The sequence below is a fragment of the Silene latifolia genome, chromosome 10, assembly GCF_048544455.1.
Source record: "Silene latifolia isolate original U9 population chromosome 10, ASM4854445v1, whole genome shotgun sequence".
NCBI lineage: Eukaryota > Viridiplantae > Streptophyta > Magnoliopsida > Caryophyllales > Caryophyllaceae > Silene > Silene latifolia.
In genome coordinates, this window is record NC_133535.1 from 41,158,136 (window position 1) to 41,230,224 (window position 72,089).

Below are 72,089 nucleotides of genomic sequence, written 5' to 3' on the forward strand. Positions count from 1 at the left end.
ATCTTAAAAAGGCTCGTGCTAAACGGAAGGCTGTCTAGGTGGATGACGATGAGCGAGTCGTTGTTCACTCCATCAAATACATTTATATTCTCAACAAAAAACTAGATAGTGGTTAAGTCAAGGTCTGTAACACCCCCGTACACCAGGATGCCTTACCAAGGACCATTCTAGTGTAAAAGGTGCTACCATCTCGGTTTCCCGAGGTAGTAGATCAAATAGAGAATAAAAGAACATTTGTAATACATTAATGTGGCCTATACAACACAACTCCGCACAAACTCTTATACATAATGATGAAGACTACTATAACTCATGATACAGCACTTCTAGACAGGTAGCGTGATGACTCGTTCTCTCCAATCCTAGCGGCCACAGGGCAACGATACCTGCTAGACCAACTACTCACCATCCCAGAATGGATCACCGCATATACCACAAAACAACAACGAGGTCAGTACTGACTACCTAAATGAAAGACAAGAAAACAATGTAACCGGCTGATCATCCTCCAAAGTAACCTACTACACACCGAAGTGTGTAGCCCTGCCAGATTACCCATCGCAACAGGTAATCCACTCCGCCAGTGGGTGACCATAGCCCATCCCCATCTAGTCCAGCTCATCAACGAGCAACTAACAATCCCTGTCCCTTAATGTACCCATCCCCTCCCGTGACGGGTTCCACGGAGGGCGAACTAGGGTGTGAAGTCACTCCCGCAAGTGACTCCACCACAATCACACGCACAGCCTCACAGCTGTCACAACACCACAACCGTCACAACACAACCACACCAACACCATCACCACAACACCCAACCTCTGATGATCATCAGATAACAACAATTATACAACATATGAAATCTCAATCAATTAACAGTACTGAGTAGGAGAAACCCTACCTCGTCTCAAATCTTGAAAGACATCCATACATAGCCAAGCAAGACTCCAATATGAATCCTACAACGATAGCCATCCCCTATTATACAACTATCCTCTATAATCTACCAAAGGAGACACAAGGCAGAGACTTACCTAATAACGCGCATCGACGACGACATGGACGACAACCACGCACGCAACCCTCCTAAGCGAGTCCCGTCTCTCCCATGGTGGAGGTGTAGGCTAAATACATGAGAGTGTATAGAGGTGGGGGTGATAGAAGAGAGTGGTAGGCTAGGGTTAAATAAAGAGGAACTGTCGAGAAAATGAGAAAATGAAATGAATCTCGTGAACTTGCATTTTATATTAACGCGTCAACATCAGCCATACTCGGTCGAGCATAGACGATACTCGGCCGAGTAGCCTCCGCTAGGTCGAGTAAACAATCCTATAAGGCTCATGTTGCAAGCCTTCTCCCTCACCCATTCCTTCCTCAGGTCTATCTTGGTCAACAGGGTCGGTCAACGGAGTCCTTAAATACCCTGGGTATTACAGTCTTCTCCCCCTTAAAAAGAACTTCGTCCTCGAAGTTCAGTCCACACGACGCCCACCGCAAGGTTACGCACTATGACACCATCTACATACATAAAGGCATACGAACTCTTGCCATCCTTGATACTACCACCACACCATATTATTCAAACAACAATCATACCACCACAACTGTTCTCCCATGTATTATCGGCCAACAACTATCACACACAAAACATACGGGGAAATAATCCCATCATAAATTCATAGCAAAATATGTTCCTATCCCATACCACATGTTTTTCATATACACCATCTTGTTAAAAGCAACACAAGGACCAGCAACGATACACAACCACGAAAGTACACGTCTCACATACCCATACTAACAAAATATCACTTAAAATATAACATGGATACAACTTCAAGGAAACGTAAATGTAACTTCAATAATATGTAACATGAATGTAATTTCAAATACTAACCTAAATGTTATTTCAAGTATTATAGACATAATTTCATCATTTGCTTTCGCGACATTACTCTTCCCCTCTTAAAGGAACTTTGTCCCCGAAGTTTACCACTAACCACTTCCCGTACCCAAAATCAACACATACATCATAACTGTGACATTACTCACAAACTGTAAATGACCTTAATTCATGTTACAAAACTTAATCTATGACATTACACAATTGTGACCCATAGCAAAAGAATGTGACCGCAATTAAATATTTTATATACATCTAAAGATGTTGTTATCAAATGATAGCAGCTTTATTCTTTATCTGTTATTTTAGTCACATAATGACCACCAGTTTCAATCATCCAGTTGGACCTGTTATAACTGTAACTAAACATTGACACCACGAAAGATTGTATTAAATAACCAAACATATATACGTATAAGACTCGTGACAGCTACGACACTTTCTTGTTATTGCGTTAACATTCACATATCATATAAAGACTCATGCAGCACCTTGAACAAGTTAAATTCCTTCATGTCGACCATGGCAATATGACTAAACATTCATAAATTGATATGTTATCCAAGCAAATACATACCTGTAACGTGATCGTAGTCCATTTTTGGACAATCGATTACGCGAAGCGACACTATGAAGCACCCGGTCGAGTAAGCTCTACTCGGTCGAGTATATTTGTATATTCGGCCGAGTAAGCTCTACTCGGTCGAGTAGTGTCTATACTCGGTCGAGTTGTGACAGGCAGAGAGCTATGTAATTCAACACAATGCATCCACGAATTTACCTGCAACCAAACTTACAACCACAATGCCAAATATAACAAAATCAACAAGTCTCCACACAACAAGCTAAATAAATACGGCCTTATGGCCGAGTACAGTCATTCAACAGTAAGAAATAGATCCGGACAATAAACATCCCACACAAAAGAAACTAATCCAGGAAATACAACAAAAGGATCAAAAGCCAGGACCCTCCTCCATGTTATCGTCACCACCTGCACCTGAGCTACCTGCTCATGGAAAACCTGCTGCTGCTGAGTAGTCCCCTCCTAGCTGGCTGCCGTAGCTGGCTCCCCACGGTCCAGCGAGGCAGCCAAACTCTGCCTCCTCCAGTGGCCTCCAGAAACCAGGATCAACTCCGTAGCTGTGGAAGACTACCGTGTCCACTCCAGGTCCTTTCCACCAGACAGGCTGTGCTAGCTGTGCCCCTATGCCCTGATTAAGGGCCATCTCGTGCATGTTGCGGAGTATCAAAGTGGTGGAGATCCACTCAGTCAAATCACTCACCTGCATCCTGGGGTCATGCACGGTGGGATAAGGCGAGTACTGGTGAGAATAGAAGTCAGGGGCGGAGTAATAGGGCTCAGACACGACCGGGTCTGTCCTAGACTGCCTGACCCTATGGCGCTCTCGAGGTGGGGGAGGTGCCTGCTGTCCCTCAGGCACTGTGACCGGCTCAGGTAAGTCCAGGAGAATGGTATAGTCAATCAGGTAGGTCTGGGGCTCAGGTCTAGGTATGGCACAAGGCTCTCACTCGGCTAGGTGGTAAACGACGGGAAGCCGGGCAGGGTCTGGAAGCACCATCCACATAGATCCCCTCATCCTTCAGGCATAAGACCCGTCATCCATCTTCCTCAACCATCTGTTCTGACGCCAATACTGAGCGTCCATGGTAGGAACAGTCTCTACATACTCATCCCTCTCAGGAGGTGGGGCCTCAAAATCAGTCAGGCGTTGAGCTAGGCGGGTCACTATGGCCCCGCAAGCAATATGTCGGGTCTCGGACTGTGCCATGCCCTCAAGACTAGAGCACACTACCCCCGGAGCACTATAGTAGAACGGCTTCTGACGGTGCAGGTTAAGGTAAGACATAAGCAGCATGACCTCATGAGAATTAAGCTTGCTCACGTCATCTCTCACGTACAACAAACAGGTCATCATCCTCAGAAACATACGAAGGGAAACATGCTGCACATCATTGATCAGCATAGCACTGGCGCTAGGGGCAGGTCTGCCAGTCAAATAAGGAAGGTAAAGAGGGGCACCACAGTTCTTGGCCACGTCACTAAGGTATCCCGTCCCCTCCTCCTCCAAACCCAAATGGTCTGCAAACTCTTCCAAAGTCAGCTCATGATCCTCATTCATGAGGCGAAAAGAGACAGTCTTCCCCTTCTTGTCATAGTCATAGGAACTCAAAAACTCTAAGGTCAAGTGGGGGTAGGACTTCTTCCTCAAATGGTACAATCCCTCCATCCCCAGAATCTCAAAGATGTGAAATATGTCTCCCTTAACCCCCAAGGTCTCCAAAATGTCAGGATTTATACAACGGGTGGGTCGAAAAGGGCGACTCATAAGAGCCACAAAAGCTTTGCGTTGCTTGAAATCAGAGAAAATTACCGATGGATGCGCCTCCACCGGTGGAACTACGGGTTCACTGCTAGACTGACCCGTCTCAAGTTGAATGTTTGGACGGGTCCTCTTGTTGGTTAGTCCCCTGGTTGTCACCATGCTGCAAAAGACAAGTCTTTAACAAGGGTACTAGGCACACCAAAACTTTACAAAAGATGGACTGTTTTTTACTTGTATAAAAATCTTGAGACGAACTTTTAAGGCAAATTTTCTCAGCAAATCACCAAATATTTTACTCAAAACACCAATACTTTACTCAAGACGTCTTTACCAACATCAATAATTTTAAGACAGTATGACAATCAAACATATTTCGATTTTAGCAAACCCTAGAACTCAAAAATCCAATTTAAACCAAGAAATTGCTCTAGTAACGGTATAATCGAGGTTTATATATGTTTAGGTATTTTTTACCGAATTGGTTGATTAGGGTCAATGCGGTCTTACTCGTTGGTTGATCGTATGATTGTTCGTATGTTGATAAGTAAATAGAGAAATAAAATACGTAATGTAAATTGACACGTAAGATTTGGTGACGCGGAAAACCCAATGTGGGAACAACCGCGGGAGGGACGGTACCCTGCCAAATATCGCACTATTCTTGAATAGGCGGATGATTACAATTGAAACGTAAAGCTAATCCTGCTGGCGCGAGGTGTCAGACCTGCAAGATCTTGGATTGATGTATATTTAGGTATGAGAATATGAAAATGCCTTGGCGTAAATATGTGTGTCGATGCGTTGTTGAATGTGCTTCTTGATTTGCTTCCTTGGCTATTTATAGGGTAAGAACCCTAGATATGTCCTACCTTGATTATGGAAAGGGAATATAATTTCCATAAGAACTCTTTCCATACTTTGCCGCCTTTCCCAATTCTCCCTGATCTCTCTAACTTCTCCCTAACTTTTCCCTAACTTGTCTTTCCTTAATCCGGACGTCTCCTCTGATGGGCCCCTGGTCTTCTTTCAGCCCGTTCCCCCTTTCCCTAATTACGGGCTTCCTTCCTCCTTATCACTCCTACCATAGCCTTTTTATTTTATCAAGTGGGCCTTCCCTATTATGCTATTTTTAGCCCAAACAATATATAATTAAATCCAAAGAATAACATGAAGAAAACTTAATTTCAGTTACTTATGATGAAAATTCGGAATATTGACAAAATCATACCATAACTTTGAAAACAAAGGAAGAAATTGAGTTAAAACCTTACCTTGAATTGATTTATGGCAAGTAAGAATAAGTTGACTACCAAGAATTTACCCAAAAAGCTTGAGGATGGAGGAGTATGGAGTTTTAGAGAGAAGAAGATGAAGAGATGGGAGGCGGAAATAAGAAAGAATGAGACGAAAATAAGGTTTTGGTATAACCCGAGTAAGTCCCGTTAAAGCAGTACTCGGTCGAGTACTTGGTATACTCGGCCGAGTGTCGACTACTCGGTCGAGTTTTCAAAAACAGTAGCGATTTTAGTTTCCACAAAATGGGCACTCGGTCGAGTACCTTCATACTCGGCCGAGTATGGTCTACTCGGTCGAGTACGAATTTCTACTCGGTCGAGTTTCCAAGAGTTGAGATGGAATTTGAATTTTAATGTTCCTGCAAAATAAATAGCATAGTTCGGAGTTCCGTGCAATCGGCTCGTCACTGTTAAAGCTTACTTCTACAACATAAACACGCATAAACACGAATTTTTGCACATCCATTACCAATTCGATCATCATCTCTACCTACATATCTTACTTTGCTATAAGAACACTTTACATGTCACTCTAAGCATATGTAACAATTAATTATTGTACCTGCAAGGTTAAACTCATATACCATATCATTACACATTCCACTAATCTTATTGCACTTACCTTAAACCAAACGTTTACAAGATAGCAATCATCACATAACGCAACCATTATCAAACAAATTAATTGACTTACCCCTGGTCACACATTACAACAATTCATTCACCAAATCTAGACTTTTCCACACACATTGATACACATTATTCTAACCACAGATTCACACAACAACCATCACTGAACAACGACTCTTACTAGCTACCCTTTTTACCCGTGTCTGGCTTAAACTCGATGGGGCCATGATTTTCAAAATGAGGGCGCCTTCCCACCCAAAATCTAGCATCGGCTGGGGCTCCCAACGCACATACACCAGGTTCATTTTAGTTGACACCCTACATTCATTAGATTCATTGGTTCAGATTCAAAAATCGTCGGCTCTGATACCACTTTGTAACACCCCTGTACACCAGGATGCCTTACCAAGGACCATTCTAGTGTAAGAGAGTGCTACCATCTCGGTTTCCTGAGGTAGTAGATCAAATAGACAATAAAAGAACATTTGTAATACATTAATGTGGCCTATACAACACAACTCAGCACAAACTCTTATACAAAAAGATGAAGACTACTATAACTCATGATACAGCACTTATAGACTGGTAGCGTGATGACTCGATCCCTCCAATCCTAGCGGCCACAAGGCAACGATACCTGCTAGACCAACTGCTCACCATCCCCGAATGGATCACCGCAGATAACACAAAACAACAACGGGGTCAGTACTGACTAACCAAATGAAAGACAAGCAAACAATGTAACAGGCTGATCATCCTCCAAAGTAACCGACTACACACCGAAGTATGTAGCCCTGCCAGACTACCCATCGCAACAGGTAATCCACTCCCCCAGTGGGTGACCGCAGCCCATCCCCACCTAGTCCAGCTCATCAATGAGCGACTAACAATCCCTGTCCCTTAATGTGGACATCCCCTCCCGTGACGGTTTCCACGGAGGGCGAACTAGGGTGTGAAGCCACTCCCGCAAGTGACTCCACCACAATCACACGCACAGCCTCACAGCTGTCACAACACCACAACCGTCACAACACAACCACACCAACACCGTCACCACAACACCCAACCTCCGATGATCAGCAGATAACAACAATTATACAGCATATGAAATCTCAATCAATTAACAGTACTGAGTAGGAGAAACCCTACCTCGTCTCAAATCATGAAAGACATCCATACATAGCCAAGCAAGACTCCAATATGCATCCTACAACGATAGCCATCCCCTATTAGACAACTATCCCCAATAATCTACCAAAGGAGACACACGGCAGAGACTTACCTAATAACGCACATCGACGACGACATGGACGACAACCTCGCACGCAACCCTCCTAAGCGAGTCCCGTCTCTCCCGTGGTGGAGGTTTAGGCTAAATACATGAGAGTGTATAGAGGTGGGGGTGATAGAAGAGAGTGGTAGGCTAGGGTTAGAGAAAGAGGAACTGTCGATAAAATGAGAAAATGAAATGAATCTCGCGAACTTGTGTTTTATATTAACGCGTAAACAGTAGCCATACTCGGTCGAGTACTGGCGTACTCGGCCGAGTAGGCTCTACTCGGTCGAGTATAGACGATACTCGGCCGAGTAGCCTCCGCTAGGTCAAGTAAACAATCCTATAAGGCTCATGTTGCAAGCCTGGTCCCTCACCCATTCCTCCCTCAGGTCTATCTTGGTCAACAGGGTCGGTCAACGGAGTCCTTAAATACCCTGGGTATTACAAGGTCGATCCACGGGACAGTGTGCTTTTGGTTATAAGTCTATCAATCTCAAATTATTCTAGTGTCCCAATTGTTGAAGTTTAAAGTTGATGAGTCTAAACTAATGAAAGCAATAAAGTAAATCAAGCAATAAATCAAAAGATGTAAACAAATGATTAAAAGCACTAGGATGTCATGGCTTCATAGGGGATTCATGGTAAAAATCATACAAACATGTTTACATAGATGCATGAAGTTAATGTTGTATTGGAATCGAGTTAGTTTATGTCTTACAATCCCTAGGAAGATTTGGGTCCCTGAGCCGAGTCGGTCAACACTGTACAACACCTACAAGTCAACTTAGTTTCCTCTTAGTCACTTCTATGCATGGTCTAACAAGACTCGAGTTAGTTTATATCTTACAAGTCTTGTTGAATAGATAAGAGATGTGTAAATGCAAGGTTTCATAGTCTAGCATTTCATCAAACATAACATGTACATAGGTTAACACTACAATATGCAAGCAATATTATGATAACATATTAGATTAAGTATGAATCTACCCCCATTTTATAGTTCCCTTAATCCCCCATTAATCCTAGTTAAGAGACTACTCACTCATAGTTATGGTAAGCATGTTAATAACGGTGTCAATCCTACTAATAAGTTTAAACATGGTGGATGAGTGAAGAAATAAGCAATAAAGAGTAAAGAGTGAAGAGATTATACCAATATTAAGATGAACAAATGGAAAGCAAAGAATAATAGAAGAGAACTTGATTGATTGATGAAGAGTTGTCAATTCTCCAATAATAACCCAATAATCTTCAATTACCCAATAATAAGTCTTGAACAATAATAATTAAGGAAAGATTAATGTGTAATTCATGGAAAGATTAAGTGCTAATCTATTTTATTCTAATCCTAATGAAAGCTTTGCCTCTTCTAAGAGGGCTTTTCTAGTCTAAGGGAACTTTTTCTAAGCTAAGAGGACTTAATCTCTTGATTATTACAAATGGAGTATATATAGTGGTACATCATTAGGTTAAGCAAGGATAGATTAGCAAATAACATGCTTAAGTGTTGAATAGAGATTTGCAAGTCCCGAGGGACATGCGCGGATCATGTAGCAACTCCCAAGGAAATCCGAGCATCCTGCCTTGAAGCACGGTTGATCCTGTAAGGAGATCCACTCGGACTGGCCTGGAGACGCTCGGATCCTTCGTCTAGGACGCTCGTTCTGGATACAGGACGCTCGGATCTTATGCTGAGGTGCTCGTCCAGAGCTTGGGATGCACGGATCTTGTGGCAGGGTTCCATCTCCTTGCTTTTAAGCCTATGATCCTTCATTATATACTCTTTATTCCTACACCCTTGGTCATAATTCTTGCCTCCTCTTCCTACTAGTCCATCCAAGATTGTCAATAAGCTTCTGAATATGCGCGAGAGACGGGAATTCCGCCTCATTATCTTCTTTCCTACTAGACATATAAAATGCAATAGGAAAGCAAAATAGGAAGGATTTGATGGATAAAATGGCTATGAAATACTATATAAGTATACAAAATAGGTTCAATTAGGGGACTAAATGTGCGCAATTAAGAGTCACATCAGTGGACACTCATTCTATCTGAATTTGACCTTAAATTCGTACCCCTCAAGGTTATCAAGGGAAGGGCAGTCGCCGATTTCCTAGCAGAAAATCCCATCACCGAGGATCCAACAACCGACACATGGTCACTCCCTGGCGAAGACATCCTTTGTGCCGATACCGACGCATGGGACTTATACTTCGACGGTTCATCAAACCTGAGAGGCTTCGGGGTAGAAATCCTTCTAATATCACCAGAAGGGGAAGACGTTCTGATCTCAGTCAAGCTAGGCTTCGCCGTCGCCTATAATGCCCCCGAATATGAAGCATGCCTCATCGGTTTGCAAGAAGCCATAACACTTGGCATCAAGAAGTTGAGGGTCCATGGCGATTCCTCACTCATCATCAATCAAGTGTCCGGATCATGGAAAATCTGAAGCGACAGGTTAGCACCCTACCAAGCAAAAATTAACCAGGAGGCCGAATTCTTCGACCAAATCGACTAATTTCACTTGCCACGCGAAGAAAACCAATTTGTCGATACCCTAGAGAAACTTGTCGCGCTCGTCAACATACCTGGAGACATGACATCCACGCCCCTATGTGTCGAGAGAAAGGGCGAGCCAGCTTACATCTGCGCCATCAACAACGATGAGGAAAACAATGTTGAACCTTGTTACTAAGTCATCCTCAACTACAAGAGGACAAAGAGCCATCCATTTACATGTATCACATTTCGTGATAAAGTAAGAACAAATATACAAAAGGACACCCTAGGGGATCCTTCTCCTTTGCATTGATCACCACAAAGCCAAGAAAGTCATGGGAGAGATCCACGACGGATAATGCGGCCGTCACATGAGCGTAGTTAGGCTACTACGTCAAACATTGCCACAATTGCCCAATCTTCGCCAACATACAACAGATACCACCATCCCTTTTATACACCATGACATCACCCTGGCCTTTCTCGACGTGGGGCATCTACATCATCGGAAAAGTCAACCCGATAGGCACCAAAGGACATTGCTTTGTCCTTGTTGCAATCGACTACTTAACCGAATGGGTAGAAGCACAATCTTATGCCGTCTTGACCGCCAGAAAAGTCGCCAATTTCATCCAAGACAACAGCATCTGCAGAAATGGAGTACCCCATAAAATCATCAGCGACCAAGGCTCCCACTTCCGGGCCGAAACACAAGCCTTGCTGAACAAATACAAAATCAAACGACACCGATCATCCCCCTAACGTCCGAAAACTAATAGAGCGGTAGAGGCATCAAACAAAACACTTGTCACCATCATAACAAAGATGCAAGACAATTACCGCGACTGGCCGAGCAAACTCCCATTCGCAGTCTGGGATACCGAACCTCCATCTGAACACCAACAGGAGCAACACCCTTCTACCTGGCATACGGTATGAAGGCAGTACAACCAATAGAGTTGGAGGTTCCATCTCTACCCATCCTACTCGAAATTCAAGTACCTGAGGCGGAATGGACCTGTCGAAGGTTTGAACAACTCACCCTCCTAGACGAACGATGACTCAACGCCTTACACAACGTACATCTATTCCAACGACGTATTCAACGGGCATTCAACAAAAAAGGTCAAACCCAGAAAAATTGAAGAAGGCGACTTGGTAGGAAAGGAGTGCTAACCTTGCATTTACTATCTTTAGTTTCCCATTTTGCATATCTTGCATATTCTTTGAGGTCATTTACTATCTTTAGTTTCCCATTTTGCATATTCTTTGAGGTTCTGTCCCCTTGGTAGGAAAGGAGCGCTAACCTTGCATTTACATGGCGAAATGGAGCTAAATTGATCGCATCTAATGACCAATCATCAAAGAGTAGACAATACTAGAAGGCCTATGTAGATAATAAAGTGAAATGGGCAATGATGAAAAGATCCTTGCGTCCCCGAAATGATCCTTGCGGATTGTGGAGGAGGAAAAACAAGAGAAGATGTCTCCCCAGGGATCCGAGCGGATCAGACACGATCCGGGCGCCACCCATCACCAACATCCGAGCGTCTCTCGACCAAGACGAGCGTCCCCCAGCAGTGTGATCTGAGCGTCTACCAGACAATCCGCTCGGATCATAGGTCAGAGAGCTCATGCCACATCTCAAGACGCACGGATCGTGGTAAGACTAGCACGACGGATATGCTCATTTCCTTCGAGATGAGCATTTCCTCAACTTTTATTAAGGGACTTAATAGTCATTTAAGCCCTTAGTAACCCTAATTCTTGTATCTAATTTTTAGTATAAATACCCCTTTGTACTACCTAGAATAGCATCAATTCCTAATCAATTAGTAATCAAGTTGTAATCCATTATTAATCTTGTAATCAACTCTTTATCTAGTCTTAATACAAATCTCAATATTAATCTTTCCTTAATTTCTCTATAGTTCTTCATTTATTTTGGGTAATCATAAGATTATTTGGGTTTATTTGGAGGATTGACAACCTTCCATCAATCATCAAGTACTTCTATTATTCATTGCTTTATTATTTGGAATCATCTTCATAGGTATAAGTCTCTCTTAACCTTGTTTAATTATTGTTAATCATTTTTATTTATTCATCATGTTTTGCTTTGCTAGTATGATTGACAACCTTGTTAGCATGTTAAACTTGATAATGAGTGAGTAGTTTTCTTAACTAGGGTTAATGGGGAATTAGGGGAAACCAACATGGGGAATGATTCATGTTTAATCTAATATATTTTCATAATTAATTTGCTTGCTTGTTGTGATTTCAACTTATGCACATGTTATGTTTGATGAAATGCGAGCCTATGAATCCTTGCATTTTTTTTACCCATCACTTATCTTTTCAATAAGACTTGTAAGCTTATACACCAACTCGAGTCTCATTAGACCATGCATATAGTTGAATAGGAGGGACTAAGTCGACTTGTAGGTGTTGTACAATCTAACCAATTCGGCTCCGGGACCCAGACCTTGTTAGGGATTGTAAGCGTATACACCAACTCAATCCCATCACAACAATAAGTGCTTGTATCTAGTAGAGAACATGTTTGTATGATCAACTCCCATGAATCCCCTATGAACCACCCTAGTGCCTTTAATCAATTGTTTACATCTCATTTTAATCATATTGCTTGTTTCCATTAATTTACGTTTACCTTGTTGATTAGTTTAGTTGATTTCTTATCTCAACTCAAATTGTGACACCCTAAGACACAACCATTTGCAATTGAGAATCCTACATCAATACCCGTCCCTTGGGATCCGACCTTTACTTGCCTCTTTGCTAAAAGTAGTTTGTGAAGTTATAAATATTGTTTTGGATTGGGGAGCTTTTGACGACGAGTTATACACAACACCAAAAATGGCGCAGTTGCCGGGGACGGTGTTAACTTGATTTGATTTTCATTAATAGTTTTTAGTTGTGTCTTTCTTTACCTTGGGGAAGTCAATCTCCTCAAGGTTGTTCTAATTATTTTCGAGTTGTTTGATATTTTGCATGTGTAGGAGATCAAGAGGTAACTTGTTACCCATTAATCTTGAAATTGAAAGAACCTTAACCAACAATAAAAATGAATTAGCTCGCTAAGCCTCTGTGTGTGTGTTATCATAAACCAGAGTTCTTGAGTTGCTAGAGGTACTTTAAGAGGTATTGGAGAAATTGTGGACCTTCAACCAAATAACATTGAGTTTACCAACCCTTTTGCAAGAGAAGGAGAGGATAACCCAATACAAAACCCACCACAAAATCAACCCACAATGCCTAAATTCTCATCACATTCCGTACCAACCGAGGAGAACCTACCAAATGGTACTCCTACACCGCAACATTTAACCTGTAATTTCATTGCCAAATCCGCATTCATACAACTAGTTGAGAGAAGTCAATTTGGGGGGGTGCCTAGTGAAGACCCTCATTCTCATATGGAGACTTTTTGTGACTATTGTGATACAATGTCTCAAACCGGAGTTACTCAAGACCAAATCTGATGGGTCTTATTTCCCTTTTCTTTGATTGGTACCGCGAAACAATGGTTGAAAAGCCTAGACAAGGCTACGCTTGGTATTGATTCATGGAAGAAGTTAGCACTTGCTTTCTACAAGAAATTCTATCCTCCGGAAAAGACTAACATATTGAGAGCCCAAATCACCGGGTTCAAACAAAGGGATGAGGAATCGTTGTATGAAGCATGGGAGAGATTCAAGGACACTTGTCGATCTTGTCCACACTATGGACTTAGCGAGTGGTTTCTTGTACAACAATTTTGGAACGGTTTATATGAAGACTCCCGAAACATTCTCAATATGGGATCCAGTGATATGTTCACCGAAGTTGATGACAATCGAACATGGAACAAAATTGAGGAAATGGCGGTTCATAACTCGCAATATATTAGGCCTCGAAAGGCTACTAGAAGAGGAAGGCATGAGGTAGATTCCATTACTCAATTGGGTGCTCAACTAAGTTCTCACATTGACACCATTAATTTGAAGTTTGAGAAGGCAATGGCTAAACATGAAGAGGCCTCCAAATCACCCAAGCAACATGTTAATGTTATGGTAGCATCATCCTCAATTCCAAGTGGAGTATGTGAGAGTTGTGGAACTTTGGGACATGACCAAAGTGAATGTAGGGGAACAAGTGAACAAGTGAATGCTTTCCAAGCATACAAGAGTGGCACCCCTTATTCCAACTATTACAATGAGAATACCAAATTTCATCCAAACCTTTGGCAAAAGGTTCAAAACCCTCAACCAACATACACCCCACCTCCAATGAGAAACCAAGCTCAAATACCCTTTTACAACCAAAGCCAAAGTTATCAAAATCAACCTCCATACAATCAATCCAATGACCAAAGCTTTGATGTTCAAAAGCGGTCCTCCAAATGCAAAAGAAACAACAAGAATTTTTCACCCAAATGCAAAAAGATAGCCAAGCAAAAGACATCACCATCAACAACATACTAGCCCACACCAAAATGTTGGAAATTGATATGGTCGTTATGTACAAAAAAATAAATACCTAAATATAACTAATAGAAGCTAGTGATAAGTAGGGTCGATCTCCACAGGGAGGCAAGGTATCTATCTATAAGTCCGTGTATCTAGGTCACAAATGGGGGGTTTGTATTTTGTTTGCTAAACTACTAAAGATCAAAGGGCAAGAGAAATAAAGCAAGAGCAGTAAAACAGGAAACTGATAGATAAGTGATCAGATAAAAAAAGTATGTCAGGATTTCGGTTCACCATGGCAGCTTATCGACTCAGTCATAAATAGCCTAGACAATCTACTGTGAGAAGGGCAAGGGAAAGGTCCTTCCGGTCCGCTATCCACCCTAGATTTCCACTAACTTAACTTCCGTCCTCATTAGGGTAGTCTACTATTCATAGCAGGTCTGTTTATTCCAATCTTCCGATTCAGGAACAAAGTTAACCGAATTAATGTTGAAGCGTGCACTCAACTAAATATGCTACAGTTATATTGCTACGGTCATAGATTCTCACATGTAAATCACCTAGTCTATTTACTACATCGTGTAAATAGATACTCATGTTTTTAATGCAATCAACAATAATAACAATTGGCATGCTAATAAGAGACATAGTCAAGGGATGATAACAAAGCATAAACCAAAATAAGAGAACAATTAATGAGAGCAAACAAAAACTAAGATTAAAGAGAGAGGAAAGACTACAGAATTTGAATCCGGAGAGAAAAGAGGCAGAAAAGTTTCAGCAGCAATAATCGTAGAGTTCAAGTGTGTAAAACGTAATTAAGAGAAGCTAAGAGATGTTTTAGACCTAATTACGACTTCCTTATATAGGGAAGCAAAATTTTACAAAAATAAACTTAAACACGGAACAAGTAACCCGTGTATTATAGCAAACCACTCGATCGAGTCATTTCAGACCACTCGATCAAGGATTTCTTCAGCCAAACTGTTCTATCGAATAAAAAGTCCTCTCGAACGAAAATTCCCAATTCAACACATTTCGATCGAGCATATAAATCACTCGATCGACCTTCAACTTCTGCCAAAACGCTCGATCGGACTCCAGAACATCTCGATCGAGCGCTTTCCACTAAGATCAACCTTAACTTCGTCTTGACAGCTTCCTAAGACCTCCCTTCATGCTTCCCGAGGTACGACTCTCGCTCTAAATCTTCGTCTCCTTACAATGCATGATAAATGGGACGAATAAGATGCGATTCCACTACTTTTAGGTCCACTTCTGCAATTAAGACGAAACAAACCAAAGTAGCCAATTCGGGGGATTTTTCAATATAAAACGATACAAATGGCATAGAAATGCGTGCAATAAGAGGCTAAAAAGTCTATATAAATTGCACGTATCAGAAACTCAAATGTCTCAATTAGCATCTTCTAGCTCTCAAAGACAAAAGGGGCAATTACCTGCTCAAAGTAATCTCCCAAGACATGAGTCGGTGAGTGCCATCCATTTGAGGTGTGGTACAAGTTATGAAGGGCCAAAAGAAGCAAATTGCGGAAGATATTGTGGATTCTAGTGATAAGCAAAGAGTTGTGGAGAACTCTAAGGAAGAAGAACCCACCATTCAAGAAGTTTCAAAGAAAAAGAATGAAGAGAAGGCTAAAGAGAAAGAGCCTATTGTGATTAGACTTCCATTTCCAAATCGTCAAGCTAAGCCTAAGTCTGATGAACAACTTGGAAAGTTCATGGAAATTGTGAAGAACTTAGAAGTCTTAATCCCATTCACGGAATTGATTCATCATGTTCCAGCCTATGCAAAGTACATGAAAGACATTCTTACCAAGAAGAAATCCATCCGGAAGTAAGAAACTATCGCTTTCACCAAAGTGAGTAGTGCTATTCTTCAAGGAAGTTCACCTCCAAAGCTCAAAGATCCGGAAAGTTTCTCTATTCCATGCACCATTGGCGACACTACAATCAACAATGCTTTATGTGACCTTGGAGGAAGTGTAACTGTCATGCCATACTCGGTATACAAGAGGCTAGGAATGGGAGAGCTTAAGTGCACTAATATCACGCTTCAAATGGCGGATCGATCAACAAATATACCTTTAGGGGTATGGGATGATGTGCCCGTGAGAATTGGCAAATTCTTCATCCCGGTAGACTTTGTCATTGTAGACATGGAGGAGGATTCGAACATTCATATCATCTTAGGAAGACCTTTCTTGCACACCGCAGGAGCGGTAATTGATGTGAAACATGGAGAGATCACACGTGAAGTGGAGGATGAGACAATCACTTTTAATCTTGACAAGACAATGAGAGCTCCCCGACTACATGAGCCATGTTTCAAGGTTGATCATTATAGCCGAGAAAGTGACAAAAAGAAGTTGGCATCTCAATACAAAGATCAAGCTATGGGTAAAGAATCACCACCCATATGGAAGAAGAAAGTGGATAATCTTCAAAGTGCTCTATCCGGAGAGCAAGAAAGTTTCAACAAGAATGAGAGCTTGAATAGCTCACCATCAATCAGGACAAGTAATGAAGAAGGCCTCATTGGCCATGATAACAAGGATGAAGAGTTGTTCTCATCAACTCATGATAACATTATTGGGGAGCAAGTATATGAAGTTTGTGGTCTATGGGATGATGAATATGAAGGATTATTCAATCCTTATATTGGTAATGCTATGATCCTAGACTAAGGCATTGGTGACCATCTTGACTCAAGTCACCATAATAAAGATCATAATGTGCAAAGGTCTATTGAAGATCTTTATAATTACAATGAATAAGCCTTCGAATATTTATACAAGGTGTTGAGCAACATCAACAACACCTTGGCTATGCCCCCTTGACATCTCATCAAAGAATGGGAGTTTGGTGGAGTCCTCCGTAAACCACCATTTGAAAATATTATAACCCCTTAACTTGCATTTTACTTCTTGCATTGCATTTTTTGTCAATTTTGGATTTACATTTGCACATTTTGATCAAGATTATCATTATGAGAGAAAGTGAGGGAGGTACTTTAATGTTTCTTGATGTTTAGTGTTTGGACTAATGTGGGGATAGCAATTGCCTAGGTTATCCAAGCCTTCGTAGTGCACCCACAATGAAGACCAAAGGAATGAAGAAGAAATAACTTGGGATATGAAGATCCCCATGGGTGGAACTGAACCCGTGAGGTGGAGGAGTGATCCGAGCATCCCCATGAGAACCCGCTCGTCAAGGAAGTGATCCGAGCGTCCTGACAGTAAGACGCTGGTATTGACAGAGATGGAAATGAAAATATCGTACTGACTATGGATTCGAGCGTCCCATGAAGAAGACGCTCGTCTCAGTCAAGAAGACGCTCGTCTCATTGAAAATCCGCGCGTCCTGACTACTTTAAAAATTGGGATTTCACTCTGACTATGAATCCGAGCGTCTCCAGAGAAATCCGCTCGTCTCTAGAGAAAGACGCTTGTCTCCTCCAGAAGACGTTTGTCTCAACACGGGTTTCATATTTCATTGCTGACTGACCTACAATCCGAGCATCTCCACCAGAATCCGTTGGTCTCCTGCTGCTGAGATTCTATAACACGGGATTTTAAACCCTCTTCCCTAATTCATTTCATTCTATTCAAACACAAACACACATTCAAAACCCTCAAAACCCTCAATACCCTCATCCATAAAACTCAATTTCCTCAACCAAATTCACCCAAATCAAACCCAAACTTCCTCAAAACACAATCAAATTACTCCTTTATCAACAAGAAGCCATTCAAACATCAAATTCCTCAAAAATTGAATCGATTTTCTAGGGTTATAGGCAAATTTCGAAAATCCTAAATCGATTTGGGATTCATTAAAGCTTGAGGATACTAGAAGAATTCAAGCAAATCATTGGTTGTTGATACATTGTTAATAAGGAGAAGAACAATGGCAATGACTAAAGGTGGAAACAAGGCACCCCCAAAATCAAATCTTTCAAAGAGGCAACAAGCTTTGGTGGTACAACAAGCAAGAGTAGAAATTCAAGAAAATCCTATTCCTATGGTGGAAGCTACTACTCCTATTTTGGTTATTGAGCAATTACAAGAATATCCGGAGGTAACTGTCACATCCGATCCTCATAGGAAAGCTTTTATGTCTCTTGCTAAGAAAACAATTTTGCCCACCAAGTTTATTTGCCAAGATGCTTTAACCAAATTGGGTGTTCTTGAGAGGACCAAGAACTTCTTCGAGTCTATGGGGTTGCTTACACTATTTGATATGTAAGAATTTACTTACCCCTCCCTCACCATGGAATTTATAAGTTCATTGAAAATCACTAAGGTAGAGGCTGGAAGGAATGTTGAATTTCGCCTTGAAAATGTGGATAGAAATATGTCTTTGGAAGAGTTTGGCAAGGTGTTCGGTCTTGAGGACCACTCGCCTTATGAGAAGAAGCCTTCAAAATATGAGCCCACCCCTTTATGGAAAGCAATCATCGGAAGAAAATTCGAATCCTTCCATGAGTGTCGTGCCCTTTATGTTCACCATCCGGGTATAAGGGTATGGCATAAGGTTGTTGGAAATGCTCTAATTGCAAGGAAGGGCACAAACCATGTCACCGAACTCGATTTCATCTACCTTGAGTCAACCATGAATGTCGACAAGAAGTTCACCAAGAAATACAATGTACTTCAACTCTTACTCGAAAGGTGGCTCACAATTGACCATGGTAAGGAAGGAGCGGCCTTTATTGTGAATGGGGGATTGGTAACATGGTTGGCCAAGCACTTTAACCGGGATTTCAACAAGGATAAGACTTACATGCCGATTAACTGATGTGACCATAATTTGAGCATATTTAGTCCCCGAATTAGCCTTGTTCCCATGCTTTTTAGTGCATATTTGGGTCATTTATTGTCTTTAGTCCTTTGTTTTGCATATTCTTTGAGGTTTTGATCCCTTGGTAGGAAAGGAGTGCAAACCTTGAATTTTCATGGCAAAATGAAGCTAAATTGATTGAATTCAATGACCAAGCATCAAAGAGAAGACAAGACTAGAAGGCCTTACTATAGTAGATGGGCAATGATGAGAAAAGATCCTTGCATCCCCGAGGAAATCCTCAAGGATTTTATGAAGAGAAAGGAAGAAAAGAAGAAAGGAAGAAGCTGATCTACAATCCGAGCGGATTGCCCACAATCCGCCCGTCCAAGAGAAGCAATCCGAGCGTCTTCCTCAGCTGGACGCTCGTCCAGAACCACCACAATCCGCCCGTCCACCCCACATTCCGCTCGTCTAAAAGACCCACAATCCGCCCGTCCCATGCCCTGGACGCTCGGATTGTGTGACAGCTAATCCGTCTTCTACTTGTTCAATGAAGGATGCGCATATTTTTCAAAGACCGATGAAAAGGAGACCGGAGTCTCTCTTGAGACCGGCGATTCCTCAAGGACTTAATCTTCATTTAAGCCCTTTGTAAACCCTAATTTGTGTACCTAATACCCACTATAAATACCCCATTAGTCTAATTAGGTGAGGATGTTCTTCTTAGCAATCTCTAGTGTAGTTTATATCAATCAAATCTCTCATTAATTTTGTAATCAACTTTTAATCAAGTCTTAATACAAATCTCATTTCCTTAATCTCTCTTTTGTTCATCTTTCATTTTGGGTAATTGAAGATTATTTGGGTTATTATTGGAAGATTGATAACCTTCCAATCAATCATCAAGTACTTCTATTATTCTTTGCTTTATTATTGGAATCATTAGTAGGTATACTCCTCTTAATCCCTTTTTAATTATTGTTAATCATCTTCATTTACTCATCATGTTTTACTTTGTTGGTATGATTGACAACCTTGCTAGCATGTTCAACATGATAATGAGTGAGTAGTTTCCTTAGCTAGGGTTAATGGGTAATTAGGGGAAACCAACATGGGGGATGATTCATGCTTAATTAATATGTTTTCATAGTTTATTTGCTTGCTTGTTGTGATCTCAACTTATGCACATGTTATGTTTGATGAAATGCGAGCCTATGAATCCTTGTATTTTTTTACCCATCACCTATCTTTTCAATGAGACTTGTAAGACATAAACCAACTCGAGTCTCATTAGACCATGCATATAGTTGAGTAGGGAAGATTAAGTTGACTTGTAGGTGTTGTAAAATCTAATCGATTCGGCTCCGGGACCCAAACTTTCCTAGGATTGTAAGATATAAACCAACTCGATCCATCACAACAATAATTGCTTGCTTATAATTTGAGAATATGTTTGTATGATCAATTCCCATGAATCCCCTATGACCCCATGACACCCTAGTGCCTTTTATCAATTGTTTACATCCCTTTTTAATCATCTTGCTTGTTTACTTTCATTGCTATTTAGTTTAGTGATCTTCTACTTCAAACCCCAAATTGTGACACCCCTAGACACCGCTAGTTGCAATTGAAAATCTCATCTCAATTCCCGTCCCTTGGGATCCGACCTTTACTTGCCTCTTTACTAATTGTAGAGTTGTTTGTAGAGTTATAAATTGTGTTTTGGTCTAGGTGCTCCTAACGACAAGTACCGAAAACTAAACCTCTCAAGGGATTCCGACCAAAAATGGCGCCGTTGCCGGGGACGGTGTTAGCTTGATTTAGATTTTCTTAAATTGTTATTAGTTGTGTCTTTCTTTGCCTTGGGGAAGTAAAACTCCTCAAGGTTTATTCTAATTATTTTCAAGTTGTTTGATATTTTGCATGTCTAGAAGATCACAAGGTAACTTGTTACCCTTTGATCACGAAATTGAAAGGACTTTGACAAACAATAGAAGACTTGCTAGGAGAACTTTGAGAGGTATTGGTGAGGTTGTAGATATTCAACCAAACACTATTGAGTTCATCAACCCTTTTGCAAGAGAAGGTGAGGAGAACCCAACACAAAATCCAACACAAAATCAACCCACAATGCCTAAATTTTCATCACATTCCGTACCAACCGAGGAGAACCTACCCAATGGTACTCCCACACCACAACACTTAACCGGAAAATTTATTGCCAAATCCGCATTTATCCAATTAGTCGAAAGAAGCGAATTTGGGGGGATGCCTAGTGAAGACCCTCACCCTCACATGGAGACTTTTTGTGACTATTGTGATGCAATTTCTCAAACCGGTGTAACTCAAGACCAAATTCGATGGGTCTTATTTCCTTTTTCTCTAATTGGCACCGCAAAACAATGGTTGAAAGGCCTTGATAAGGCTACTCTCGGAATTGACTCTTGGAAGAAATTGGCTCTAGCTTTCTACAAAAAGTTCTACCCACCGGAAAAGACTAATATGCTAAGAGCTCAAATTACGGGCTTTAAGCAAAGAGATGAAGAATCTTTGTATGAAGCTTGGGAGCGATTCAAGGGAATTTGTCGCTCATGTCCTCATCATGGACTTAGCGAGTGGTTCTTGGTACAACAATTTTGGAATGGTCTTTATGAATACTCAAGAAACATTCTAAACATGGGATCAAATGGTATGTTCACCGAAGTTGACGATAATCAAACTTGGAACAAGATTGAGGAAATGGCGGTTCATAATTCACAATATAGTATACCTCGCAAGGCTACTAGAGGAGGAAAGCATGAAGTGGACTCTATTACTCAATTGGGTGCTCAACTTAGTGCTCACATTGATACCATCAACTTGAAGTTCGAAAAAGCTATAGCTAGACTTGAAGAAGCCTCAAAATCACCAAAGCACCATGTTAATGCCATGACGGAATCTTCATCAATCCCAAGTGGGATATGTGAGAATTGTGGAACTTTGGGACATGACCAATGTGAATGTAGGGGAACAAATGAACAAGTGAATGCCTTTCAAGCATACAAGAGTGGTACCCCTTATTCAAATTATTACAATGAAAACACCAAATTCCACCCAAATCTCTCATACAAAAGCCAAAATGTTCAAAACCCTCAACCAACATACACCCCACCTCCCATGAGAAACCAAAATCAAACTCCATACAATCAACAAAATGACCAAGGTTTTGATGTCCAAAAAGCGGTCCTCCAAATGCAAAAGAATCAACAAGAGTTTTTCACTCAAATGCAAAAGGATAGTCAAGCAAAGGAAATCACCATCAACAACATCCTAGCCCACACCAAAATGTTGGAAACCCAATTGACTCAACTAGCATCTTCAAGCTCACAAAGACAAAAGGGGCAATTACCACCTCAAAGTAATCTCCCAAGACATGAAACGGTTAGTGCCATTCACTTGAGAAGTGGTACGAGGTATGAAGCACCCAAGAAGCAAGTTGAGGATGAAGTTGTGGGAGCTAGTGATAAAGAAGAAGTTGTGCAAAACTCTGAGGATGGAGAACCATCAAAAGAAGAAGTTTCAAAGAAAAATGAAGACAAGGCCAAGGAGAAGGAACCCATTGTGATTAGACTTCCTTTTCCAAGTCGTGAAGCCAAGCCCAAATTTGATGACCAACTTGGAAAATTTATGGAGATTGTGAAGAATTTGGAAGTCTCGATTCCTTTCACGGAATTAATCAATCATGTGCCGGCCTATGCAAAGTACATGAAAGACATCCTTACGAAAAAGAAGTCGATCCGGAAGCTTGAGACTATTGCCTTCACTATGGTGAGTAGTGCAATCATTCAAGGGAGTTCACCTCCAAAACTTAAAGATTCGGGAAGCTTCTCAATACCGTGTACCATTGGCGACACCACGATCAACAAAGCCTTATGTGATCTAGGGGCTAGTGTGAGTGTTATGCCATATTCGGTGAGTAAAAGGTTAGGGATGGGAGAGCTTAAATGCACCAATATCACACTCCAAATGGCCGATAGATCGACGAAGACACCATTAGGGATATGGGAAGATGTTCCCGTAAGAGTTGGTAAATTTTTCATCGCGGTGGACTTTGTCATTGTTGACATGGAAGAAGACTCCAATATTCCAATCATTCTAGGTAGACCTTTCTTGCACACCGCGGGTGGGTGCGGTAAAGATGTGAAGAATGGAGAGCTCACTCTAGAAGTGGGAGATGAAAGCATAACTTTCAATCTTGACAAGACCATGAGAGCTCCCCGTTTGTATGAACCATGTTTTATGGTTGATCATTATAGCCGGAAGGATGATAGGAAGAAGTCGGAATTCCAATGGAAGAAGAAAGTCGATGATGCTCCATCAAAAGAGCAAGGAAATTGTAACAAAGAGAACTTCAAAAGCTCACCAAAGTCAAGCAATGAAGAAGAGGGCCTCATTGGCCAAAACAAGAAAGTGGGAGAGTTGTCTCTATCAACTCAAGAGATCTTTAGTGATCAAGTAGACGAAGTTTGTGGTCTTTGGGACGATGAGTTTAACGGGATTTTCAATCCCTATATTGGCAATGCTATCGATCAAGACCAACATGAAGGACAACAAGTGCAAAGATCTATTGAGGATCTTTATCATGACAATGAACAAGCTTTTGACTACTTCTTCAAGGTGTTGAGTAACATCAACAACACCTTGGACATGACCCCATGACATCTCTCTAAGGATGAGAGTTTGGTAGAGTCCTCTCCAAACCACCACTTGTAAATATTTCTAACTCCCTAACTTGCATTTTAATTCTTACATTACATTTTTGTAATTTTTGGATTTTTGTGCCTTGATCAAGATATTTATCATTTTTTTTTAGAGAAGTGAGGGAGGGACTAATGATTTTATTGATGTGTAGTGCTTTAACTTAGTATGGGGATAGCAATTGCCTAGGCTATTCATGCCTTCGTAGTGCCCCTACAATGAAGAACACGGGATTTGAAGAATGAAAATGACACGGGTTATGCAAGTACACGGATGGAACTGAATCCGGGTAGACCAGGAGAAATCCGAGCGTCCTTATGGGTAATCCGCTCGTCTTATAGGAATCCGAGCATCTGTGGAAGAATCCATCCGTCCAAATGAGCTGCAAAATCAAAAATTTTGGTCTGTTAGAGAATCCTAGCATCCCAGCTGGGAAGACGCTCGTCTAAAAGAATCCGCTCGTCTTTGCAGAAAGACGCTCGTCTTTTTGCCAGTGCAGATTGAGAAAATTCGATGTAATAGAATCCGCTCGTCTTTAGGGGAATCCGCTCGTCCTGAATTGCAGAATCCGCTCGTCTTCACTGAAAGACGCTCGTCTTTAGGCGAGATTTCCCGAAACCAAATTGAGCAGAATCCGAGCGTCCCGACGGGAATCCGCTCGTCTTCCCCCTACAGTTTTGAAATTTCGGGTGTTTTAATACCCCTTCCCACATTCATTTCATCCATTCATTCATTCAAACATTACCCAAAACCCCAAAACCCTCATCCTCTCCATCACCAAAAATAAGATTTCCTCAACCAAATTCAACAAAATCAAATTCAAACTTCCTTACAACAACAATTAATCACTCCTTTTGCAATAATAATCAATCCAAGCACCAAAATCTTCAACCTTTGAGTCGATTTTTGAAATACAAAGACAAATCCTTTCATCTTAAAATCGATTTGGGTATAATTGGAAATTGAAGATTTTCAACCTTTTGTTGGTATAATCAACAATGGCAAGAACAAAAGGAGCAACAAAGGCACTCAAGGCAAAGGCACTCTAAAAAAGGCAACAATGCCTTCAAGCAAAGAAAGCTTCAATGGCTATGGTGGTTGCTAGTGCAAACTTGGAAGTTCAACAACAACAAGATCCTCCCTTGGAAGCAACAACATCAACAACTCCGGAAATTGCTCAATTATCAAACTATCCGGAGGTAATTTTCATTTCTAACTCCCATAGGGATACATTTGCCAAGTATGCTAAGAAAGCCATTCTACCCACCAAATTCATATGTGAAGATGCCTTGAACAAATTGGGTGTCCTTGAACAAACAAAAGCCTTATTTGAAGCCATGGGGTTGGGAAAATTGTTTACTACAAGAGAATTGACATACCCCTCCCTTACCTTAGAATTCTTAAGTTCATTGAAAGTGACTAAGGTAGGGACTAGAGAATACATCGAGTTTCGCCTTGCCAATATGAATAGGCGCATCACCTTTGATGTTTTGAGTAAAGCATTAGGCCTTACTGATACACCATATTATCATAAGATGCCCGAAAAGTATGACCCCCCTCCTCTTTGGGAGGCAATTTTCGGGAAGAAATTTGTGAGCTTTCATGCTTGTCGTGCTCTATTAGTCCACCATCCGGGCATTAGAGTGTGGCACAAGGTCATCGGGAATACTATAATAGCAAGAAAAGACACTAACCACTTTACAAAGCTCGATTGTGTTCTACTTGAGTCGGCCTTAAATGTTGGAAGGGAATTCACTAAGCCTTACAATGCTCTAAGGCTTTTGGTGGAAAGATGGCTCAATATTGATTGTGGAAAGGAAGGCACCGCTTTTATCGTAAATGGAGGTCTAGTTACTCTCTTGGCCAAGCACTGTGACGCAAATTTCAATAAGGATAACACCTATGTGGCGATCAAAAGGGGTCATCTCATTGACATGGATGCCATGATTAACAAGTATAAGTGGGTCAAGCATCATTCTCTTGACACCAACTATGGGTGGCTCACCAATGATGCTAGATCCTTCACTTTGCCTTCCAAGATATGCCGATTGAGTGCTCATCGAACAAACTACCTACTTCCACTCTCCAAGGGCGCCGAATACATTATCCGTCAACAAAGGGGCGAAATTGAAGAGCCCTCCTCCTCCATTGTCACACCACCCTATCCATTCAAATATCAAGAGTTCAAACCCAAAGATGTTGAAGTGGGCAATGACTACATGACTCTACTTATGCAAGAGATGCATAAACAAGCTTACAATGATCGAGTAGATGCATACTTGGCCTAATATCCACCTCTCCTTCACTTATCTAGGCAAGGACTACTTGATCCTTCATGTCCTTTGCCTAGTTGGGTGGATAGGGAAGTCTTCTTTCCAAGCACATCTAGGGGTGAAAGACCGGGTGAAGATGAGAATGTCGATGATGAGGTTGTTGATGATGAGGGTGTTGATGAAGAGGTAGATGAAGAAGAAGAAGAAGATAATGAAGATAATGAAGGAAGTGAGCAAGGAAGTGAAGATGAGAGTGGAGATGACTCCGCTTCTATGGAGGAAAATGATGACAATGATGATATGGTGGAGGACTAGCAAGCTTTGGAAGCTCCTACCCTCTTGAGGTTTGTCTACTTATTTCTTTGTTTTATTTATTTTATCTTGATCATAGTTTGGAGAGTCCTAGCAACATGAGGACTAACACCTCGGCTACATTGAGGTGTTCTTTTATTGTTTCCATTTGAAAAATCCAAAATGACAATATATAGTTTCATGCATTGCATCTTGTGTGCATGAACTACCCCAAAATTTAAGACATTAGAAATAATGTCTATCTTGGTTTGGGGAAGTACATGCATACGCAACGGGAGGTAATCTAAATTACGCTCTCCGTCATAAACATAAACCCATGCATCATGTAGTGTAGATTAGAATAGCTTGCATTTAGTATAGAATTCATGCATCATACTTGCATAATTTCCTATCATATTGGCCATTGAGGACAATGCCCATATTAGTGTGGGGATGGGAAATTATAACTTAACTTTTATTCAAAAAATCCAAAAAAATCCAAAAATTTCGAAAAAATGAAAAAATTTGAAAAATTTGAAAATCCAAAAACAAGTTCATTTCCTTTGTAGTGTAGTCTTGTATAGATTGTTGTATATATTGTGTTTTTTCTATCCTTGTTCACATTGATCGACTACGCCACATCCGAGATATGAGGATATTGAAGACCGCATGGTATGATTTTTCCAATCTCCTTTTTCTTCTTTATGTTAATGACTATGTGGCTTTATTTTGATTGATGCGGTAAAAAAATGTGAATTTAGGACTTGCATTTAGATTATTTGGCATACTAGTTGGTAGAAGCATATGCATTAGGATGTATATATGTTAGTTGCATCATGGCATGTAGTTTGCATGTTAGAAAAATTTTGTGAAACTGTCTACTTGGAAAACTTGACAAGTGTATATAGGCCCTAGTAGATGCTTTTTCTTCTTAAGACTTTGCTTGTTAGAATACTTGTAAAACACCCTAGGATGTGTCATGCTAGTATCCTTTGACCCATGGATTAAGGCCTAGTCAAGAGTACCTTGTGGTGTGATAACTCCTTGGCTACCGTTTATTCCAAGGTGACCATTGAAACCATGCATGCATCCATCATCCATGTTCTACCACATTTTGTCATCAAAGGGAATGGGCACAAAAATAAATTGATTTGAGTTCAATGAAATGAAAAAGTGAAAGAAAGTTTGCAAAAATGCATCAAATGAAAAGAGGAGCAAAAATAGACTCCTAAAGTTTCAAATATATGGCACCCTCACTACATATGGGGTGACTTTGAAAATGTTCAAAAAGAAATGCAAAAAGTTGAAAGTTGTCAAGTATTGAAATGCCAAAAATCAAAAGAAATGGCAAAAAGAAAGTGTTCTCAAATGTTATATGCCACAAGAAATTGGGGGGAAAAACAACAACGAAAGCAAACTCCCAAAATGAAACTCAAATACTATCGATCCCTTTATCCATTGTATCCATTTTTGTGCATGGTAGAGAGGGGACGACCCTTCTTTATGTCTAGGCAAGAGGGGGAATTCTGCGATCCTCCAGTGTTTCTAACACCATAGGGAGCCTACTCTTGACAAAAGCATTTAACGATTGAGGACTAAGGTACCCTAGCTTGACACAATTTGGAGGTGATTTATTGTTATCCTTCTAGGCTTAGTAGTTTGAAGAAATTGCATCTATGAAGGAGTGTATACCCTTGAATTGCTTCCCTTGTAGATAATTTCCACCATTTAGATGAGGAAAGTGGCTATTCTTTTGTAGATGCATCCATTACTTGATTTTATGTGCTTTAATGTTTGGATTTGTCGCCATTTTGGCAAGATCCGCCTTGCCTTGCAAGAAGGCATCCTACCTCATGGTTGTCTTGTTGTGAGTTGAAGGGGCGGAGTGAGACCCGCTAATTGTCTCATATCGGCTATGCTATTAGGTTAGTTTAAATAACGGTCCTAGTCCTTGTCACCTCTTTACTCGGGACGAGTAAATGTTCGGTTTGGGGATATTTGATGTGACCATAATTTCAGCATATTTAGTCCCCGAATTAGCCTTGTTCCCATGCTTTTTAGTGCATATTTGGGTCATTTATTGTCTTTAGTCCTTTGTTTTGCATATTCTTTGAGGTTTTGATCCCTTGGTAGGAAAGGAGTGCAAACCTTGCATTTTCATGGCAAAATGGAGCTAAATTGATTGAATTCAATGACCAAGTATTAAAGAGAAGACAAGACTAGAAGGCCTTTGTACATACTATAGTAGATGGGCAATGATGAGAAAAGATCCTTGCATCCCCGAGGAAATCCTCAAGGATTTTATGAAGAGAAAGGAAGAAAAGAAGAAAGGAAGAAGCTGATCTACAATCCGAGCGGATTGCCCACAATCCGCCCGTCCAAGAGAAGCAATCTGAGCGTCTTCCTCAGCGGGACGCTCGTCTAGAACCACCACAATCCGCCCGTCCACCCCACAATCCGCTCGTCCAAAAGACCCACAATCCGCCCGTCCCGTGCCATGGACGCTCGGATTGTGTGACAGCTAATCCATCTTCTACTTGTTCAATGAAGGATGCGCGTATTTTTCAAAGACCGGCGAAAAGGAGACCGGAGTCTCTCTTGAGACCGGCGATTCCTCAAGGACTTAATCGTCATTTAAGACCTTAGTAAACCCTAATTTGTGTACCTAATCCCCACTATAAATACCCCATTAGTCTAATTAGGTTAGGATGTTCTTCTTAGCAATCTCTAGTGTAGTTTATATCAATCAAATCTCTCTTTAATTTTGTAATCAACTTTTAATCAAGTCTTAATACAAATATCATTTCCTTAATCTCTCTTTTGTCCATCTTTCATTTTGGGTAATTGAAGATTATTTGGGTTATTATTGGGAGATTGATAACCTTCCAATCAATCATCAAGTACTTCTATTATTCTTTGCTTTATTATTGGAATCATTAGTAGGTATAATCCTCTTAATCCCTTTTTAATTATTGTTAATCATCTTCATTTATTCATCATGTTTTACTTTGTTGGTATGATTGACAACCTTGCTAGCATGTTCAACATGATAATGGGTGAGTAGTTTCCTTAGCTAGGGTTAATGGGTAATAAGGGGAAACCAACATGGGGGATGATTCATGCTTAAATTAATATGTTTTCATAGTTTATTTGCTTGCTTGTTGTGATCTCAACTTATGCACATGTTATGTTTGATGAAATGCGAGCCTATGAATCCTTGCATTTTTTTACCCATCACCTATCTTTTCAATGAGCCTTGTAAGACATAAACCAACTCGAGTCTCATTATACCATGCATATAGTTGAGTAGGGAACATTAAGTCGACTTGTAGGTGTTGTACAATCTAATCGATTCGGCTCCGGGACCCAAACTTTCCTAGGATTGTAAGATATAAACCAACTCGATCCATCACAACAATAATTGCTTGCTTATAATTTGAGAATATGTTTGTATGATCAATTCCCATTAATCCCCTATGACCCCATGACACCCTAGTGCCTTTTATCAATTGTTTACATCCCTTTTTAATCATCTTGCTTGTTTACTTTCATTGCTATTTAGTTTAGTGATCTTCTACTTCAAACCCCAAATTGTGACACCCCTAGACACCGCTAGTTGCAATTGAAAATCTCATCTTAATTCCCATCCCTTGGGATCCGACCTTTACTTGCCTCTTTACTAATTGTAGAGTTGTTTGTGGAGTTATAAATTGTGTTTTGGTCTAGGTGCTCCTAACGACAAGTACCGAAAACTAAACCTCCCAAGGGAATCCGACCATTAACGGAGGCAACCTTATTGATCTAGCCACCATGATTAACAAATTTCATTGGGTCAAGCATGATAACCTTGACAACAAATTTGAGTGGCTCACAAAAGATGTCAAGTCCTTCATTCTACCAAACAAAATTTGCCGACTCAATGTCCGAAGCCCAAACTATCTTCTTCCACTCTCCGATGAAGCCGAGTTGATAATGCAACAACATAGGAAACCATTGTCGAGCCCTCCTCCTCCTCCATTGTGACTCCACCCTACCCGTTTACCTACCAAGAATTCCGACCCAAAGATGTTGAGGTAGGTAACGATTACTTGACTCAATTAATGCAACACATGCATAAGCAAGCCTATGAAGACCGAGTCAATGCATATAGACCTCAATATCTGCCCCTCCTACACCTAGCTAAGCAAGGACTCCTTGACCCATCATGTTCTTTGCCTAGTTGGGCAGATAGGAAAGTATTCTTTCCTAATGCTCCTAACATGGGTGGTGAGGAGATTGTTGTTGAGAGTGATGAAGAAGATGAAGAAGAGGAAGATGAGAAAGAAGAGGTTCAAAGCTCAAGTGATGATGGTGAAGCCTCTGGGTCCATGGAGGTAGATGATGATGATGCTAGTGAGGAAGTTGATGATGATGATGCCGATAGAAGTGATAGGGATGTCGCTATGAGCGACAATTGAGGATTAGCAAGCTTTTTGAAGGATGCCACAATCCATTGTGAGTTTCCTACACCTCCTTTAGCTTTGTTCATTTCTCTTGTTTTCAAATATTTTTATCTTGATCTATTGTTTGAGTCCTAGCAACACTCAAAGGACTCCCACCTTGGTTTCATTGAGGTGTTTTTTATTGTTCCCACCATGAAAAAATCCAAAATGACAAATTTAGTTTCATGCATAGCATTCTTGTGCATGAACTTTCCCATTTTTTTGACACTAGCAATAGTGTCTCATTTGGTTTGGGGAAGTTCAAGCATAAGCATTGGGAGTCAATCTAAATTGTGCTCTCCAACCAAACAAAATTCATGCCACAAGAAATTGGAGGGAAAAACAACAACAAGAGCAAACTCCCATATGAAACTCAAATACAAATGATCCTTTTATCCATCGAATCCACTTTTGTGCATGGTAGAGAGGGGACGACCCTTCTTCTTGTCTAGGCAAGAAGGGGAATTCCACGATCCTCCAGTGTTTCTAACACCATAGGGAGTCTACTCTTGACAAAAGCATTTAACAATTGAGGACAAAGGTAACCTAGCTTGACACAACTTGGAGGTGATTTATTAGCATCCTCCTAGGCTTAGTAGTTTGAAGAAACCATATCTATGATGGAATGTTTACCCTTAGATTGTTTCCCTTCTAGATAATTTCCGCCACTTAGATGAGGAAAGTGGCTATTCTTTTGTAGATGCATCCATTACTTGTTTTGTGTGCTTTAGTGCTTGGATGTATCGCCATTTTTGTAAGCCCCACCTTGCCTTGAAAGAAGGCATCCTACCTCATGGTTGCCTTGTTGTGAGTTGAAAGGGCGGAGTGAGACCTGCTAATTATCTCACATCGACTATATTAGTAGGTTAGTTTAAATAAAGGTCCTAGTTTTGCTCACCTCTTTACTCGGGACGAGTAAAGGTTTGTTTTGGGGATGTTTGATGTGACTCATATTTGAGCACATTTAGTTCCCGAATTAACCTCGTTCCCATGCTTTATAGTGCATAATTGGGTCATTTACTATATTTAGTTTCCCATTTTGCATATTCTTTGAGGTTTTGTCCCCTTGGTAGGAAAGGAGTGCTAACCTTGCATTTACATGGCGAAATGGAGCTAAATTGATCGCATCTAATGACCAAGCATCAAAGAGGAGACAATACTAGAAGGCCTATGTAGATAATAAAGTGAAAAGGGAAATGATGAAAAGATACTTGCATCCCCTAAATGATCCTTGCGGATTGTGGAGGAGGAAAAAGAAGAGAAGCTGTCTGCCGATCCGAGCGGATCAGACACGATCCGTGCGTCTCCCATCACAAACATTTGAGCGTCTCTCGGCCAAGATGAGCGTCCCCCAGCAGTGTGATCCGAGTGTCTTCCAGACAATCCGCTCGGATCATAGGTCAGATTGCTCGTGCCCAATCTCAAACGCACGGATCGTGGCAAGACTAGCACGACGGATATGCTCATTTCCTTCGAGAGGAGCATTTCCTCAACTTTTCTTAAGGGACTTAATAGTCATTTAAGCCCTTAGTAACCCTAATCCTTGTATCTAATCTTTTAATCTTTAGTATAAATACCCCTTTGTACTACCTAGATTAGCACCAATTCCTAATCAATTAGTAATCAAGTTGTAATCCATTCTTAATCTTGTAATCAACTCTTAATCTAGTCTTAATATAAATCTCAATATTAATCTTTACTTAATTTATCTATTGTTCTTCATTTATTTTGAGTAATTAGAAGATTATTTGGGTTTATTTGGAGGATTGACAACCTTCCATCAATCATCAAGTACTTCTATTATTCGTTGCTTTATTATTTGGAATCATCTTTATAGGTATAATTCTCTCTTAACCATGTTTAATTATTGTTAATAATTTTCATTTACTCATCATGTTTTGCTTTGCTAGTATGATTGACAACCTTGTTAGCATGTTAAACTTGATACTGAGTGAGTAGTTTCCTTAACTAGGGTTAATGGGGAATTAGGGGAAACCAACATGGGGAATGATTCATGTTTAATCTAATATATTTTCATAATTAATTTGCTTGCTTGTTGTGATTTCAACTTATGCACATGTTATGTTTGATGAAATGCGAGCCTATGAATCCTTGCATTTTTTTTACCCATCACTTATCTTTTCAATAAGACTTGTAAGCTTATACACCAACTCGAGTCTCATTAGACCATGCATATAGTTGAATAGGAGGGACTAAGTCGACTTGTAGGTGTTGTACAATCTAACCAATTCGGCTCCGGGACCCAGACCTTGTTAGGGATTGTAAGCTTATACACCAACTCGATCCGATCCCAACAATAAGTGCTTACATCTAGTAGAGAACATGTTTGTATGATCAACTCCCATGAATCCCCTATGAACCCATGACACCCTAGTACCTTTAATCAATTGTTTACATCTCATTTTAATCATATTGCTTGTTTCCATTACTTTACTTTTACCTTGTTGATTAGTTTAGTTGATTTCTTATCTCAACCCAAATTGTGACACCCTAAGACACAGCCATTTGCAATTGAGAATCCTACATCGATACCCGTCCCTTGGGATCCTACTGATACCGTCGTCAGGTACCAAAAAATAAATACCTAAGTACTACTAACAGAAGTCAGTGGTAAGTAGGGTCGATCTCCACAGGGAGGCGGTCACTATCTACTTGTCAACTCGGTCTCTCTAAGGTCACAATTGAGGGTTTTGAGTTGTTTTGACTAAACTAATGAGATTAAGGCAAGAGAAATAAAGATAAGAGAAATTAACAGGAGAAAGAGGGAACTAGGATGTCGGGTCATCAATGACCGTCAATTAATTGCAGTTAAGGTCACTGATTGGTCAATGTGTCGGTCTAAGGGGCAATGAATATCTGTAATACTGCGGTTTTCTATGTCTATGGGTACTCTATCGAGTGGGGCTTACTCTGTCGAGTAAGTAGTTTTTGACGCAATAGAGTAGTCTGCCTGTAGGGTACTCGATCGAGTAAGTTGGGTACTCGATCGAGTACGTTAGTTACTCGATGGAGTAAGTGTGTTTTACGGGGTTGTTTTGACGGGTTCTGCTAATAACGCGAGTTTAATATAAAAGGATTCCATTAGTTTATTTCATCACTTTTTGACCTTTCTAAACCTTTCAAAAGAAAAAGGAGTTATGTAGTTCTCTCTCGTCGCGTTGTTGGCAAATCCCCAAGGCTAGGAGTGTCGGATCATCTTGTTCTTTGCATCATAGTGTTCCTTGCGTCAAGGGTAAGATCTACATACCAATTTTATAGTATTTAGTTGACTTTGTTTAAACCCTAATTTTGGGAATTGGGGGTTTTTATGATTTGTTGATGTTAGATTGTGATTATATGATTATGTGATAGGAGAAGGATTTGTAGAGGAGAGGTTTTGAGACAGCTGTTGAGATCGTCTTCTTGTGTTTGCATTCCAGGTAGGGTTTCCCTACTCAGTATTAGTCACATGATGTGTTGGTTGTGATTTGTGATTGTTGAATATTATCATACGAGTATTGTCACGGTTGTTGGTTTTGATTGTTGATAGTAGCTGTGATTGATTGTATCTGTCTGTGTTCTTCGGGGTGCGTCCCTAGCTGAGTGGAGTCACTTGCGGGAGTGGCTTCACACCCATTATTCGCCTTCTGTGGAACCCGCCACAGAAGGGATGTGCACATTAATGGATTTGGGTTTATCGCTCAATGAAGATGAGCGGGGCTTAGGTGGGAACGGCTGCGGTCTCCCACTTGCGGCGAAGAGTAACCCGTTGCGATGGGTACTCTGGCAGGGCTACACACTTTAGTGTGTAGTCAGTATTGAGGAGTTGGTGATGGAGTTGGGGTTGATGTGACGATTGAGCTGTTTTGATTCTTGTCTTATTGTGATTGTATTGTCTGATTAGTAATGACCCCGTTTAAATGTTTTAAAAACTGTGGTGATCCATTCGGGGGTGGTGAGCAGTTACTGAGCAGGTATGGTTGATGCGTATGGGATACCTGGGATGAGTCATCACGTTGCAGTTAGAGGTCTTCCGCTGTGTCAGACGATGTCTAGTAGCTTGATAGTTTTTATCAGTAGACCGTTTGAGTACTTTGTAATTCATTTAACAGTTTTGGGTTGAGACATGTAATCACTTAAATTATATTTACTTTTAAAGTACGTTTCTTTATTGTCTTATGATTATCATTGCCTCGGGTAACCGAGATGGTGACGTTCCTATACCTGAGTGGTCTTGGTAAGGCACTTGGAGTATGGGGGTGTTACAAAGTGGTATCAGAGCGACGATCCTGAAACCTGTAACCAATGAGCCTAATGAATATAGGGAGTCAAATTAAAATGAACCCGGGGTAGGAGTTGTAGGAGCTAATGCAAAGACTTGGGAGACGTCCTAAAGTCGCGAACTCGCCCTACAATTTTGAACCGGTCACATGGTGTATGTGTCGGGATCGTTATGTGCTTATCGTGTGCTTTGTGTATCTATATAGTAGTATGTTGTGTGAATTGATGGATGCATGCATGTGGAGAATGGGAGATATAGGTTGAAAAATGATGATGACGTGAATTGTATGTTGGTTGATTATAAAGCATGAAAGTATAATGATTGATATATATATAATGTGGCATGTTAGAATTATGAAAGGAAAAGTGTTTTGTTTATATATAAATATATAAAGCGATGCGTAGGTATATATATGTTGTTGTTTTCATTTTGTGTAAGAGTATAGAAAGTTGGGGGTGTGAATTGAACATGTGTTGGGTGAATATATTGAACGAATATGGTGGATAAATATGTGGTATGATGGATGAGTTGGTGGAAAAAGATGAATAATCGTTGTATGATAATATGATTTCTGATAAGCATGTTGTATGATGCAAGAGATTTTATAATGTTGTTATGCTAGTAACATGTGAATAGGGGACTTGATGTTATATAATTGTGATTTTGTTGTATGTAAAGGTATAGAATAAAAGCATGTGGGTAAATCATGGTTGACAAGTTAAATAATCTATGTGCATGATGAATGTTGTTGCTTGGCTTTTGAAGAGAGTAACACGTGATTAGGAATACTGATCTTATGAGTATTAAGTTGTTTTTTTTTACCTTGTTGTCGTATAAGTTGTTTGGAAGTAAAAATCAAGTAGTTGTATTTATCGATTATAGATAAGTTGTCTTAAAACTGTTATAACTTGAGATTCATAAATGATTTTAATGTGATTCGAATTGGAGGTGATAGCCTGTTCTGTTACAATTCTAACGATAGGTCACACGCCCAAAACGACCAAGAAATGAGTGAGTTATGACCGTTTTACGAAAACTGGGAAGTGCTGAGAAATGCGTAGGGTACTCGATCGAGTGGCCCTTACCCGATCGAGTGCACCTCTTGGTACTCGATCGAGTAGCCCTTACTCGATCGAGTAGCCCTGGTAATTTGTTATACGTGTCTCTGACTTTCACCTACTCGATCGAGTAAGTCATTTACTCGATCGAGTGGCTCAGATTTCGATCTAGTGACCCCTGTTTTGGGTCATATGCTTATATTTTGACTTCGTTGCATATCATGTTTAATTCAAAGGTGTTATTTTGCTTCTTTATGCATTGTTTTACATGTATGTTGGTCTTGATGTGTAAGTTACCCAATATTATGGTGTAGTGAGTGGCACCTTATGGTGGGTATGAATTCGGTGGGAGGACATGAATTATATGTGGTTGTGATGGATAGTGGAAAAAGAAAAGAAGGATTGGTAAGGCTTATTAAGGCATGGAGCATGTTTTGTGAGAAGAGACGAGTGATATGATTTTGTGTTGAGTAATGTAAAAGTAAGTAAATATGGGCAAAGGATGATGTGAGTCTAAGGAGCGTGAGAATGAATAGATTGAAAGGAAGAATGTGATAGTAGCAACTTGAAATGTGTAAAGAATTATGGAGGGAGATGGTTAGGAATTGTGTTGGTTAAGAATATATATAATGAAAGGTCGTTTTAGAGGGATTGAGAAGAGTGGTATATACTGAACTTAATGGAGACATGTCGCGACGAGGATTTGCAGATAGTAAGTGAGTTTGGGAATTTGTGATTCAAGAGATGAAACTAATGTGTGATTTCCTTGGGCAATTAACGGTATAAAATGAATTTTGATTTCTAGAGATGTAAAAAGGGAGATGCAATTGTTTGAACAAGTAAACGTTGATTCTATGGATGGATTAGTGGCAAGGGTGAGTGATAGCATAATAAGAGAATATTTATGGTAAGAAAGAGTGAGATGATATCGATATAAAATAATGAGATATGAGTTTTGGAGCAATGAGAAGGTAACCGGAGGACTAAAGAGTTAGGTAGATGTAATAAGGAGTTGAATGGTTAATTGCTTTTGTCGAGTGTAAAAAGAAAAGAATAAGGGGAGTAAAACTAGGAAAATGTTCACCGGAGTCCTGTGATATATAAAAGTAAGGAATCGTCGAGATGTATGATGCTATCATGAGGATTTAAGTTAACAGTTATATAGGAGTTTTAGGACAACGTGATAATCATGTGTTTCAAGGAATTAAGGAAAAAAAAAATGCACGATATGAGATTTTGGTGGTGAGTTGAGTGACGATACAATTAAGGATGGGATTGGAAATAATATTGAGGTAATTTTATTGATGGATTCTATATTAGTTATTTGGGATGCTAACCGAAGATAGGAAATGAACTGTTATATTTAGAAGTGAGTGTAAGAGATTGTTATACGAGCAGTTGTGGTATTGTGGTATTGCCAATAGTGGTTAAAGGTGATGATGGATAAGAAAGATAACAATTCTAAAGAGGTTGATTTTGTAGAGACCAGATTGATATGTATGGTTATGAGAGAGTATAAGATATGGTTATGTGAGGCGGTTGTTAGTAGTTGAGTATTAATGGTATGGTTACATCTGGCATGGGATGATGGATATGCGAATGGGAGAACATGTTATGAGGGGCATACGAGTTAAGCTCGGGTGAGAGGTAACCTTTGTCAGGTGGTAACTTACGTGATCAGGATTGACTAGTTGGATATGATTACGGGTCTATGATGTGTATTAATGTTTGTGTGAGGTTTTCACCTCACAAGAAGTGGTATTATGTGATAATTATAAAGTTGTTATCTGAATTTTCTATATGTTGAGTACGGTAACCTAATTGAATGATTTAAAAAAAATGGTAATAGTTTGATTGATCTGGCATGGTTAGTTATAATTGTATGTGTATTTATAATACATGTGTATTCCGTGAAATGGTAGGGATGATGTTCATGAGGTGCTTGTCCGTTTATTCATATAATATGTTGCGTTGTGATTTAGTAAAGTGGATTTGAGTAAATTTTCTTGTCCGAGAAGTTATTTCTGAGTCAGTGTTTATGGGATTGTGTATGTTGCGATGTCTATCGGTGTGGTTGTGGTGCCTCGGGTGGTGATCCGGGCACGGTACTTAGTGTTGTGATGCGGGTATTTTCGCACTGCGGTGTGGCTGTTGGTGGCGGTGTTGCGATGTCGTCACCGGTTGTGGTTGAGTAGACGGGATGATTATGATTCGAGTTTCGAAAGTACATACCAGTTAGACATAAATTGTTGTTTTGTTTGATGTTGCTTCCTGTGAGTTTCAGTTTGTGCAGATAGACAGTTGTTTTGTATATTGATGTTTATTACCAGTTATGTTTGGGAATGAGGGTATAGTATGATATGAAAGAGAGTTGTCTATGTTTTCGTTGTTATCGTGGTATAGTGATATTCTGTTGATGGGACGCAGTTGTCAGAAGTTGTTACAGTACATTTGATCTTGTTGTAGATGAGGCACCGGTGCACATAGTCATGGCAAGTGATTCGTAGAACATGTGTGGTAATAATCTGAAAGTTGCAGGTGGTTCATAATATTTCTTTGAGACAGTGAGTATAGGGTGTTGGGAATTGGTGTCATGTTGAGTTATGAATGAGTTTTGCGGTAATGAAAGAAAGGAACTTGAGGATCTAGTGTGAGTGTACGTAACAAGTGTGGATCGTGAGTTATGCTTTTGGTGATAGGAGTTTTATATAGTTTATATAGATAGGTATGTCGTGTTGCGGTAATGTGGTAGAGTTAGAGTGTCTCTTATGATCAGGATTTTGTGGTATTGTTTAGATGGAGTGCAGAATAAGTTGAGATATGAGAACTGTTTAAGTAAGAGAGCCTTGGAAATAGAAATGGTTATAGGTGTGAGGGTATAGGCGATTATATTTGACATGTGGTGGTGATGAAGATAATGAGAGGATATAGCTAAGGATCTAGTATTAGTGAGTTACGAGGACGTAACATGTGTCTTAAGAGGAGTAGGATGCGGCAAAGAGCGTTTGAGGGTTGTGTATGTCGTAGTATAATTGGAAGTAGAGAGTTGGGGTAGCATAAAGAATGGATTTGTATATATTGTGGTTGATAGTGTTAAAAGGCCATGGTTGGGCTTGTAGTAGTTCGATGTTTAGGAGTGGGAGAATATTTCGATAGTGTTGACAGTTGGATAATGATGTTATGAGTGTGAGTAAACTTCGAAGACGAAGTTCCTTTTAAGGGTGGTAGAATGTAACATTCCGTTTGATGTCTATGAGTGTCTTGATATTGGATTTGCTAGTGGATGATATATTATGGAGGTAGCAGCGTTTGTGGACGGTAGTTGGTAGTGTATGGGGTTAGTGTTAAGAGAGATATAATGGAGTTGGTACGATATCGTGAGCCATGTTGTGGAGGTAGGAATAGTTGGTTGAGTTGGTATTACGAGTTCATGTTTGGTCGGTTGGGGTTTTGTTTTGAGTTCTTAGTTGCGTTGTTGTGTCTTGATCGAGTTAGTATGTTTGTTTTTTAGTATGGGTTGAACTTCGGGGACGAAGTTCTTTTTAAGGAGGGATGACTGTAATACTACGGTTTTCTATGTCTATGGGTACTCTATCGAGTGGGGCTTACTCTGTCGAGTAAGTAGTTTTTGACGCAATAGAGTAGTCTGCCTGTAGGGTACTCGATCGAGTAAGTTGGGTACTCGATCGAGTACGTTAGTTACTCGATCGAGTAAGTGTGTTTTACGGGGTTGTTTTGACGGGTTTTGCTAATAACGCGAGTTTAATATAAAAGGTTTCCGTTAGTTTATTTCATCACTTTTTAACCTTTCTAAACCTTTCAAAAGAAAAAGGAGTTACGTAGTTCTCTCTCGTCGCGTTGTTGGCAAATCCCCAAGGCTAGAAGTGTCGGATCATCTTGTTCTTTGCATCATAGTGTTCCTTGCGTCAAGGGTAAGATCTACATACCAATTTTATAGTATTTAGTTGACTTTGTCTAAACCCTAATTTTGGGAATTGGGGGTTTTTATGATTTGTTGATGTTAGATTGTGATTATATGATTATGTGATAGGAGGAGGATTCGTAGAGGAGGGGTTTTGAGACAGCTATTGAGATCGTTTGCTTGTGTTTGCATTCCAGGTAGGGTTTCCCTACCCAGTATTAGTAACATGATGTGTTAGTTGTGATTTGTGATTGTTGAATATTATCATACGAGTATTGTGATGGTTGTTGGTTTTGATTGTTGATAGTAGCTGTGATTGATTGTATCTATCTGTGTTCTTCAGGGTGCGTCCCTGGCTGAGTGGAGTCACTTGCAGGAGTGGCTTCACGCCCATTATTCGCCTTCTGTGGAACCCGCCACAGAAGGGATGTGCACATTAATGGATTTGGGTTTATCGCTCGATGGAGATGAGCGGGGCTTAGGTGGGAACGGCTGCGGTCCCCCACTTGCGGCGAGGAGTAACCTATTGCGATGGGTACTCTGGCAGGGCTACACACTTTAGCGTGTAGTCAGTATTGAGGAGTTGGTGATGGAGTTGGGGTTGATGTGACGATTGAGCTGTTTTGATTCTTGTCTTATTGTGATTGTATTGTGTGATTAGTACTGACCCCGTTTAAATGTTTTAAAAACTGTGGTGATCCATTCGGGGGTGGTGAGCACTTATTGAGCAGGTATGGTTGCTGCGTATGGGATAGCTGGGATGAGTCATCACGTTGCAGTTAGAGGTCTTCCGCTGTGTCAGACGATGTCTAGTAGCTTGATAGTTTTTATCAGTAGACCGTTTGAGTACTTTGTAATTCATTTAACAGTTTTGGATTGAGACATGTAATCACTTAAATTATATTTACTTTTAATGTACGTTTCTTTATTGTCTTATGATTATCATTGCCTCGGGTAACCGAGATGGTGACGTTCCTATACCTGAGTGGTCCTAGTAAGGCACTTGGAGTATGGGGGTGTTACAATATCTCCTTCCAGTCTCAATTCGCTCTAAAACACAAATAGCTTATCTTCCGCCCTCACTACGGTGTCCTAATGTTCGCTACGAGTCTCACCCTTTCCAACCTTCCGGTCCAGGTCAAGGTTTACTACGATAAAATGACTAATTGCGTCGACTCAATTAGACAGTAACAATTAATTGTAGCGATTAACAACATAGACATAACCACAACAGACGATCTGTAAACCTAATTAGCAATTAACATCTGTCCATTGACTACCCTAAATCCTAGCAGAGTAAATTAGCTAAACATACTAAATAAAACAAAGGAAGAGGAAGAAGAAATAAATAACATTGCAAAATAATAAAGAGAGAAAGGAGAAAGAATTACTAAAATGAATCCGGAAAAGGAGAGAAAAGTAGTCAACAGTAGAAAAGAAAAAAGTAAAGTATCGTACAGTGTAGTATCAAATGATAAGGGAGAGTGTACAAATAACGTCTGATGCTTCCTATTTATAAGAAATAGGATTCTTATTTGACCTAATAGTGAAATAAGACTAAAAAGCCCGAGCCCAATAGCAAACCACTCGATCGAGTGATTTTAAACCACTCTATCGAGCAAAATTAAGCTCAAACCACTAGATCGAGTAGAAAATCTACTCGATCGAGTAAACCCTAAAATGCAACTACTCGATCGAGTAGAAAAAGGAGTCGATCGAACACAATTGTACTCCATCGAGTACTTTCCAGCGCACAATTCCTGCTTCGCGCACTAAACTTCAAATGAGTGCCATTTCTTCGTTACTTGGGCAAACAGGGAGATTCCGGTGGCGTTGGAAAGCTAAGAGGATAAGATTTCATCTGAAATTGGAATCACCTGAAAATAAATTGTAGAACTCGAGATATGGCTCTTCAAAATAGGCACTAGCAATTTGAAGTCCTTCCTTTGCTCACCTAGCTATCTTACTTCTTTGCGCATCTCAAGACAGCTACATTCCCGCTCCAAATTCACTCTTCCTCCAAATGCATGCTAAACGGACGGTAAAAGGCTCGATTTCACTACATTCTGGTCCATACCTGCAAATAGAACAAAACAAACCAAAGTAGCATATTCGAGGCATTTCGTAGCATAAAACTACGATAATAGCATAGAAATACGTGCATAAAAAGGCCAAAAAGGACTATATAAAATGCACATATCAAATCTCCCCAAACCAAACCTTTACTCATCCTCGAGTAAACTAAATGCAAACTAATGGAACGGAAAAAATAACTCAGAGCTAGCTACAAATGCATACTTAAACCAATTTAATGCAAGCAAACTAACACTTATAGCGAAAACTGTCAAATGCAAACGAGTTATAGGATGTCTATAAAATAGCTGAACTGTCGACCTTGCAAGACCTTTAATAATGGACTCTCACGGGTCACTCTTCTCTCATGATGCAAAGGGTGAACATATATATGTAAGAGAGAAAGAAAAATAGCCGCTCACCTAGACTACGACCCACATAAACATGCATGCAACTAATATGATAGACAATTCTAGCTAACGTACATACATTCCAACCAAACAAGGTCCTGTCACAGCCGAGGGCTTACAAACATATGGTAAAGTGAGGCAATAGGTAAGAAAAGGCAAAACATTTATGGGAATGTGGAGGTATAGGCGGCCAAGCTAGTACCTAAACAGAACCAAATAACAACATCTATCCTTACTCAATTATAGAATTAAGCACATGTGCCCTTCATTTGGCACAAAACTCACCAAACCGAACTGAAAATACTCCTCAAAAGATACAGATAAAGCATAGGAGTAGAAAATGTCACATCAAATAAGCTCTTTTTCTTTTTCTATTTCTTTTCGGTTTCTTGTTTTTTTCATTTTTTTTTCTTTTTCTTTTTCACGTTTTTTTCTTCTTCTTTTTTTTTCATCCTCCTTTTCTTCATAAAATACCAACTCCAAATCAATGGATACAAGCCAAACTTGGCACAATAAATTATATACCGTAAAACAATCTAAACTAGCTTGACAAGGCAGGCTAAATTTGGAATGTAGTTAAGGGTCAACAGGCAAATTTGGCTAATGTGGAGTTTATGGGTAAAAATGAAAGAAAGGGAAATTGTAAGCACCTTCCTGCATGTGACACCAACCACTAACCCGAATGTATGTAGGCAAAAAGCAATTGAATTTCATATACGTGCAAATTGGTGATACATGTTATGCAAGGAGTACTACTCTCAATCCTACATGAAACTGGTCATAAATGACACCAGTTTATTAAGCTCTAAAACCTCAGAATTTATAGGTAGGTTGCCAAAATTTTCAGGTCAAGTCTATTCGTTCAGCTAAATTTTAACATTAACTCGTAGAAATGCAAAAAGACATTGCTAAAAAGAATAATAGTCTATGCAAGGGTTAAGCAAAAAGACAATTGCAGTGCAATATCATCATTGAAATCTACCATTTTGACTCAACCTATATGCGAAAATAAACGTGAAAATTTTTGAATTTTTCGAATTTTTTCTATTTTTATGAGATTTTTGAATTTTTATTAAAAATAACAACAATGCATACAGAAATTAAACGTGACAACAAAAGTGCAATAAAAACAACAATGCAGACACAGATATGGATGTATAACCACCCCAAACCAAACCGTACAATGCCCTCATTGTACCAAAACCTGGAAAGGAAATGCAAACTAAAAGAGAAAGAGAGAAAATACGGAAAGCTCACAAGATTGCGCGAATAAGGGACCTTCCCAAACCAGCCAGCAACGTGGGAGGTCGCTAAAAGCCCATAACATCGTTACAGGGAGCAAATCCAAGCAAAAACACTCGATAGAACTCGATCGAGAGGATTTAGTGGTCGATCGAGTGAACTGGGCATCTTGAACAGCTCGATCGAGGAAGAATAACGGTCGATCGAGTGGTTTGTCCTTGGCAGGTACTCGATTGAGTAGATTATATACTCGATCGAGTGAAATCAGCAGCAAAAGTTCTCGATCGAGTACAAAAAGTACTCGATCGAGTCATCCTCAGTAAAATCCTGCAAAGACGCAGTAGAACAGCCCGCAAAACTAACAAAACAAGCATAACTGAAATAGTCTATGGTACGAAGACCAATTATTACAAATAAAAATAAATTTAATGTTTGAAAAACAACTAAAATTAAATCTCCGGGTTGCCTCCCGGGTAGCGCTAGTTTCAGTCAGGTCCCAGCTCGACCTTCTTTTCTTCGAGCCTCTATTTAATTAGCCTGATCAAAACAGCTCAAAGCGCGCAGCAACCGATCAAACAGCTGCGCATGTGCTACACAAAAATGTAAGTAGCACCACAGTGGAATAAAGATATAGGGAATAAAAATGTACAACTGTTTAAGCCTAACAAATTTCCTATGACAGCTCCTGAATTTGTCAACAAAATAAAGGAGCTCGGGAGCAATCATCAATAATTTAAGGCTCCGTTTCAGATTAACAAGTTTGTGACGACAAGTACGGTAAAAAAATATTAAATTACTTGTCCAGCTAGGAGGGGGCATGGCGTTAAAATATGACGCATGAGTCAAATGAGGCATTGTACTATTTAAACAAACAATAATATAATTATCGTTAACTACCTCGGTTTGGTCGCTCTTAGTGATGGAATTATCGACAAAGAAAGATATTACCTCTTCCGTGCTAGGAGCAATTACCGACCCAGCTGCCTCGTCATCCTCCTCTGTGGAAACCGTCCCGTAAATCGCAGCCTCAAGCGCATCCAGCTCGGCCTTGAAAAGGGGAGATTCACCGTAACCATTATCTTCAGCAAAATCGTCATCTAGAACAAACCCACATGACGTTGTATTGCTCACACTGGTCAATTCAGTCGATCGAGTAGAAATGTTACTCGATCGAAGACCCTCCTCTTGATTTTCACTCGATCGAGTGCATGAAACAGCTCGATCGAGTAGTTCCTCTAAGCAGCAGTTCGATCGAGTGGAATAAAGTGTTCGATCCAACGATTCTTCAGGTATTTCACTCGATCGACTAATATATGTCACTCGATCGAGTGATTCTCGCTGTACAATGCTGAAATCCTCGTGTAAGGCATCATTATCTGATAGAACTTCGTAATCCGAGTCATAAAAGTCATCATCAGCATTAGGCAACACGGTTTCTTCATGGGAAAAACCGCTCTCTGCGTAGGTAATGCAGGCTTCCTCTAGTTGCCTTATTTCTGACTCAGCAGCTAGCTGAGCTATGTCGGACTCGAGCTCATCAATTTGCGCAAAAAGTCTTCTATCTTGTTCTTGCACTTTGAATGCAAGTGCCTTCACCAAAGACTTCAACTCGACAAACTCTTCTTTCCCCTTATCAGGAGGAGGAGCTTCTTGTCGCGGTGGCCAGATAAATGGAGGCTTTTGATAGTCTCGCTGATAGGGTGGATGTGGCGGCACAACGACAGGAGGTTGACTAGTTCGTCTATGCTGCTTGAATGCGTAAACCTCGTCGTTCTCAACCGGGCAACAAAATTGCATTGTGCCCAATGACACCACATCTCCATGATAAATCACCCTGTTGCGCCATATAATGGAACATAGGTGACGGGTCAAAGGTACTCAAGCCTTCCCTTTGACGATATTTTACCTAGAACTGTCTAGGTAGGACCTGTAGGGCCTATCAAAACAGCACTAAATCATAATATTAGAACGACCTCAAGGGAAAAATCCCTTGAGGCTAAAAACAGACAGAATTAAACAAATAAATAAAGTAGTTGCCTCCCCGGCAACGGCGCCAAAATTTGATACCGTCGTCAGGTACCAAAAAATAAATACCTAAGTACTACTAACAGAAGTCAGTGGTAAGTAGGGTCGATCTCCACAAGGAGGCGGTCACTATCTACTTGTCAACTCGGTCTGTCTAAGGTCAGAATTGGGGGTTTTGAGTTGTTTTGACTAAACTAATGAGATTAAGGCAAGCAAAATAAAGATAAGAGAAATTAACAGGAGAAAGAGGGAACTAGGATGTCGGGTCATCAATGAACGTCAATTAATTGCAGTTAAGGTCACAGATTGGTCAATGTGTCGGTCTAAGGGGCAATGAATATCTCCTTCCGGTCTCAATTCGCCCTAAAGCACAAAAAGCTTAGCTTCCGCCCTCACTACGGTGTCCTAATGTTCGCTACGAGTCTCACCCTTTCCAACCTTCCGGGTCCAGGTCAAGGTTTACTACGATAAAATGACTAATTGTGTCGACTCAATTAGACAGTAACAATTAATTGCAGCGATTAACAACATAGACATAACCACAACAGACGATCTGTAAACCTAATTAGCAATTAACATCTGTCCATTGACTACCCTAAATCCTAGCAGAGTAAATTAGCTAAACATACTAAATAAAACAAAGGAAGAGGAAGAAGAAATAAATAACATTGCAAAATAATAAAGAGAGAAAGGAGAAAGAATTACTAAAATGAATCCGGAAAAGGAGAGGAAAGTAGTCAACAGTAGAAAAGGGAAAAGTAAAGTATCGTACAGTGTAGTATCAGATGATAAAGGAGAGTGTACAAATAACATCTGATGCTTCCTATTTATAAGAAATAGGATTCTTATTTGACCTAATAGCGAAATAAGACTAAAAAGCCCGAGCCCAATAGCAAACCACTCGATCGAGTGATTTTAAACCACTCGATCGAGCAAAATTAAGCTCAAACCACTAGATCGAGTAGAAAATATACTCGATCGAGTAAACCCTAAAATGCAACTACTCAATCGAGTAGAAAAAGGAGTCGATCGAACACAATTGTACTCGATCGAGTACTTTCCAGCGCACAATTCCTGCTTCGCGCACTAAACTTCAAACGGCTGCCATTTCTTCGTTACTTGGGCAAACAGAGAGATTCCGGTGGCGTTGGAAATCTAAGAGGATAAGATTTCATCTGCAATTGGAATCACCTGAAAATCAGTTTTAGAACTCAATATATGGCTCTTCAAAATAGGCACTAGAAATTTGAAGTCCTTCCTTTGCTCGCCTAGCTATCTTACTTCTTTGCGCATCTCAAGACAGCTACATTCCCGCTCCAAATTTACTCTTCCTCCAAATGCATGCTAAACGGACGGTAAAAGGCTCGATTTCACTACTTTCTGGTCCATTCCTGCAAATAGAACAAAACAAACCAAAGTAGCATATTCGGGGCATTTCGTAGCATAAAACTACGATAATAGCATAGAAATACGTGCATAAAAAGGCCAAAAAGGACTATATAAAATGCACGTATCACCGACCTTTACTTGCCTCTTTGATAAGAGTAGTTTGTGAAGTTATAAATATTGTTTTGGATTGGGTAGCTTTTGACGACGAGTTATACACAACACCAACTATAAACCAAAAAGACATATAGTCAAACCGCCTCAAGCAAAACATACATATATACAAACCAAAGTCCAAAACATGGACAAACAACTACAACTAATCAGCGCCTCATGATGGGCCAGCCTCGACCAAAGGGGAGTCGCGGGCAAACCAGACACCACCTTCTGCTCTGGCGCCCTCTTAGGAGAACTCTCCAGCGTCTCCTGCTCCATCGTAACACGTAGCTCCTCTGCCTTGACCAACCGAGCCCTAAGAGAAGCGATCTCCGCAACTCGTCCTCGCGACGCCTCAACTCCTGATCTCGAGTGGTGAGTCTCAGCTCCTGCGCCTGGACCTTCGATCTCACCGTGTCCAACTCAGCGCGGACCCAAACAAGCTTCGCCGGATCTGCAGTACTCTGCAAAACACAACCCAAGTCGTTAAGATCTAACATGAAATACAACATAAAACGGAAAAATGACCAATAAAGGACACCTGCACAAGCCAAGACTCCCTCGCAACCAGGTCACCATAAAGTACTCTCCACCGGTTAACCATCTGCCACAAAGTCTGATGACTAATGGTGGACACCTACACACCAAAACAAAAACCTTTCAACAAAACAGCAACGCACAAGGCAAAATACAATCAATAAGGGGAGCTCAAACTAGAAGCTCACCCTCAAAACCGCCAACTTCCACTTCATGCCAACATCGATCACCTCACGAACCGCAGGCTCTGGGAGAGGCAACTGTAGCTCCTCACCACTCGGCCTCTGAAAAGTGGTCTTGCTGTGAAAGCTGGGGATTGGGTCCTCATGAGGTCGTCAACACCCTACAACGGAAAACCAAGTCAAAGGTAAAAAATCCTTCCACCGAAAAGCAAAGAGTGGCAATGAGCAAAAAGCTAAGGGAAGCATACCTCGATCGGTTACCAAGAAAGCCTCGACAAATGTAAGCTATCGTACTCGGCCTCCTGCAACAGCAACTCCTTACCTCTACGGCCATGAAGGTGATCCTCAAACTCGTCAGGCGTCGAATCCTAGAACAGCACCCTAGGCGAGTTGACCGGCACCACGAAAGTCTCACTAAAGCACTGACGAGCCAAACGCTCGCCAAGGTACTAAACCGGGTCTATCATCATCTCTAGGTACAAGCGCTGGCAACTACGAGGCCGCAAGCGCTCCCTGACAAAGGCTAGCACACCCGTGTAGTGCTCCCAAGGCCACTCAATAAACAAAAAATAGCTACTGATTCATCCTATCTCTACCTTTTTTACAAAACAAAAGAGACGAGGAACACAGGCTTACGTCACTAAGCCGAAGAGCGTTCACCCGATGTCTGCAGTCCTCATAGGTCGACTTGGTGGACTTCTTCGAGCCACCATACAACCCTTCACGGTCGGGTAAACCAAAGGCACATCACCCTCCATCTTCAGGCGCAAAGGGGGAAACTAAGCAAACAACCAAGCATGTAACACAAAACACAACAACAACAAATCAACCAATTTTCAAAAAATTGTCAGGACTCAAAAAAAAAACAAATCAAAAAACAACAACCAAAAATAACGCTCGTACCTCCAAGATGAGGTTGGGACCAACCAAAGCGGGAAAACTCCCGTCATCCATCGTCTCTAGACGAACAGCGGCGTGCAGGTAACGGGTAAACTGGACCAAAGCCAGCGTCACCCAGTCATACTGACCCAAGGCATCCAGGTCAGCGAGAAAATAAAGTACCTTGGTCGACAAGAGCTCATCCTTGTCACCAAAGTACGTGGTACTCAAGAAGTACCACAACCGCACCTCCTGCGCGTCAGCCCTAGCCTCAGCCTCCGGACTTGCCAACGGCTCCAGAACAAAACCAGTTACCCTCACATTGAAGTGGTCCTTTACGTAGGAGTCCGTCATCAAGAAAAGAGTGATATCGGTTGGCGCAGGCAGAACATCGTCGATCAAGCCCGTGATCACGGCAGAAGACAATCTCTCCGGTGTCTCCGGAAATTGAACATGCGTCTCGTTATAGGGAAGAAACGACATCATGGCAAAATCATCTAAAGTGATGCCAACCTCCACGAACTGCATGTGGAATGACGACGTCGTGTCCCAGTGGCGGTCCAACATGGAAAGAATCAAACACAGGTTCGATCTAATCGAAGTCCCGTGAATCTCGCGTCAAGTAGGAACCAACGGCTCCACAGCCGACCTCTCTATCAACGCCCTCGAACCAGCTCGCAGAACGTTGTAGAAACCCATGCAAGTCGAGAAGCCTGAGAAAGTCCTCATGGTAGCAATCTCCTGAAATTGGGAATCAAACAAAGTCAGAACACCTATTCAGGCCCGAAATAACGAAAACAACAAAAGCTTAGCAAAGCAGCAAACTCACCAGACCCTCGTGCGCACGATAAGAGATGTGAGTGTCAAGCCGCAACAACAACTGGCTATCATCAAAACCCTTAGCTCAAGCATGTGTCGCCCGCAGGTTCAGCCCCCGTGAAGCCTGAATCCGCCTAGCCTCCCAACCACGGACAAAGGGGTTATCCTCCTCCGTCTCCACTCTCCTCCTCTTCGTACCACGAGACTGCACGGGATGACGAGGAGCCCACTCAATAACCCACACAACCCTCTCAAGCCCCTGCCTGGAGGCCCGAGGACCTCTCCTGGTCGTGACCCTCTTCCCAGAGGTGCCAGCCTCAGACCCCGTCGGAGTCCTCTCGACACCAACATCACCAACAACTGGATCCTCCCAATCCCCTACCGCTCCCTCAGCTCCAGCAGCCACAACAACGGGCTCCTCACAAGCCCCTACGGCTCCCTCAGCTCTAGCAACCTCCGCAGCGGGCTCCTCCTCCGAAGCGTCCTCCACCACTACCTATGGCGCACTCCCCGGTGTACTAACCGGCCCGGACCCGAACAAAGACTCCAAGGCCTCAACCACGGACCCAGCAGGCCTAGAAGCCCTAGAACACTCGCCTGAAATCAAAACAAAAGCAACTTCAGCCGAAATTTCGGCATTACGACGGCATAAAATGGACAAAATCCAAAAACAAAATCGCCTGCAAATACAAAGCAAAAGCAATGGCAAACCCGCCCAATCTTATCTAATAAAAACTCACAAAAACGACACGCCCTTCTTTTCAAGCAAAAGACGAGTCAAAACAACAGCAGAAAAAACAATGACAAAAGACAAAAATAACCCAGCACCTCAGGCCCACACAAGGTCTGCCAAAATAAGCGACAAAAATTCCCGACACAACTGGGCATTTTGTACAGCTCGAAAAAGGCAATTTTACGCCAAATTGAGCATGAACAGGTCAAAAATTCAAATTACAACCACAACAAACAAATGTGACTTGATCACACCCCAAAATTACCTAAACTATTGTTAATGTCTATTTCAAAGCAAAGTGGTTGGGTTTGAGCCCAAACAGAGGGTTATCTCATCAGCATAAAACCGTCTGATAAAGGCAAAATGCAAAATTTTGCTCCTAACACCAACGAAGGCATAATATAGCAAAGACGGCCTTCCCTGGCTACAATGCAACCTAGTAAGGCACACAACTCGAGAAAACACGCACAACATTGCAAAATGAGACGGTCTTTTGTCTCATTCACGTTTTTCGCGCATATGGAGTGGGAACGGGGACCAAAATGCAAACTAAAAGCACCCATACACTCCTAAACAGGTTTCTAGCATAATGCAAGCATCAATTTCACTCAAAAATGGGCTAAACAAAAATGCCCAAATCGATTTCTAAGGGATTAGGGTTTCGCCCTAATTCAATCAACAAAAGGCAAAAAAATCCAAATGGATTCAAGAGGGTTTACTGTAATACTACGGTTCCTAGACTGTTGGGTACTCTATCGAGTAAGTGAGTTTTGGTTATGAAATAGTGTATTGTCTGATGGGTACTCGACCGAGCAGGTGTCACTCGATCGATTAAGGGGTACTCGATCGAGTAACTGACCTACTCGATCGAGTAAGCCGATTTTGCGGGTTGTTTTCGCCGGGCTTTGATAGCAACGTGAGAATGTTATATAAAATTATTTTATCAGTTCTTTTTACTTTTTCACTTATTCTAAACTTTTTACACAAAAGAAAAGTTACATAGAATTCTCTTCTCTCATTGCTATCAAATCCTAACGGCTAGAGTCGTCGGATTTTTGAGTGTTTTACGCCGTTGAGACCATCGCATTGTGGGTAAGCTTCTAATATGATTTTTATATCGTTTCATTGATTTTAGTTGAAACCCTAATTGGGTATTTTGGGAGTTTTGGGAGTATTGTGATTGTTAGAGAGTAATTATAAGATTGTCTAATTATAGGAGGTGATTTCGTAGAAGAGCGGATTTGAATAGCTGATTGTGACGATCTAGGTGATTGCTTTTCCAGGTAGGGTTTCCCTACTGGGTTATTGATTACATTGTATTTGATATTTGAGTGTTGATGGTTGTTTAATGTTGTTAAATCTATATCGGATTGGTAATTGTTGTTGTATAGTTGGTTGGTTGTGTTTGTCTGTGGTTCGCGAGGTCCGTCCTCGGCTGAGTGGAGTCACTTGCGGGAGTGGCTTCATGCCCTTGATTCGCCCCTTGTGGTTCCAGTCACAAGGAGGATGTGCACATTAAGGAACTTGGGTTTTCGCTCGGTGTTGATGAGCGGGGCTTAGGTGGGAACAGCTACGGACCCCCACTGGTGGTGAGGATTACTGGTTACGGCTGTAATCTGGCAGGACTAGATCTTCATGCTTGTCAGGTGTGTGGAGATGTGAAGGAGTTGGGTCATTGTATGTATTGTTAATATTGTTTATCTTATATTGTGTAATCAATAACTGGCCCCAATTAATTGTTTTAAAAACTGTGGTGATCCATTCGGAGATGGTGAGCAGTTCTTGAGCAGGTATGAGATGGACGCGCATGGGATAAGTGGGATTGAGTCACCACGTGCCACTAGAGTCTTCCCCTGTGTCATTGAACTTATATTTCTTTTTAGTTGGTTTTGATATTTAGGAACACATGTATTTCACTTTACAGTTTTGGGTTTTTGGTTACGTAATCATTTAAACTTATTTATCTAAAGTACGTTCTCTTATGGTCAATTTAATATACATTGCCTCGGGTAACTGAGATGGTAGCACTTCCATGCATTAGGTGGTCTTGATAAGGCACCTTGGTGTATGTGGGTTTTACAAAGTGGTATCAGAGCAACAATTTTGGAACATGTAACTAATGAAGCTAATGAATCTAGGGAGTCAAAATAAAATGAACCCGGGTAGGAGTTGTTAGAAGCTAATCCAAAGACTTGCGAGACGTCCTAAAGTCGCGAACTCGCCCTACAACTTTAATATGATCAGTATGGGGTGTCATGGGATCACTATGTGTTTACTAATGTTCTATTGCATATGTTGGATGATATGTTGTATGGAAATGTTGGAAAATTATTGTGGTGGAAAGGAGAATGTGGTGGAATAAGATGAAGTGGATATATATGATAAAGTGTTGTGAATAAGCATGTTGCATGATAGTTGGTTTATAATGTGGCATAATAGTAACATGTGAATAGGATGTTCGCGTTTGATGTATACGTATATATATTTCTGTTGCGAAAAGTTATCAAGTTAAAGCATGCGGGTAGCTTGAAAAGTCGGCATGACTCGATCGTGTGAGGGATACTCGATCGAGTAGGATGGGCTCAATTGAGTGGGCTTAGCTCGGTCTAGTGGGTATATGATAACGTTGGGCAGTAGCTGTTGTTTTGGAGAACTCGATCAAGTAAGTGGAGTACTCGATCGAGTGAGGGCTACTCGATCGAGTACGTTTAGGGCTCGATCGAGTGCGTTTTGTTGTACGTTCTGTTCAGGTTCTGGAGTTGAGGTACTTGATCGAGTAAGTGGGAAACTCGATCGAGTGACCTCTACTCGATCGAGAAGGTGTATTTACTCGATCGAGTATGTGCTGTACAGGTCGTATATGCTTTAAGCTATAAGTTATGCGCTTAAATTTGTTTGCTTTGTACACTAGGGCGCAAGAGATGAGCGTAGATGATATAGCCAAGATGCTTGAGCATCAGAATGCGCTTACCGAGGCCCTAAAGACATCTGGGAAAGACAAAGATGTCGCGGTAGACTTTGCCAAGATGAGCACTACGATAGCCCGCTTCAACCCAAAAGAGTATATGTGTACCGGTGCGCCAATTTTGCTCGACAATTGGCATAGGGAGATAGAGAACATCTTGAATGTGGTTCATTGTCCCAAGAACTTTAAAGTGGAACAAGCTGTGTTCTACTTGAGATATGCCGCAGGAGAGTCGCGCGACAAGGTAAGGGAGAGTGACCTAGATCTGTACCTAAAGCAAGGGAAGTCAGCTATACCATGGAGTGAGTTTAAGTGAGGTATGCGCTGGGAGTTTGTACCTGAACTTGTTCGTAGTAGGCCGAGGGAGGAGTTTGATGCTCTCAAGATGACTCCGGATATGACTGTGGCTGAGTACTATCATAAGTTTAATGAGAAGTCGAGATATGCATAGGACATTGAGCTAAATCAGGAGAACTTGGCACTGAGGTTTGAGAAGGGCTTGACTTACCAGATAATGGAGAAGTTACCAGTTGGGGCCCTTACAGATGTTAAGGAAGTTTATGAGCGAACAGGGAGAACTGAGAGATTGGTCGACATGGCCAAAAAGAACAAGGAGAGGGGTCCCGAGAAAATAAAGGCTGGGAGCGAGGGTGGTGGTCAGTCCAATTACAAGAGGGGTAACCATAACTAGGTGATGGCTTACTCATCGGGATCGGAATTTCGTAGTGGAGCTTTTATGGGTGTGGTCGTAGTGGTGGTGGTAGTAGTTGGACTATCTCTTCATTCAACTGTGGTGGTATGGGCCACAAGAGACATGAGTGTACTACTGCCGTGAGGAGAGGTTTTCAGATGCCATCGCAGGGGATCTTTTCGCAGGGTCCGTCTCAGAGTTATGCTAGCAACAGACCGGCTGGGTCATGAAATAACCAAGGAGGTCAGAGTAACAACAATGGTGGATCTAACCGCAATGGCGGTAACTCTTATCAGAAACCGGTAGCTAACAACAATCAGGGGTCAGCTGCCAAGCCATCTACTTCGGCGAGTACAGTTCAGGTAGATGGACAAAAGACGAGTGGAAAGCTATTCATGATGGACAAGAAAGCTGCTGAGGATGATGCCCACGTGATCATGGGTACCTTTCTTGTTAATGATGTTTCTACCTTTGTTTTGTTTGATTCGAGGGCGTCACACTCTTTTGTATCGTCGAGTCATGCTAAGCTTTTGGGTTTGAGAGAGTTTGAGTCTATAAAAGATGAGGTTTTTATACCCTCAGGTGAGTCAATGTCATGTGGGAGGTTGTATAAGGGTGTATCTATGATAGTTGGGCAGGTTGACCTTCCAATGGATTTGTTAGAGTTTCCTATAGATGGTTTTGAGATGATAGTTAGTATAGATTGGTTGGGTAAGTACAAGGCTAAGATAGATTGTCACCAAAAGAGAGTCTCTTTGAGATGTCCTAATGGAGTTAGTGTGTCTTATCGTGGGTTTGTTGTCAAACCCAAAGTCAAATTGATTGCAGCGGTGACATTGAAGTCTTATTTGAGGAATGGGTGTGCTTTGATTCTATGCCATGTGAATGACCATAGTATGGTAGGTCCGACAGCTGATCAGATACCAGTGGTGGGAGAGTTCCCATATATGTTTCCGTAGGAGATACCAGGTTTTCCACGGAAGAGAGATATAGTTAGTGTGGAGCTGAAACCAGGAACGGGACCAATCTCTAAGGCCCCATACCGCATGGGTCCTAAAGAGTTAGAAGAGCTGAAGAAGCAGCTAGATGCTTTGATAGATAAGGGATACATTAGACCTAGTGTATCGCCGTGGGGAGCACCAATTCTGTTTGTGAAGAAGAAAGATGGCAGCTTGAGGTTGTGCATCGACTACCGGGAGCTGAACAGTGTTACAGTGAAGAAAAAGTATCATTTGCCAATGATAGATGATTTGTTTGACCAACTGAGTAGGGCATGAGTTTTTGCAAAGATTGATTTGAGATCAGGTTACCATCAGGCGAGGATTCGGGATGAGGACATACCAAAGACAGCTTTTCGATCGAGGTATGGTCACTATGAGTATGTGGTGATGCCGTTTGGTTGTCTAATGCACTGACACTGTTTATGGGTTTGATGAACCAGGTCTTCATTCAGTATTTGGATCGGTTTGTGGTAGTGTTCATAGATGATATCTTAGTCTATTCCAAGATTAAAGAGGAGCATGAAGAGCACTTGAGGTTGGTGTTATAGACTTTGCGTAAAAATCAGCTATATGAAAAGTTGTCTATGTGTGAGTTATGGCTCGAGGAAGTTGCATTTCTGGGGCATGTGATTTCTAAACATGGTGTATTTGTGGATCCTACAAACATAGAGGCAGTGTCTAAGTGGGAAACACCAAAGAATGTGGCAAAGATCAGGATTTTCTTGGGTTTGGCAGGGTAATATCGTCGATTCGTGAAAGACTTTTCAAAGATCGCCAGACCTATGACAGCTTTGATGAGGAAAGAGAACATGTTTCGTTGGGATGAAAGTTGTGAGACGGCGTTCCAAACATTAAAGGAGCGTTTGACCACAGCTCAAGTCTTAGCTTTACCTAAAGTGTGTGAGAATTTTGAGGGGTGTATACAGATGCTTCAAAGAACGGGTTAGGATGTGTGTTGATGCAGAATGGAAAAGTCATTGCCTATGCTTCTAGGCAATTGAAGCCTTATGAGGAGAACTATCTGACACATTATCTGGAGTTGGATGCAGTTGTGTTCGCTCTCAAGATTTGGAGGCACTATCTTTATGGAGCGACCTTTAAGGTGTTTTTAGATCACAAGAGTCTAAAGTACATCTTTACTCAAAAGGAGCTGAACATGAGACAGAGGAGATGGATGGAGCTTATAGAGGACCATGACATGGATATTATATACCATGAAGGGAAAATAAACGTTGTGGCTGATGCGTTGAGCAAGAAGACTGTGCATTCTCTATACACAGCTATGTCTTTGATGAGGTTGAGAGATGAGGTGGGAAATATGGGGATTCATGTGATACAAAAATGGGATGCTAGAGGAGACTTTACAGTGGAGCCGGATCTTTATAATGATATTTGCAGGAAGCAGGCTCTTGATTCTAAGATTCAGGAGTGGAGGGCTGGAGTAGAGAAAGGGACGGTGATTCTGTTCTATATTCATTCAGATGGGAGTGTTCGGTTTGATGGGAGACGGCGTGTGCCTAAATATGAAGAGTTGAAAAACGTGATCATGACAGAGGCTCATTGCACACCGTATTCAGTACATCCGGGTGGTGACAAGCTGTATAGAGATTTGAAGAAGACTTTCTGGTTCCTGGGATGAAAAAGGTAACAGCTGAGTTCGTGGCTCGATGTTTGACATGTCAGAGGGTTAAGTAAGAGCAACGACGAACACAAGGTAAGATTCAGTCTCTTGAGGCACCTGAGTGGAAATGGGAGTCTATCTCTATGGACTTTATAATGGGTTTACCGAAGAGCCAGCAGGGTAATAACATGATATGGGTGATAGTTGACCATTTGACTAAGTTAGCGCACTTTATTCCAATGAAAGATACATGGAGTAAGGTTCAGTTGGCTAAGGGGTACAGAAAACATATGGTGAGGTTACATGAAGTCCCTAAGGACATATGGTGAGGTTACATGGATCGAGATACGAGGTTTATTTCTTGGTTTTGGCAAGAGTTGCAAGAGATGATGGGAACTATCTTAAAGATGAGTACTGCTTTTTATCCTGCAATATATGGACAGACAGAGAGAACTATAAAGACTCTGGAAGATATGTTACACGCTTGTGTGATGGAGTTTGGTGGTAGCTGGGAAGATAAGTTGGATTTGATCGAGTTTTCTTACAACAACAGCTACTATACGAGAATTGGGATGGCACCGTTTGAGGCTTTTTATGGGATGAGGTGTAGGCATCCGATTTGCCGGGATGATAGAGCTGAGGCAGTGGTTTCAGGGCCACATATGGTACAGGAGATGATAGAACAGGTTAAAGTGATTAGACAAAAGATAAAAGCGGCCCAGGATCGACAAAAGAGCTATGCCGACTTACATCGCCGTAACATAGAGTTTCAGGTTGGGGATAAGGTTCTTCTGAAAAAGTATCTCCTATGTGTGGGGTTATGAGGTTTGGTAAGAAAGGGAATTTGAGCCAGAAGTTCATAGGACCGTATGAGATTTTGGATGGTGTGGGAAAGGTTGCTTACCGGTTAGCGATACCACCAGCTTTGGATCGGGTGCATAATATGTTCCATATGTCTCAGTTACGGAAGTATGTGAGTGATCCTTCCCATGTGTTAGAGGTGGAGAACATCGATTTGGATGAATCCTTGTCTTATCTTGAGGTGCCAAAACAGATTCTTCATCGCAAGGTTCGAAAAACTAGGTCTGGGGAAATGGTGCTTAAAGTTATATGGTCTAATCATGAGGTTGAGGAAGCTACTTGGGAGGCGGAAGAGGCTATGACGGAGCGGTATCCGTCTCTTTTTGATCAGGTATGTGTGGTTACGGGGACATAACTATGTTTCTTTTAGGGGGGGTAAGAGATGATCGCATAAGGTTTTGGTGTGGTTTTATGTTAGTTTTTGTACAGTTAGTAGTTGTTTTGAGTCTGTTTTAGTTGTGGTTGGGTTTTTTTTTTAGTTTTGTTGTGTTGATGTGTCATGGTTGAGTTAGTATGTTTTCTTTTGAGTATGAGTAAGAACTTTGGGGACGAAGTTCATTTTTAAGGAGGGAAGACTGTAATACTACGGTTTTCTGTATTGTTGGGTACTCTATCGAGTAAGTGAGTTTTGGTTATGAAACCGTAAAACAGTGTACTGTCTGATGGGTACTCGATCGAGTAGGTGTCACTCGATCGAGTAAGTGATTTACTCGATCGAGTAAGTTGGCTTTGTGGGTTGTTTTCGCCGGGTTTCAATAGCAACGTGAGAATGTTATATAAAGTTATTTGATCAGTTCTTTTTACTTTTTCACTCATAAAAGTTACGTAACATTCTCTTCTCTCATTGTTATCAAATCCTAAGGGCTAGAGTCGTCGGATCGTTGAGTTCTTTACGCCGTTGCGACCGTTGTATTGTGGGCAAGCTTCAAGTATGATTTTTATATCGTTTCATTGATTTTAGTTGAAACCCTAATTGGGTATTTTGGAGGTTTTGTGAGTATTGTGATTGTCATAGAGTAATTCTATGATTGTGTGATTATAGGAGGTGATTTCGTAGAAGAGCGGTTTTGAATAGCTGTATGTGACGATCTTGGTGATTGCTTTTCCAGGTAGGGTTTCCGTACTTGGTTATTGATTACATTGTATTTGATAGTTTTTTTTTATAAGATGTGAGTATTATATCAAAAGAGAAACGTAACCATACAATGAAGCGAGTTAGAATGTCAGGGACGACAATCCAGCCCATCTCCACAACACAAACCAACTGAGCCCAAACAATAGGCCCAATTGTGACGGAAACAACAACAAAACAAACATCATACATCCACAACAAAAACAGATCAAAAAATCAACTTTTGTTGTCCCAAAACCTAGAACCCCGTCACTCCATCTTCCTCCTTCCCATGTGACCTCAATCAGATGTTCATAAGGATCTCCCTAGTAGCCCCTCAAGCCACAAAGCATCGCTCCTAACCAAATCTCCCTTGCCCAGACCTTGAAATCTCAGTTTTAGCTCATCCACAATAACTTGAGCGGTGTGGTTTGGTCGAATAATAACAAGTTCGTGTCTGCTCCTGTTTCTCTGGTGCCAAATATGGTAGAGACAAGAATTGATTGCAGCATCAAGGCACCCTAATTGTATGGGGTTAATTGTTCTTGCAAGCCGCCATTTGATCCAATTGAATCAGGCCAAGGAACCCCAACCCACCTTTCGATGGCATTTATGATGATTTTGCTATAAGGACAAGCAAAGAATAAGTGTCCCAAAGTTTCATCAAATTCTCCGCATATGCAGCAGGTAATGTCATCAATTATCCCCAATTTGAAAAGTTTTTCCTTTGTATTCATGTTTCCATGGTGATAAACCCAAGCTATAAAGCTATGCTTCGGTACAGGCCATTTATTCACACAAGGTTATGCCATTGTACATCACATTCCCTATTTCGAAGAAATTTATAGCCTTTACTTATAGTGTACCCCATATGTGATTGGCTCGTCCATAGATGATGTTGATATGCCTGTTGTAGTTCTAGTTTGACCTGACATATCTTCCTCCAGTACAAAGAGGAGTTGGCATTGGGGGAAACAGTCATGTCAGTTAGTACCTTTCAAGTAAATGTGTCCAACCCATTTGACCCATAGCTGATCAGGTTTTGCAGCAATCCACAAAACTAGCTTCCCAACTGTCGCCTTGTTCCATATATCATCTTTTTTTAGCCCTAAGCCCCCTCTTTCTTTGGCCTACACACTTTATCCCATGACATAGGAAGGGACCTCATAAAATCAACCCCCCCAATCTCATAAGAAATTTATGCAAATTTGTTCAATTCTGTGGATAGGCCCATTGGGTAGAATAAACATTTGTGCCCGATAACAATGTAGAGTCTTAAAAACCGCCCTTACCAGAACAAGTCTCCCAGCATAGGAGAATTTCCTTGCCCCGAGAATTCTGATCCTATTGACTATTTTATCAACAAGAGGTTTGCCGTCCTTTGCTGTGAGTCTAGAAGTTTTAATAGGCACCCCTAGATACCTAAAAGGGAGAGTACCCTCAACCAGGCCTGATATTTGAAGGATGTCTTGCTTTAAGGATTGTTGGACTCCATTAAAATAAACGTTAGACTTCCCCTTACTCATTTTGAGGCCTGGTAGAGCTGAGAAAGTAGAGAAAGTCCTTAGGATCATCATCATAGAAGAGGCATCCCCTTTACTAAAGAGTAGAAGATCATCTGCAAACATTAGATGGGATAACTTCATAGGCTTGCAGAGTGAGTGGAATTTCAAATTCAGGCTTTTAGTTGAACATCTAAGCAATCTAGAAAGATATTCCATGCAGATAGTAAATAAGAGAGGGGATAAGGGATCCCCCTGCCTGAGTCCCCTTTGGCCCTTAAAGAAACCAAACATATTTCCATTAAGATTGAGTGAATAGCTAGCAGTAGTGACACATTTCATAATCAACCCTCTGAAAACTGCAGGGAAATTAAGGAAATAGAGCATCTAATCCAGGAAATTACACTCTATTGTATCATAGGCCTTCTGTAGATCCATCTTGATCATACTGTTGGAGTAAGTGTCCTCAACAATAGTGCGATCACATGATTTGAATATCATTTGTAAATCTCAAATAAGAATACACAAGGGATGATTCTATTATAGTCAACTGACCAACATTAATCGGTAACGATTGGCTTGCTAGAGTTTGACGTTACTGTCGTAGGACGGTGGTGGTCAGTTGATCCCTTAAGGTCAAACCTATAGGATGATGCCCTAATCAGTGATGTTAATTAGTTGTATATTGATACAAGTTAATTAATTCCTTAAGTAAGAACAATTTATATTTTTGAGAGGAAATATGTATCTTATTGTAATTAGATGAAATAAGATTCGATTTAATGGATTAATATATTAATTTACTAAATTATGTTGAGGTTTTATAAATATTTCTTGGTTGAGGTAATTAGTTATTTACATTTACAAGAGGTTGTAGATTTAACTAACTAACTATTATGGGGACCCATTATATGTTGATATAATGGTAAAATATTACTCAATAAGTTGAGTGAATATATGTTTATTAATTTGTCACATAATTGTTGTATGATCAAATTAATATTTAATTATGTAAGATAATTAAACATAAGACTATTAAGCATTTGTGGGACAAATATTATAAAACAAAAATGGACCCATATATGCTCAAGTGCACCGTCCAAAATGGTAGCATGCTTGAGTTTTTGGTTTTGTCATTTTGTTGTTGGAAAGATGCTCCAACATCTTATGACATGCTTTATTCATGCTACCCTACCACCTACACATAGAGAATATTGCATAAGACAAAATGAGAAAACCAAAATGCTCTACAAAAGAGCATTTGGACGGTACATGGATGATAGAGAAGAGAATAATTGTTCTTCTCATTTTTACTCTAACATCTCTCAAAAATATCATACATGCAAAATCTCTCTCTCATACTTATTTTTCCTTCTCTAAAAATTGAGAAGTTTTAATCTAAATTGTTCAAAAATACTACTAATATTATTAATGTAATATATGAGTATTAGTAGTCATTTTTAAGGTACACTACTAAATAAATATCTAGCAAATATTATTTAGTAGTGATAAGGGCTAATCTTGGGTGCATATCTTGAGGAGAGTTTATACATTTGAGACCAATGTTGGAGGATCTTCCATTGACATTTAAGTTCAAGAACAAGTGAAGGTAGGAGACCTTACTTGTGCCCATTATTCGAACCATTTAACAATGTAAGGAACATTGTTTTCTTATTTTATATCTTATTCAGTTATGCATGCACTAGATCATATTAAAATGTTAATTAGTTCACCATTAGAAAAGTCTAATAAGAGGTATATGAACCTAACAATTGGTATCAGAGCATAGGATGTTGCATGCATAATCGATTTATAGTTTTTTCGACTTATTAGTAACTTGATTAAAACTAAAAATTTGTGATTTATTAGATAAAACCACGAAATCTTAATGCATGTTGTATATTCAGGTCCTAAAATATATTTAAGTCATTTTTATGATTTATGGTATTTTATTGCTCATTTTAATGATTTATATTAATTTTATTACATTTTTATGATTAAAATGGTATTTAAAATGCTAAAAATAGTTAAACATGGTCTCTGACCTTGAAATTTTTATATGAACTCACATGCATATTTTAATCATTGTATGTAAAATTTCGTATAAATTTGATTTATTTTGAATGATTTATGATTTTTATGAGATAAAAATGAATTAAAAGGAGGTAAAATGGTTAAAAATAGTTAAACTTCGAAAAAGGCCATGAAATTTTAATATGTTGTGACATACACATTTGAATCACTATGTGTAAAATTTAACATTTACTTGATTCATTTTGCATGATTTATGAATTTTTAGAATAAAAATAACATAAATAGTGACTATTTTAGCATAAATAGCTAAAACAAATTACGATGGCATGAGAAAATTATTTTAGGTTTCATTTATATCCCACTTATTAGATATAAAGTTGTAAAATTCATTAGATTAAATTTTGTATACTTTAGATGTTTTATTTGATAAAACCGATAAATCGCAACTACATTTTTCTCGAAATAAATTCGAAAATTTTAACTATGATTTTTGATATTATTAGTGTCATGGATATATTCCAGAATGTTCAAAAATTTAAAATTCAGATTTTGAAATTATTGTAATTTAATTTTGATTTATTTCATAAATGTTATGATTTTAGGGTCAAAAATGAGCATAAAATTATGTTAAGTTGAATTATTGTCCAAAATTGAGTAATGAATAATTTTGAAGTCCTAAGAGAGTTAGTATAATTAACTTGGACTAAAATTAGATTTTAGTATTAATTTACGATTTTAATAAGTTAAGAGTGGTAAATTTCCATAAAATCAGGTTATATGATCGATATAAGTTAAATAGGCGATTTGGCACATAATTTGGCATGATAGACACATATTATAATGCTCCATATTTAATTGTTGAATGTCATATTTTATTTATGTAATTTTGAATTATGTAATTTTATCTTAGTATAGCTTTAGTTTTAATCGATATTACTCGTAATGTAAGGGGATATTGATTCGGTTGTCATTTAATGTGATCCCGTATCACTTTTATTTTTACTAGTTTTTCATATTACAAATGTATAATAGGAATAGCTTTGTATTTTATTATTATTTGTAATTCCGGAGTTCCTTCAATAAGGTGTCATTCGAAAAGGCGTTCCGACGAAGACGATGTTCTAGGGAGGCGTGTCACTTGAAGATTCAAGGGACCAAAGGAGTTGGTTTCCGATTTTGTAATAGATTATTTGATTTTCTATTTTAGGAAGCTCATACTAGGAATTTATTATTTGTTTTGCATTTCTTTTAATATGTTGCATGCATTGCCAAATCGCCATAAGAACACATGCATATCAAATCGAGTTTTCGACCGTGTCAATTATAAGTATTGAAAATTCAACTTTTAGCTCACTTAAAATTGATAGATAATAAATTGACAAGACCTTTACTTTCAAAAGATTGAGACTTAGCCTTACCAAATAGTAGGAGCCCATGAATCTCAATTTCATAAGGGGTACAATACGATTTTTCGGGTTGCTTCTATTGACGTTGGGTAAGTGGGGTAATAAGTAGTTATTAAACTTCGAAAGTTTAGTTGATCTCAACGAAGGTATTTTGCGACCGTAGCCGCAATAGGTTCGGGCTAAAGATGAATTTAATGTAAGATCATCGACCGAGAGTTCTAATTGTAGAATCAGTTAAGAAGGTTAACCCACCAAGTTATATTAGTAAAGATGTAGAGGGCCCGTAATTCCACATCCAAATTAATATGAATTTTGGATCTCGAAATCATTCTTTATAGTTGGGTAGAGGTCACTATAAGAATGCTATACTTGTATTAATATTTACAAGTATTACAACGATAAATGTTAATTATTTCCTTCATCTCCGTTTTGTAGTTATTTTTCCACACTGGATTCATCTGATACTCTTACACCGATCACCATTAATTCATGGCTCCAATCGTTCAATGAAAAATGCTCCTTGTATGACAATGATACGATTAGAGAACTACGCTTTGGCATTGGTGAGGATGGAAATCTTTGCTAACTTACCACTTCCACACCTCCCACTCCCATATTCATGCCCACCTCTTTGGTAGGAGAATCTTGTGAGGAGAATCTCACAAATTCCATGGCATCCTTTTTTGTAGAAGCAAGGAGAAATATTATATTGAGTGGGAGTTCTAGCAAGAATGTCCTTGCAAATGAAAAGGAGTAATGGTATTATTAAAGGAAAGGCAAAGAAGGGAAAGAAACCCAAACCCAATAATAGATTGGAAGCGGGTAGTGAGACTACCACAACCAAAACCAAGAAGGGTGTCCAATCCTACGATGAATGTTATTATTGTAATGTCATGGGCCATTGGAAGTGAAATTGCCCCAACTATTTGGGAGATATCAAAGCTGGACATGTCACTCCAGTCGGGGTTAAGTAGTGTGGAATCACATAGCAAGGGTGATGTGGATCTCCAATTGGCAAATGGATCTAGATTAGCCGTCATTTTAAAAGAAACTTATGTGATTGCCTTAGCTAAGTGATTTCATGTTGCATATACATAATTGTTATTATGTACCCACTTTGTCTAAAAACATTATTTCCAAATCTATGTTAGACATGGAAGGATTTTCTTTCGCCATCAAAAACAATCGTTGTATTTTGTTTAAAAATGACTTGGCCGTGAGCCAAGTCACTTATCTTAATGGTATTTATGTTTTAGACACTTCATTCCAACTCAATAAAAGATATCTATATCATACAATCCAAAAGACTCAAAACAAGTGATCCAAATGATTTATACATTTGGTATTGTCGATTAGGTTTCATAAATGAGAACGCATCAAAAAAGCTAGTGTCGACTGGAATTATTGAGCCATTTGATTTTTAATCATATGGAGTATGCGAATCTTGTTGGAGCTTGTGTCCTCCACAAATTAGTGTGATAACATTTGTAAATCTCTTACAGGTTCACAAGGGTATACTTAGTATTTTAATCAGTTGATTAACGATTACCTAATAACGGTTGGCTTGCTAGACATTTGACGTTATCATCATACAGGTGGCGGTGATCAACTGGTCCCTAAAGGTCACACCTATAGGATGTATTTGAGAGATGTGGTTATAGAAATATAATCACATTGATGCCTTATATGACTAAACAGTTAGTCAATGTGTTGATGAGACAATTATTTAATGAAGACTAAATAATATTAGTTGAGACGAATTAACTGTCAATTCGTAAATTGAATATAATAAGTTATATTTAATTAAATGTATGTAATGTTAGCTTGGACGAATTAATATGTTAATTCGTAATTAAATGTAATCGGTTATATTTAATATCAACAAGATGAATGTGTCATAGTGGTAATAGTAAGGGTACTCAAACCAAGAGGTTATGGGTTCAATCCTCACTAGATGACAATTTATATTTAACACATTTATACATTTTTGCCAAAACCGAAAATAAGGAGATATTACTCCTTGTTATTTCGGTATTATGGGCCTGATATAGAGGAAGAAATATTCTACCCTATTTCTCTTCCTATACACGGTAAAAAGGGAGAAGGAGTAGAATTTTCTAACCTAATTTCTTTTTCCCCATTCTTGCCTCTCATCTAAAAACACAAAAACGATAAACCCTAATTAAATTTACTGAAATTTGGGGATCGATTCTAGCAACAAGTTAAGGGCATTTCTCATATCGTCTTGGGTGCAACTAATAGGCGAATATCATTGCGATATTGTTCTTAGGCCGAATTTGCTAGGACCGAAGGTTATTTCTTAATCCTTTACGATCTTGTTTATGCATTTTATTTTATGACTAGTAATTCATCATGTTATAATTCGTTATAGTCCTTAAATTTAAAGGGATGCATACAGATAAATCCCACAAGTGGTATGAGAGCCAAGGCCACGAATTTTAATTTTGATGATTTTCATAGAATTGGATGTAAACTTATGTTTAGGGTTTCGAAAAAAAAGGGGGGATTTCGGTTTATAAAAAAAAAAATTTGCCGAAAATTTTTTTTGTAGCCGTCTGTTTTTTTGTTTTTCCCTTTGTTGTTGATGATTATTTCCATTTCGATTTTTCATATTGTTGTTTAATCAGTTAATATAAACATATGATAAATTGGTAGTTTTTTTTATTTAATGAAGATTAAGTTAAAATTTAAATGGAATCGTCATGTTGATGATATAAAAAATTGTTTTTGCTATATAGTTTTTGGCATATAAGATTAATCATGTTTTATTAATTCATATGCTAATCATGTTCTAATAGCAACTATAAACGATTTTCTTCATCGAATTTATGTTTTAGGGCATTTTTGCCGCAAAAGAAAAAAAAAAGGAGGCATTAGGGTTCTTGTTTTTTTTTAGCCATAAAAAAAAATTTTCCCCTTGTTTCTGCTACTGTTCACGGTAGAACATAAAAAAAAAAAAATTATTCGGTTTTTGCTGAAAAACCGAGATAAGTTTATGGGCTGATTCGTTTTTTAGGGTTACCGTATGAAAAGAAAGAAAATGTTTTTTGTTTTCTGTTTTTTTTCAGCCGTGCTGAAATTAAAAAAAAAAAAAAAAAATTGTGTCTCTCTTTTAGTTTTGCCGAGACAATTAAAAAAAAGGGGGTTTTTAATTTTGTTTTGTTTTGGCAAATTAATTATTGTGAAGCGGTTCATAATTAATAGATACCTAATTATTTTAAAGCAGTTTAAAATATTGATGGATTAAATTCATATTACAAGTTTAATATGAATTAAGTTTGAAATTAATGTGATTAATTGAGGAATTGTCACTTAATTTGTTAATTTAAATAGGTGGTTTGGATAAATTAATCAACATAATTAAGGAATTGTGTCATGTATGTTTAATTTATTTTTAGTTGATGCATTTTATTTTTGTTGAATGAATCGTTGAATGAATTTATTTACGTATTTTTTGCAATCGGTTGTAATTTGTAATACTTAGTGTGGCCTTAGTCAAATTATGTTTTCGTAATGAAGGAAACATAATTTTTTATGTGATTATGAGATCTCGAATCTCCTTTATTTTTCCTTTAGTTTTGGGTTTTGAATTTAGAATTTAATAAATAGGTTTATTATGTAAATTTATTTATTGTAATTTTCGAAAAAGACTAAAGATGGAGATTGGAGCTCACTCCCGCTACATGGATCAAGATGGAACATCGAGACAAGCATCTCGGGTCCAAGGATGGATTCCAAACTTGTATTTAATGTTCATTTTGATAGGATAGGCCACACTAGGACTTTTTATTGTTTTTACGTTTTTCATTCCTATTACTTTTCATTCACATGATAGTTTATGCATCATATTCCGCCTAAAACCAAACCACCTACTAAAATGCATGAAAATTGACACATATAGGTTGTATGTTAGTTTTCATAGACATACAGATGTCACATGTTTATTAAAGCCATCATCTTAGTTTAATCATTCACGCATGCTAGATATTAGTTCACTTAAAATGAATTAAAATAAAGTTGATGGGATCTAAAACGGAAATTGAGATTAGTCTTTATAAGGGCAAACAACTATGAATCCCTTCTTCGTCGGTAGGCATAATATGACCCCTTCTACGTTGGGTAAGTAGTTTGTGTTGACTTAGTTTATCTCAACATTATAGTCCGAAGAGTTTCTCGTGATTATGATGGACTAAAGATAGAATTTACAGAAATTTATCGACTAAGAATTCTAACGGTAGAATTAGCTAAAAGGTTAGCTTATCAATTTACAGATAATTGAGTCTTAGGATCATTTATATAATTCTTGAGGAAGGTCAATTGTATAAATGTTTTGAGTCTTCGCGTTATGACATTAGATCATTAAACTTAAATTAAAATCGATGCACATGCTTATTATTTATTCTTCTTTTCGCAGTGTAGAACACGTTTATTTTACTGTTACAACAAAATTTCTGGAAATAACGCAATCCAAATGCATAGTGCCACACTTGGACGCGAGTCCTGGCTGAAAATATTCATGGACCAAATGAATCAGTTCACACGTCTGAAAAACGACGGGCCCAACTTTGCGGACTGGGAGGCAGCACTACGGAATGCTGCCATTGCTGATGGTAAGCTCAGTACTTAATCGAGCCAATACCGTAAACCCAGGCCCCAATGCAGGAGTCAACGAGTCACTCGCTTATAGTGACTTCGTTATGGAAGCGGGTGCGATAAAGAACGTACTCATCTTTGCAATGGAAACCAATTTGCAGAGACGCTTCATTGCCCAAGGTGCGAACAATATTTTCACCACGCTCACTAACGAGTTCTCAAAAGCACCAAGAATCGTTACATATGAGCATACTTGTTGCTTCTTTGATGCGAAACTCCAGAAGGGCCAACCGGTTAGCCCACACATTCTTCACATGATTGAGAATGTCGAGAAGCTGGAGGCTCTTGATTGCAAAATAAGTGAGAGCATTGTCATTGACCGAATGCTTCATTCTCTTCATGATGGTTTTGCCCTTTTCAGGGCGAACTACTACATGAATGACTTGAAAAAGAGTCCTCATGAGCTACACTCCCTTCTCGTACAGACCGAGAAAGATATGAAATTGAGTGGGAGCATGAAGCAGGATGTTCTCACGATTTCCAACAAGGGTAAAGGTAAGGGCAAGGCTCATGGCGACCTAGCTGTAGGTAAGCCAAAGTTTAAAAAGCCAGGAAACGGTAAGAGTGGGCCCGGTGAGACTAGTGGCTCACAGGGCAAGGCAAAGAGCAAGGGCGGTGACATTGAGTGCCACCATTGTCACAAGACTGGACATTGGAGGAGGAACTGTCCCGTCTACCGTGAGGACATCAAAGCAGGTCGCGTCGTTCCTGTTGGTATGTCATCTTATATTCATATGATTGAGATTAACCATGCAAGTTTCGGAACTTGGGTACTTGATACTGGTTGTGGTTCTCATCTGTGTAATCATTTGCAGGGCCTAAAGAACATCATACCTCTCGAAAAAGGTGATGTGGACCTGCGAGTCGGGAATGGAGCACGAGTTGCTGCTGTCTCGAAGAGAACATATGTAATCCAACTCCCTAGTGGTTTAGAGTTATTTTTAAATAACTGTTACTATGTACCCAGTTTGTCTAAGAACATTATTTCTGTTTCCGTACTTGCTAAAGACGGTTTTGCATTTTCAATAAAGGATAATAGCTGTATTTTCTCTTTCAATGAAATGATTTATGGCAAAGCAGTTTCCATGAATGGAATTTACATCTTAGATCAAACCACGGAAGTATTACACATGAATAATAAGAAATTAAAGGTTGGTGACAAAGATCAAACCTATCTATGGCATTGTCGAATGGGATACATAAATGAGAAACGCGTAAAGAAACTCGTCGATAATGGGACTATTCCCGCATTCGATTTTTCTACATATGGCACGTGTGAATTATGTCTCATTGGCAAAATGACTCGAATTTCCTTCAAAGGTGTTGGAATGCGCGCTAGTGACCTATTAGGACTCATACATACTGATGTTTGTGGACCTATGTCAATTACCGCTAGAGATAGCTATAGATATTTTATCACTTTCACGTACGATTTGAGTAGATACGGATATGTCTACTTAATGAAGCATAAAAGTGAGTCCTTTGAGAAATTCAAGGAATACCAGAACAGGGTTGAGAACCAACTGGGTAGAAAGGTTAAAGCACTCCGTTCAGATCGGGGTGGCGAATATCTTTCAAATGAGTTTGATCAACACCTTAAAGACTGTGGAATCGTTCTACAGTTAACTTCACCTGGGACACCTCAATTAAATGGTGTGTCCGAATGGAGAAATCGAACCTTACTTGATATGGTTCGATCCATGATGAGTCACACGGTAGTGCCTGATTCATTATGGGGTTTTGCTCTTTTGTCAGCTGCTCTTATACTTAACCGAAGTCCGACTAAAGCTGTCGACAAGACTCCATATGAAATGTGGAAGGGAACGGTACCTAACTTGTCCTTTATTCGGCTTTGGGGCTGCGAGGCTTATGTCAAGTGGATACACGAGGATAAGCTCGGCCCGCGATCGGTCGAGACATACTTTATAGGTTATCCAAAAAGAACATTTGGTCATTACTTCTATTCGCCTACCGAACATCGAGTTTTTGTTGCGGCTAGTGCGAAGTTCTTAGAGAAAGAATTTCTCGAGAACAAGACGAGTAATAGAACCTTCGAGCTGTCGAGGATTCCAGAACCAACAACCGAGGAACGGATGGAGGAAGTTGTTCCTCCAACTGATGATACGGTTAATATTCCTGAGGAACCTAGGAGGTCAGGTAGAGTCTCTCATCCTCCGGACAGATACATTGGTATGGTCGAGGAGAATGACGTTTTACTCCTAGAGAGTAATGAACCCGCTACCTATAAAGGTGTTATGGCCTGTTCCGAATCAAAGCTATGGCTCGAAGCCATGCAATCCGAGATGGACTCTATGTATGAGAATGACGTATGGGATCTTGTTGATTTACCTAATAAGGTAAAACCTCTACAGTACAAATGGCTTTACAAAATAAAGCGTTCTGTAGACGCGCAACCAGATACCTATAGGGAACGACTAGTGGCAAAAGGTTTCACTCAAGTGCACGAATTGCATTATGATGAGATTTTTGCACCTGTAGTCATGCTACGTTCCATTCGAATAATCTTAGCGATTGCCGCTTTTCATGATTATGAAATTTGGCAAATGGATGTGAAAACCGCCTTCTTAAACGGTTATTTGGAGAAAGAGTTGTACATGGTGCAACCCGAAGGTTTCATAGATCCTGAACATCCTAAGAAAGTATGCAAGCTTAAGCATTCCATTTATGGACTTATGCAAGCTTCTCGGAGTTGGAATCATCGTTTCGACCAGGTGATAAAAGAGTATGGTTTCACTCGATCGGTCGAAGAACCATGCTTATATATCAAGTCGAGTGGGAGCAAGATTGTATTCTTGATATTGTATGTCGATGACATACTCCTGATTGGGAATGACATTCCTCTCCTATCTTCGGTTAAAGAATGGTTGAAGAACCATTTCCAGATGAAAGATCTGGGTGAGGCACAACGCATTTTGGGAATCCGTATCTACCGAGATAGATCACGACGGACGTTATCACTTAGTCGGGAGTCTTATTTGGATAAGATTCTTGAGAAGTTCAGCATGACCAACACCAAGAAGGGGATCCTTCCAATGACGTCTGGGATGCAGTTGAGCAAGTCTCAGTCACCCACGACGCCTGAAGGGATTGAGCGCATGAGTCGTGTTCCTTCTGCATCTACAATAGGATCAATCATGTATGCCATGATATGCACACGTCTAGACGTGGCATATGCATTGAGTATGACGAGTCGGTACCAAAGAATCTAGGTGAAACACACTGGATAGCTGTTAAGAATATCCTCAAGTACCTACGGAGGACTAAGGATAGGGTATTGACTTATGGAGGCGATACTAAGCTATGCACAATCGGTTACGCGGATGCTAGCTTCCAAACGGATCGAGATGATTCAAAATCTCAGTCCGGGTTCGTCTTCACTCTTAATGGTGCTGCGGTCATCTGGAAGAGTTCCAAACAGAGTGTTGTAGCAGATTCTACTACTAAATCCGAGTACTATGTCGCTTCGGAAGCAGCTAAGGAAGCGATA

General features: G+C 40.0%; 2 non-coding genes across 2 annotated transcripts; both read right to left on the minus strand.

The window, feature by feature from the left end:
• Positions 1–13,595: 13,595 nt before the first annotated feature.
• Positions 13,596–13,702, minus strand: LOC141609736 (small nucleolar RNA R71). Its single transcript, XR_012527651.1, has one exon. It is a non-coding gene; the product is annotated as a small nucleolar RNA R71 (small nucleolar RNA).
• An 8,029-nt stretch (positions 13,703–21,731) lies between these two features.
• Positions 21,732–21,838, minus strand: LOC141609742 (small nucleolar RNA R71). The gene has a single exon (XR_012527657.1). It is a non-coding gene; the product is annotated as a small nucleolar RNA R71 (small nucleolar RNA).
• Between the last annotated feature and the right edge of the window lie 50,251 nt (positions 21,839–72,089).